The sequence below is a fragment of the Pseudorca crassidens genome, chromosome 20, assembly GCF_039906515.1.
Source record: "Pseudorca crassidens isolate mPseCra1 chromosome 20, mPseCra1.hap1, whole genome shotgun sequence".
Lineage (NCBI taxonomy): Eukaryota > Metazoa > Chordata > Mammalia > Artiodactyla > Delphinidae > Pseudorca > Pseudorca crassidens.
Window position 1 is genome coordinate 5,063,071 of NC_090315.1, and position 54,074 is coordinate 5,117,144.

Consider the following 54,074-nt stretch of genomic DNA (forward strand, 5'->3'; position numbering starts at 1 on the left):
AGGCAAGAGGCTGAAAGACGATTAGACACCTGCTAGGGCTGAGAGTATTCCGGGTGAAACGAACAGCATGAACTGAGGCGTGGAGACAGGAAGAGGGAAGCAGAGCACTGTGCTCGAGAAGCTTGTATGCTAGGCAGGCTACAGGCCCTCAGCTGCCGAGCCGCATCGCGGATTTTATCTGGTGGGACATGGGGAGCCTGCGGAGGTGTGTGAGCAGGGGAGAGGGTGGGGTTGAGATGGGAAGGGATCTTGGAGAGATGATGTGTCTGGTTCCCGAAGGAAGCAGAGGCGTGAGGGCGGCAAATAGGGGCTGAGGACCAGCTCCTGCCTGCCTAGGGCTGTGCCTCTGGTCCCTTCCGATCTGGTTTTGGAGGGCGCCATCTGGTGGCTCGGCTGGAAGCTGACGGAGCTCCGGGGGAGAGGCCAGCAGGAATTGGTTGGGGTGGGGAGGGGAGCTTGTCAGGGGCATTCTGGGGAAGCAGAAGCGTCCAAGCTGAACCAGGTTGGGATCCAGAGAAAACCAGTCCCAAACCAGCCTCGCCAGCCACCCAGATGACGGGAAAAAGTTGCTGGCTGGCCAGAGGGAAAAGGAGCTGTTGCTGAGGAGGTAGGAAGTTCCTGTTAGGCCGTCTTCTCACAGGATGAAGAGTGGCCAGGAAGCCTGTGACACATTCAGGAGGCAGCCACTTCTCCGTAGCTGGACCCCTGGCTGGAGGTGGAGAACAAGGTGTAAAAGTGGATGCTGGGAGACTAACCTAGGGGATGAGGGCAGGCTTTTCCAAAGAGGGTATTTGAGCTGGGTCGGGACAGCTGAATAGGATTTCAACAGGCAGAGAATCGTTCCAGCCAGCAGAAACCAGCCATTGTTAAAACTCCAGTGGTTGAAGGGGTTTGGGGAGTGTGTGGAGAAGGGCAGGACCAGAATGCACTGGGGATGAGGAGGTGAGGACGAGGTTGGAGATGTAGGGACCAAACCACTCAGGGCCTCGAATGCCAGGCTATGGGGCTAAGACGGCGACGGGGAGCCAGAAAAGGGTTTTGAGCAAGGGGTGGACTGGGGCCTCGGGTGTTCAGAAGATCCCTCTGGAGTGAACTAGAGGACAGACTGGAGGCTGGGAGGTCAGGAGGAAGCCTGAGTTGGGAGGATTCAGAGAAAGAAACTAAAGAGAGTGGGGACATCTGCTAGATTCCTTTCCTGTGAGGCTGTTGCTGGGGTGAGGGGCAGGTTCCTGGCCCCTGGTACCCGGGTAGAAAAGGGACAGCAGTTGACATCGCCTGCTAAGAGGAGGCTGTTTATAGACTGGGTAGCATTATCACAATACACAGGGCTCCCGAGCGCAAGCACTTGCCCTAAATTGTCTCAGTGCCCGTTCTCGGCCAATAAGAGAGCACTTCTCAGGAGACTCCATTAAGGACGGGCCGATTTATCTAACCGGACGGGGTAAGACCAAGGCTGGAACAGGTCGGCGATCCCTGGAGGGATCTACTTCCGTTGGTCTGCAGTCTGCAGAGTCCGTTCTCCCGCGGGGCTGCTTCCTGGAAACTTAGTGGAGGGACGGGGAAGGATCAAATGACTTCCGTTTCCACCTCGTCTTCCATCCTCTTCTTTTGCTTCTTCATTACCGCCTCCAGCTCTGACACTTTCTCTTTGTCCTGGAGTGGGGGTGGGGGTGGAAAATCAGGACCTTGCAGGCAGAGACCTCAGCCCCCTCCCCAGTCCGGGCTCGGGGACGAGCGCCCGCCTCACCTCCAGCAGCGAGCGCTGCACTGTGATCTGGCTGTACACGCGCGCCCCCTCCTCGGGGATCAGCGCCCGAAACTTATCTTTCTGCAGCGAGAATAGCTGCGCGCCGCTCAGTGCGCCTAGCGCGGCCACGGTCCTGAGCAGGGGCATCCAGGGCACAGTCAGGCCTGTTGGCCAATCACGGCTCAAGCCTCCTCAGCCCCACCAACCACTTTACGCCCGCTTAGCCCTTTGTCCAATCTGAGCAGCATTCTAGCTCTCAAGCCGGGGGGCGGCCGCTGCTGATGGCTCCTGAATCCCCATCCACCAATCATAGCGCGCCGTGGGGGGGGCCTGCCTTCCAAGGGAGGCGGGGCTTCCCTAGAGACTCCAATCGGAGCCTGGAAAAACACGGCAATCGCAGCCCGACAGTCACAGTTGCTATCAGACAGACCCCCGTTTTGGACCAATCCCGGTCTCCCGTGGTCTGCCATGCCCCCTCTGGGCCAATCGGAGCGCTCCGCCCCTAGCGCCGGTATCTCAGGGTCCCCTAGCCGGCACCTGCCACACTCACCCTGAACTAAAGCCCTTGCCCTGCAGCCAGGCGCGGACCTCCGAAGCGTTGGAGCGCGGGCTGAGCTGCGGCTCCGGGGCGCGGGGCCCCGGGGCTGCGCGGCTGGGGCCCGTGAAGCCCTGGGCCAGGCGTGCCTGCAGCTCCTCGTTGATACTGAGCATCTGGGAGAATTTCTCTGCAGGCGGGAAACCGGGAGGGAGGGCGGACTCAGGGCGAAGGGCCCTGAGCTCAGAGGGTCGGGGACCTCCAGCGTCCTCGTGATGGGTCGGGACTCTGTTTACTCTTTCTGAGCCTCGGTTTCTCTACCTGGAAAGCGAGGACAAGGACCGCTCCTTCGAAGGGGTGCCCCCACCACTCACCCTTATTGCCGGAGTCCAAGTTGTTGAGGCTCTCGCAGCTGTCCCTGGGAGACCGAGACGGAGCCGGAGCCTGGGTCCGCGCTGGTCGGGCACCGGGAGCTGGAGCCAGGGTCGGCACTGGTGCGGGAGGGGGCGGGGGGGTAGGAGCCGGGGCCGAGGCTGACGGGGGAGGGGGAGCCGGAGCCAGGGCGGACGCTGGTGGGGGGTGGGGAGCCGGAGCCACGGCCGGTGCTGGTGGTGGAGGGGGAGCCGAAGCCGGGGCCGACATTGGTGGTGGAGGGGGAGAGGGAGTGCTGTTCTCCTGGAGAGGGGAAAAAGAGGAGAGCACCTGGATCGGAAAGAGGACTGGGTCCCAGTCCCCTTAGCCTGGAGGTGAATTTCCGAATCCTCAGCCACTTCCTCTGCCAGTGACTTTGACCCCTTATCCCTCACGCCTCTTGTTCCCAGGACCCAGGATCTGAGCCCAGCCCCTCTTCCCTCAAGACCCAGGAGTCTGCCCTGGCTCACCAGGCTGCGGCCCCCCCGCGGCCCCGGGTGGGGTGTCAGGATATTATAGGGTACATATCCCTCCTGCCCCCTCTGGTCCCGAACCTTCCACCACTTGCGCTGGTCATCCAGGACCTGGAAGAGGGAAGGGTTCAGAGGCTGTGTCTGTAGCTAGGGCTGGGTGGACTCCAACCCCCCAGCCCCACACCCCGTCCCCCACTCCTCTGACCTCCAATATGTCCCACTGCTTGACAGACAGCTCGCTGCTATTGCGCGCCTGGAAGTCATAATTACATAGGACCCACTTTCCCGCCGGCTCCAGCCCCTGGGGCTCAGCTTCTGGTTCCTGGTCTTGGTGACTGAGGAGAAGGGGAAAGGGTTGCGGGGTAAGGAGGTAGCCAGCTCCACTGCTCTGGACTGTAGGGTGTTGGTGTGAGCTGGGGTTAACGCCAAGCAGGGGTCGAGGCAGGGGAGGCCGGTTAATACTGTTAACAGAGGTTTGAAATTGTAATACCGGTTTGAATATACTGTGCTCCTTATGTGCCTGGCACCATGCAGTAGGCACATGATATGAGTACTAGCATCAGCTCCATTTTATAGATGAGAACATTCAGGCTCAGAGAAATAGAATGACTCTCCCCAGATTACACAGCTAGAAACAGCTGCTGTTTATTGAGCATCTACTGTGTACTTGACTCATGCATAATGATAACTCATAAACATAATAAAAACAATAGTTAGCACTTATATAGCACTTATTACATGCCAGACACTGTTCAAAGTCTGCTACATGTATTAGCTGATTTGATGCTAGAGACAAACTTGGTAGAACCATGAGTTTGGACCCCCTAGTTCCTTCCTCCCTCCAGAGACCCAATTATTATCTCCATTTTACAGGAAAGGAACAGTGATATCAAGTGACACGGTGATGTAAAGGTCACAGAGCAAGAAAGAGGTGTAGTCAGGCTGGGACCCGGGCAGGCTGGCCCCAGAGCTCATGTCCTGAGTAATTCCATTCTACTCGCACACAGCTGGATGTGAACCTGCGTGCTCCCATGACCCTGAGCTCCTGACTGCTAGCCTGTACAAACTCACAGACTTCTGCCTCTTTCAGGGAGGGATTATTATTATTTCCATTCCCCTCCTGCCCTCCGCAAAGAACTTGAAGCGCAAAAAAAAGGTGAGTTAAAAGCTGTGGGTGTCAAGCTCAAGGTTCAGAAGCGCACCGAGAGGGGGGTCCGCTAGACCAGGCAGCTGGGGGGAGGGGAGCAGACTTTTAGCTCTGACAACCCAGTAAAAGGCACCTCAGCCCGGATCAGGCCTACCTGTGCAAGGGAGAGGGGAGTCTTCAGGGCCGAGGCACCCCCTGTGTGGGGCCGGCGGCAGCTCCCAGCACGCCGCCGTCTCTGCTGAGACTCTCTGCCCAAGCCCTCACCCAGACCCCCTTCTGCTCCTCCAGACCTGCGGCTTTGTTGTCTTCTCATCCCACGCAGCTTCCCTCCCATCTGCCCCCCGACTTGCCCAAGGAATCCTAGCTCCTCTAGGCCCTTCTTCCCCCGGGACCCAAGAGTCTGCACCACCATTGCTTGTTGGAACTATGAATTTGCACCCCCAGTTCTTTCCTCCTCCAGAGACCTAGGAGTCCAGATCTCAAGCTTTAATTTCCTCGACCTTTTAATGCTTAAAAGGTCCCAGTGTGACACCCAGCAGGGACTGAGACAATTGCTCTAGAGCCTTGGGAAAGCAAGGGTCCAGCCTCCCAGCCTTTACCTCTCTCAGGAGCCCAGAGATACTACCACTTCCTAACTTTCCCAGAAACTTGCCCCTTGGCCCTTTAAGTCCCAAGCCTACTTCCCTGGGTCTCCAAGGTCCCAAGCACCAGACTTGAGCTCTTCTTCAAAACCCAATATCTAATTCCCCAGCCTCTTCTCTCCAACACCCAGGACTCTGTCCTTATAGGGACCCAGGCAGGGAGCTTCCCAGGCCCTGGGAAACCAAACTGCCTTCTTCCAGACCTTTGGGGATCTAGAGGTCCCTCTCAGACTTTACCCACTCCCAGCACCCTCCTCCCTTAGACCCTGGAATCTGGGCCTCCAGTTCCCTCCTCCCTAGAACCCAGAAGTCTGGGCCCCACTCCCTCCCTCGTTGATCCTCCCCCCATCCCAGCCCAGGCCCCTGCCTCATCGCCACCTCACCCACCTTCGAAGAGCCGGGAAGACAAAAGGAAAAAGAAAAAAGGGGAAGCGGAGTCAGCGCTGGGACCCCCCAGGACGCACCCCTCCTGGACCCCACCTGACCCGACTCACCCATTGACACTTACCCATTGACAGCGACCTGAGGAGTGCTTTGCTGCAGGAGATGAGAGCAGTAGATCAGGTGGGGCCCGGCCTGCGCCCCAGAATTCCCAGTCACGGCCCCCCCTGTGTCATCTGGGGCAGCTTAAGCCTTAGCCTCACCTGCCGGCGGCGCCGCTCGTGCTGTAGCTGTTTCTCTACCGGGTCTTCCCAGGCGCGGCCCTGTGGGTCCGTGGCTGTGGGCTCCCAGCCGCTGTAGAACTCAGGTCTGTATGGGGGTCCCTCCTCTGAGGGTAGCTCTATCCTGCAGCCAAGGAGGGGCAAGGGATCCTCAGGGATCCTGGTATGACCTCCCTGTCAGTAACTTCATGAAGTTCTCCCCCTCCCCTTAAGCCTCGTTCTATTCCAACAAGTCTAATCCTGCCCCCTTTTGCCAAGCCCTGCCCTTGCCTCTAAGCTGCATCCACGACATCAACTATATTTGTAAATACCCTGATTCCATTCATGCTCCGCCCTGGCCTCTGATTCCAAACCGTGTTTCTAGCTACACACATCCCGTCCCTTTCCCCTAAGTCCAGCAGCTAGCTCTGCACCTACTCCCTTGAAGCTCTCAGCCTCCAAGCGCAAAGACTGCTCCCCCTTTCCAAAACCACAGACCAAACGTTTCCTAAGCCCGCCTCTTCGGCATAGCCTCACTTCATTCCTCTAAGTCCTGCCTTTTATTCCGGTTTGAGTTTTTTTTTTTTTTAAATCATGCTATGAAAAACCTAACTACCTAACTTTAAGATTTATTTTTGCAACTTTTTTAAACAGAGAAAACAACACACTCCTTGGGGAAAGGTGAGTGGCTAAGAGGACAGGTCCTGGGTACAAATTACTACCAGAGCCTGGAGTTGACAGGCCTGCCTAGGAGAGAACCACCGGCACTGCCACACCACCAAAGGGGGTAGCTGCTGTCTGAGGCTCAGCAGACAGTTTCATACGCCACGCAAAGCTGCTCGCCTTTCCTCATCGGATCGTGGCATTTGACCTAGTCCCACCTGAACTTCAATTTCTTTGGCGACACCCTCTAGCTAAGCCCCACAACTAACCTACCCTCCTAGCCCCATCTTTCCAACAGTCCCGCCACTTCCTCCCAACCCCACCCCTAAATTACCACGCCTCCTGCTTCCCAGCCCTGTCCGTCCAATCACCACGCTCCCAGCCAGCACCCACCCCACCCCCCGCCCCGCTCCGCCCCCGGATCACCACGCCTCCTGCCTTTCAGGCCTGTCTCTCCAATCACCACGACCCCAGCCTCCCAGCCCCGCCCCTAAATTGCCGCTCCTCCAGCCTCCCACCCCCGCCTCTTACCCCGGGCGGGTCCAAGAGTCCCCCAACGAGGTCCAGAGCGTGTTTTCAAGTTGGGTGACGTTGTCCCACAGCAGCGCCACAGCCTCGGAAGTCAGATGCGGCCGCCGCACGCAGCTCGCGAACTGGGGGCCGCCCGAGGCGTCCACAATCTGGCAGCGGCGCAAGAGTGGGCAAGCTATCAGACCTTCTTGAAGTGGAACCCTCCTGCTGCAGGCAGCCCTCAGGCCGGGGGTGTCTCACCATTTGCAGAGGTCCGAACAGGAAGTGCAGCAGTTCTGGGGAGGAGGGGTTGGCGATGTTGCTGCGCAGCCGGGCCTGTGGAGCCGGGGAGGTGCTGGTATTAGTGCGCGGACAGGTCAGGTTTGTTATTCCCCTCGCCCCCTGACGCCCCGGGATGAACGCGTCCTCACCAGCAAGCTGAAGGCGTACTTGATTTTCTGAAGCACATCAATGAACTCGGCCTCTGAGGGCGGCTTGGCCCGCAGCGTCAGGAGGCCCTCTGTGGGTAGAGAGGCAGGCGCGGTGATGGGGCACATGCAGACAGCGTCAGGCAGGGTCGAAGAGAGAGGCAGAGACCCAGTGAGATCGCGATAGGGAGTCAAACTGGCAGGGGGTGCAAGGGGAGACCCAAGGGAGAGGGTGGATATTTGGGAGTGGCCAGGAAGGGGGTGTTCAGGATTGCCACTCGGTGGCGCCTCCTCACCCCCGGCCTCCCGGTGCCGGGTCCTGCGGCTGCGCTCTCGGTGCTCCAGCACTCGGGTCGCCTCGGCAGACTTCTGCAGCCTTGATACGAAGGTCTCCACGTCGTCGAACACGTGGTTCAGGATGTCCTGGGGGGCAGAGCAGGGGATACGTGGGACCCCTGAATCTTGGACCCTCATCACCCCTGTCCAAGCCCTCTCAAACCAAGGGCGCTTAGGCACATTTAGGCCGGGCCACGCCCTCTGATGCTTGACTCTGCCCCCACTCTGTCCCCTCCGGCCACCCCCCCAGAAGTCTGACCAAGTCCCCAGAACCAAGCCCCACCCCCTGACAGAAGATTCACACCTGCAGCCAGTCCCGCCCCGGCCCTAGCCCCGCCTCACTCACCACTTCCCGCTCCGCCTGCAGACTGGCCAGGTCTGGGCCGCAGGGGCCCAGGTCCCGAGAGGTCGGGTCAGCGCTGCTGCAGACCTCCGCCCGGCCCGGCCTCCGCATCTCTGCTGTCTCTGGGATGGGGTCCGCCTGGGATCGCCCGCGGCCCGTGGCCGGCTCCACCGGGTTGATCGCGGCGCGGACCGTCGGGCGGTGCTGCAGGGGCGGGGTCTCGGCGGCGGGCGAAGGGTGGCACTGCAGCTCCTTTCGCGTAGCCCTGCGGGGGAAGAAGGGGAAACTAAGGCTGGGCACACCGAGGGGTCCGGGGAGGGGAGAAATTCGGGGCTTCAATCTGAAACACTGTGGCCCAAAGGGGTCAAACCTAGGCTCTCAGTGGTAGGGAGAAATCCGATATATGGGGGATGGGAGAGCACCTCTCCGGAGGGAAACTGAGGCAGAGGGAGGAGAAACCGAGGGGAGGGGAGTATACTTGGTACAGGGTTTGTTTGACTCCATTTAAAACTCGTTCTGCTCTAGGCTAGTGGTATCCACCGATTTCTCAGTTGGGGAAACTAAGGCCCAAAGAGGGGAGCTGGCTCCCCAGAGACCTCCCCGTCGTCTCTTCTCCCCAGCTTCCAGCCCGACCCCCTTACCTGAGCGCCGCCGCCCTGCGCTCCCCGCGGCCCGAGCGGTAGCTGTGCAGAGCCCCCTGGATGTCCTCTCGGATCAGCTCCGCCTGTCAATCACGCCGTCAGGCCACGACCGCAACCCACCCACTGCCCGCCCAGGCGGCTCTCCGAATCGATTCCTCAGCTCGGCCCCAGACCACGTCCAGTCATAGCTCACGCACTGCGCCCACGCACGTCCACGCCCTGAACTCACACCCTGGCTCTTAAACTGTCCCTGCCTTAGGCCCCTCCCCCAACCACGGAGGCCCCGTCCACATGGCGCTTCGCCCCTGACCACACTCACTCCCATCCTAGTTCTGGCTGCTCCCCCAGACCCTCACTTCCATGTTCTGTCCACGTTCTGTCCGAGCTCTTAGCTCTTAGCCTCCGTCTCCATTCGGCCCTCTCGTTCCTTCTCGACCCTACGTTCAATCTGTTCTCAAAACCCACTCCCTCCCAGAATTCCTTTACAGGTCACGCCCCCTCCGCTGGCCCTGACCCCGCCTTTGCCGTACACCGTGCCCCCCGTCTTAGAGGCCCCGCCCCGTTGGGGGTCCGGCTCCGGACTCCGCCCAGTTTCAGCTCCGCGCCCGGAATCCGCAGGGTCTCAGTCTGTGGCCCCGACCCCCGCTCGCTCACCGCCAGACGCAGGCCCTGGAAGAAGTGCACGTCGGGCTGCGTGCGCTCGGGCTCCTGGCACACGAGCAGCAGCAGTGAGCAGCTCTGGCCCGGCGGTATCACCGTGTCGCAACGCACGATGGCGCTCAGCGGGTAAGACTCCAGCTCCTCCTGTGGGGTGGAGGGTGGGACAGCGGGTAAACTGAGACCCTGAGCCAAGGATACTCCTAAGTGGTGCCAGCAGTGCCAGCAGTGCCAGCACGTACAGGCACTGCGCAGGGCAACCTCCACCCCAAGTTGAGGGGCCAGGGATAACACCCCTGTTTAATAGATGAGGCTAATGAGGTTCAAAAAGGGGGCGGGGGTCCCTTGCCAAAGTTCCTAGAGGAAGACCGTGCAGGAATCAAGATTCGCACTCAGATCCCTGAGGTCCCTAGGGCTCTCCATGCCTTGGTGGGCTCAGTCCAAGCTGCTCCTTCCACCCGTGTGCCCCGTGGCACCTTGGAGACTGGGTCCAGCAGCGCAACGTGTGTGGGAGACACGCGCAGCAGCATGTCCTGGGCCCAGACGCGGCCTTGGCTGTCCATGAGGGCCAGCTTCCGCGAGGCGTCCTCCACCGTGTGCACGCCATCCTCCTCACCCAGGCAGAAGGTCACCAGGTGCTGGAGAAAGCAGTGAGTCCCAGGATGAAGCCAGGTGGGCTGAGAAGCCCCTGGCATCAGCCTTATAGCCTGCGACTACGCACACCTCCTCTGGGAAGCCTTCTCTGATCACCTGCTCCACCTCCTCCCAGTGCCCTTTGTGTGTCTTCCCTGGGTCTAGCTCTCCAGCTAGACCCCTTGAAGGCAGAGAATGGTCTGGATTATATCTAGTTCCTTCTAAGCAGCTCTACCTCCGTTAGAGCACCTGGCAATTTTGCTGGTGCCTCTGGACCTTGTCTGACCCCTACTCATCCAGGATTGCATCTGACTTGTCCCTGTGGTCCAACTGTCCAGCACAGGCGCTGGTCCAGAGGAAAAGTTGGCAGATTCAAGTGGAATTGAGTTCCTCCACTGAGTACCCACATCTGAGGCAAGGCAGAAGGAGTCCACTTTGCAGATGAGCAAACTGAGTTTCCCAAGTTCTTGCTGCTTGGAGGTCCAACTGCTTTCAACTCCCCCATCTCCTCAGGCCTGCCTTGCCTCCTGCAAGACTCCCCGTGGCAACACAGACCCCAGACTCACATTGACTGGATATTGGGAAACATCGGCCATAACCTCGGTGGAGTACCGCTTCCTCTGTTCTGTGGGGGGAGAAGGAGAATGGCTGCAGGAGACCCAGCTCCCAGCCCCTTCCCCCTCAGACTCAGGAGTCCAGCCCCCCAGCCCCCTCCCCTCCAGACCCAGGAGTCCAGACCCCCAGCCCCTCCTCCCTCAGAAAAGGAGTCCAGACCCCCAAACCCTTCCCCCATCAGATCCAGGAGTTCGGGTCCTCAGTTACCTCCTCCCTCAGACCTAGTTTCTCTTGGCCCGGGGCTTCCTTGCCCCTCAACTCACCATAGATAGACTTGGCACTCCGTTTGGGAGAAGCTTCTGGACTAGTGAAGGAAAAGAGGGGTGAGAGGGGCCATGGGAATTGGGGGCAGATCATGGGAGTTTTGAGTGCCCAGCAGAGCTTGTGAGGGCGGTGGGGAGCCATGGAGGGTTTTGAGCAGGGGAGGGCAGGGTCAGAGCTGGACTTTAACGAGACAAGTATGGCAGTGGTACTGGCTCGTGGTGGCGAGTGTGGTCTCTACTGTCACCCAGACCTGGGTTCAAATCCCCTGTCAGCTACTGCTTTGTCATAAGACCCCGGGTGGGAGACGATCTCTCCTGCTTCAGTTTCCCTTTCCATAAGACAGGGGTTAGTTACCCTATAGTGTCTGGTAGGTCTGTTGGGCGAATTCAATGAGATGATGCAGTTGGAATGTTGTGCAGCCTTAGTAACTGTTATTATCATTATTAAGATGATGCAAAAGGCTTAACACACAGTAGTTGCTCAATAAATGGGATTTTTTTTTTCTTTTTTTGTGGCTGCGCTGTGCTGCGTGGCTTGCAGGATCTCAGTTCCCCGACCAGGGATTGAACCTGGGCCATGGCACTGAAAGCGCCAAATCCTAACCACTAGACCACCAGGGAACTCCCAATAAATGGGATTTTTTACAATAGCATTAGTATTGGGAGTAGATGGAAAGTTATCTTCTTCCCCTCCTACCCCCACGGGCCAGGTTCTTTTCAGCCAGATCTTTCTCTGAGAATTCTCGAGTCCCCATTTCCACAGAAATAACAGCTCAGAGCTTGGTTGGGGTCGGAGATGAGAGATGAAGGATGAGAAACTCTTTTAGTCAAACCTCTGCTCCTCTTCCTGCCCTTGTCAGTCAAATCTCCCCACAATTTGTTTACCTCTGGGCTGGAGAACTCACTCCCTTCCATCTCCCATGCAGCTATTCCCACACTTCTCTCTTTATCCTTCTCCCTGCTTACTCCAGGAGACTTGACCCTTCATTATAAACAGTCCTGAGCTTTTAGCAAAGGGTCAATATTTAATAATAAGATATAACAACTGGGAATTCCCTGGAGGTCCAGTGGTTAGGACTCGGTGCTTTCAGTGCCGTGGGCCCAGGTTCCATCCCTGGTTGGGGAACTAAGATCCCAGATGCCACGCAGCGCAGCCAAAAAAAGAAAAAGGAAAAAGGTAACAGCGATGGCCTAGCAGCTCTCATGAGTTGAACACCTGCTGTTGGTCAGATGCTCTGCTAGGTGCTGTATGTGCATTAGCCTATCGGAATTGTCCCTGTTTCACGGAGGAGGGACTGAGGCTTGAAGAGGTGATGTCCTTTGGCCAGGGCCACACCACTGCTGAAAGTTAGCTCCTGGATTTGGACCCAGGTCTGTCTGCTTGGCAGCAGGAGGGAGGCAGCTCAGGTGGTCCTCAGAGTGTCCAGGCTGCGGGTGTGGATGAAACGGTCGGGGGGAAGGGCGGGGCGGCCGGGGGACCCGGTGGGCGGGGGTACTTACCCAGTGGTGGAGCTCATGGTGCCGAGAATGGGGAGCTCCTGCCACCTGGAGCCCTGGGAGGCAGCAAAGAGGTGAGGCCGGACCTGATCGCAGGACCTATGGTTCCTGCCCCAGCACCTCCCCGCTCAGACCAGGAATCCGGGCCCCCAGCCCCTCCTCCCTCAGACCCAGATGTCCAGGCCCTCAGGCCGTCGTTCCTCAGGCCAGGAATCTAGACCTGCAGGCCCTCCCCCCTCACACCTAGTACACTGCCACACCCCCAGTTCCTCAGGGCTCCATGCATTCAGCTCCCTAACCTGTGTGTACCCCATTTTCCTTCCTCTACCCAGGGATCCTGTCTCCCTGTCTTCTAGCCTTTTACCTTCTCAGGGGCCCAGGAGTCCAGAACTCAGAGCTCCTTGTCCCTTGGAACTAAAGGGTTTGGACACCAAGTCTCCTCAGAGAACATTCATCCAATTCCTCAGCCCCTACGACCCCATAGTCTTCCCTTAGGTGTTCGGGTCCGATCTCCAGCCCCCAGCTCTTCAGAACTAGACTTTAGTTCCCCCAGCCTTTCCTGTGTCTGGACCCAGGAGTCTGGGCCCCCTGCTCCCCTCCCCCAGACCCAGGAGTCCCCACCTCCCGTCCCTCCTCGCTAGGACCCAGCTCTCTTCCCTGGGCCCCCTCCTCACCTGCTGCTCAAGCTGTGTCAGACAGGAGGCTCTGAGCTCTTCTCTCCCTTCCCTACAGGGGCCTCTCCTTCCTGCTCACTCCCAGGGCCCTCCCTCCTCCACATACCTGAGCACTCACCTGGTACAGCCTGCTGGCGTGGCCCCTGGGCGGGGCTGGCTGACAGACCCAGGGCGCCGGCTGGGATGTCCTCAGGGGAGCCAGAAAGCTTATTGTCTCCATCACAACAGGAGAAACTACAGTAATTCGATGTCAAACTCCTTCACGCGTCAGAAATACCCGCTTCGAATTCTCCTGGTATCTCTGCGATTCTCCTGGTATCTCTGCTAAGTTGACTGCCGCTTGTTCATGGTCAATGTGGAAGGGTGGGCTTTGAACCCGGAGCCACCTTTCCATCTCCAGGGCTGGTGTCCATCCCTGCTCTGTGCACACCTCCTCTCTGGCGTTCCTATCTCCACCGGTGCCCTCGGCCCCCAGCCCTCCCCTTCCCTCCTCCTTTGGAAATGTCCCTCAGTAATTCCCGATAACGATGACAGCTAAGACACAATGCCCAACACTGCTCCAAGGGCATCACAAAAATGAACAGGCTCCCCAGGCATGAAAATCTCCTTTCGAGAACTTCCCCTGTGCCATGGACCTCGCAAACTGAGTTATACACACCGCTTCTTCCCCGAACCCAGTGGAGTGAGTGTTGGGGTGTCTCCATTTGGCAGATGAGGAAACTGAGGCTCACAAGGGCTCAGAGACTTGCTCAGAGTTACACATGCAGTGAGTGGTCTCCCTGCCGTCTTCCTCCCCAGTCCGGTCTCAATGCATGGACCCCCATAGAAACCTAAATCAGCTTACGTCACTCCACTCTCAAAAGGCTTCGGTGGCTCCCCATTTCTCTGGATAAAAGAGAAGACCTTCTACAAGGCCTTAAGTGATGGTACCCTACCTCATCTCTTCCTTTGCTCCTTGAGTACCCAGATGCCATTCTGCCTCAGGGCCTTTGCACTTGCTGTACCCGCTGCCTGGAAAGCTCTTCTCATATCCATCGATGAGAAGAGGCTTGCTCCCTCATCTTCTTCAGGTCTTCGCTTGAATGGCAGCACCTCGGGAGGCCTGGCTGGCAACCTTGTTTAACATGGCAGCACCTCTGACCCGTCCCTCCTTCAGAGTCTCTTCCCCCTCCCCCAACATTTAGTTTCTCTCCAGATCATTTATCACCCTGTAACTCACATATTACCTGTTTATTTTGTCTGTTTTATGTCCTCCCCATTAGAATGTAAGGCTTCAGGACAACAAAGACTATTGTGTGTTCAGTTCCCCAATGTACCTGCAGCATATAGAATAGGGTCTTGCACGTAGTAAGTGCTGGAGTGACATTTGTTGAATTACTGAGTTTTTGCATTTGGTGCACTTGTGTGCATTTTTGCTTCACTGAACACATGTTGACCCCACAGTCTCTACTACGAGAGGCTGGAAACCAGAGAAGGCACATCCTTGTCCTGGATTGATGGGGAAGAAAGAACAGACAGAAAGAGAGATAATCCTATTGTGTGGTGTGATCATAAAGAGCCCAGGTGGGTGTGGGTTCGAGTCCTGGCTTTGCCACTTAATAATTTTGGTAATACTTATTGTGTGCTCATATCCTCTTCTGAGCACCTTGTGTGTGTGTGTGTGTGTGTGTGTGTGTGTGTGTGTGTGTGTGTGTGTGTATAAACCTCACAACGTCCTAAGAAATGGGTTCAATGATCCCCATTTTATACATGAAGAAACCAAGACATATTAAAGTTAAGTAACGTGTCTATAATCACACAGCTAATAAGTGGTAGAGATCGTTGAACCCAGGCCATACAGTTCAGACACTGCATCTTGGTTGTTACTCTGTGCTACCACCTCATGGTCCAGGCCCCTATCTAGCTGTGTGACCCTGGGCAAATTACTTAACCTCTCTGTGCCCCAGTCCCCCATCTGTAAAATGGGGATAACAGCACTGGGAAGATTAAAGGAGGTTACGGAGAGGTCTTAGTACAGTACTCAACGAAGAGAAAATCCTAGGGAAGAAGTGTTAGCAACCACATCGATGATGTCTTTCTTTCCACAGGTCCTATAATGGCAGATGCTAAGGGTGCCTCGGAAGCCTGGAAGCGGCTCCTCAGAGGGTCAGGGCAGGCTTCCTGAAGGAGGAGGGGTGGGGTGGCCAGAGCTAAACCTGAAGGGCAAGTTTGGCAGCCCCAGGTGGCCTGGAGGATGAGGGAGGAGTGTTCCAGGCCAGGAGCTGCCTGAGCCACGGAGGGGAGGGCCATCTGGCCAAGTCTCAGTGGCTCTGGGCCATGACAAATGCAGATCTGCCTGAGACCAGGCCCTTTCTTCGCGTGCAGGTGGAGAGAAGTGTCCTTGTAAAGGCATTCAGTGGGAGTCGGGGGCCTGGACTCCTGGGTCTGAGGGAGGAGGGGCTGGGGGTCCGGACCCCTGGGTCTGAGGGGGGCGGGGTTGGGGGCCCGGAACCTTGGGTCTGAGGGGGAGGGGCTGGGGGTCTGGTCCCTGGGTCTGAGTGGGGAGGGGCTGGGGACCTGGTCCCTGGGTCTGAGGGAGGAGGGCGGTGGAGCGCAGGCGCCCCCAGGCCCCACCCACAGCAGCTTCTTTGCGCTCCGGAGCAGCAGGTGAGACCAAAACCCAGCCTCCGCCCTGCCCTCGTTCAGAGCCCAGGGCCTCCTTCCTTCTTCCCTGCCACAAAGGAGGCGCCTCCCTCTCTCCAAACCGTAGCACGTGGTTCCCAAATACCAGTGGAGGCTCACACCCCTGCACTGTCTGCCTCAGTAAGCCCTGGGTGGAGGTGCTCACCGGGGGGCGGGGAACCCGGCACCAAAACACCGACGGTAGAGCGCCTTTTACTGAGTGAACTTTAGGACTCTGTGGGTCTGAATCTGCCTCTGTCCCTGAACTGGGATAGCTTTGTTATTGGGGAACTGGATTGTTTATTCTCTCTGTTGGGAGATCCCAGGAACCAAACAGAATTCTCACTGCTGCTTGTTAAGCCAGGATCCTCTGTATGTCATATCTGAAACCACCCCATCTCTTCCCTCATCCTCCTCGCCCAAGGCATGCCCCCCACATCTGTCCCCCAACTGTAGGATTTGCTGATGAATTCCTAGGACAAGGAGGGAGGTCGAATTCACAGGTCTGGCAGGGCATATAAATAAGATGGGAGCTGGGTCTCAGGGAGATATAGTTACTTACATATTTGTCCATTCATTCATTCATTCAATAAATGGTCCCTGAGACCTAATTGTGCCTCATCCTTTGCCCTCAAGAAGTCAGGTCGATTGGGGAAATAGACCCTGCTGGCACCCACAGTAGCAATTCACAGTGACATGTGCACTGCTGGAGGTGGCAACAGGGCATTGAGTGTCCCCAGAGGAGACACTTATTCCAACTTTGTGGTGGCTATGTGAGGCAGTCAAAGAAGACCACCCAGGTTAAGTGATAACTGGATGGGGTTCTGAAGGATGAATAGGAGTTTGCCAAGGAAGATGCGGCAAGGAATGATATTCTAAGCTTGGGGAGTGGCGTATGCAAAGTCCCAAAGTCATGTAGTAGCAAATACTCAAGCACCTACTGTGTACCAAGCACGTTCTAAGTGCTAGGCAGACAAAACCCCTGCCCTTGTGTTGTTGTCATTCTAGCGGGTGTGGTGGGAAGACAGAAGATAAACAGGTAGGGACACACACATGAGTAAGACTTTCAGATTGTGGTAATCTCTGTGGAGGAAATAAATGTGAAGAAATGGAGTCACTGAGGGACAGGCAGGTGTGGCCACTTCTGGTGAGGTAGTCAGGGATGACCTCTCTGACGAGGTGTCATGGGAGCCTTGACCTGAATTTCAAGGTGGAGCCAGGAATGCAGAGAGGGTTTTAGGCTGAGGGAACACCTTGGGGAGGCTGGGCAGGTGGGGGTGTGGCTGGCCAGAGGAGATGAGACTGGAGACAGCTATGAGGATGGTCATGATATTGGTGTTGACCATGACAATTGCAAAGGATAGGGTAGCCAAACTTCAACTCAAATGCGCTTGCCCCAAGCCTGAGTCTCAAGAAGCTCCCCGTCTGGGTGGGGAGGTGACTTAAACATGGGTTGCCTGAAACGTGCCATAAACGGAGGTCGCTCCGGCAGCGTAGAAGCTCGGAGGAGTTCTTCCTGGGACCTGAGGGGTTAGGAAAGGTTGTTCCTTGAAATTCCTCTGAGACTGGCTGGCCCTGGAGAGCGGGCGGGAGTAGCACCAGGAGGGTGAGTCTAAAAACTGGCCTGGCCAGAGGAGGGAGGCTGGTGGTGAGCTGTTTATTCTCTGGGCGGGATCCAGGGCAGATGTGTCTCCTGAAGCTGAAGGCATTTGGCTTCCGTGTTGGGGGACTGCATCCAGGAGGCAGTGATGGGGAAAGGGCTCCAGACAGACTTGAGTCTGGATCCTGGGTTGAAGCAAGGGCCAGTGCAAAGGTCCTGAGGTGAATGCTCACACAGCAAGGCTACTGTTTATGGAGCAGAGTGTTGAGGGCAGAGGGGTAGGACATGAAGTCAGAAAGGTGATGGGGGTGGATTGTGGGTTCCCAGGGTCACTGTAAGGATCAGAAATTGATGGTACTATAGAAGTGTTTTGATCAAATTTTTTTAAAAAATTGACCTGAAATTAACCATCTTTTTTTTTTTTTAATTTTTTGACGTGGACCATTTTTAAAGTCTTTATTGAATTAGTTACAATATTTCTTCTGTTTTATGTTTTGTTTTTTTGGCCGCAAGGCATGTGGGATCCTAGCTCCGCGATCAGGGATCGAACCCGCACCCACTGCATTGGAAGGCGAAGTCTTAACCACTGGACTGCCAGGGAAGTCCTTGAAATTAACTATCTTAAATTGAACTGAATAGCATTTAGTACACTGACAATGTTATGCAACCATCATATCCATCTAATTCCCAAACATTTTCACCCTCCCCAAATAAAGTCCATACCCATTAGAAGTCACTCCCTATTCCTTCCTCCCCACAGCCCCTGAAAACCACCATTTGCTTTCTGTCTCTGTGGATTTGCCTGTTCTGGACGTTGCCTATAAATGGAATCATACAATATGTGACCTCATAGTGTTTTTGAGGTTCATCTATTTTCTTTTTAACATATTTATTGGAGTATAATTGCTCTACAGTGGTGTGTTATTTTCTGCTTTATAACAAACTGAATCAGCCGTATGTCTATGTTGTATTGGTCCAGTGTTGAAATAATTTCAGACTTGTAGAAAAGTTGCAAAAGCATACAGAGAAAACCTCTGCCGGGTTTCCGTACATTTTTTCCTTTGTAATTAATAAGTATCTTGTGGAGAGCTACTTTGAGACTATGTAAATATCCTGTGTGTCATGAAACTTTTAACTCATTAGTTTTGGCATCTACGGATGCTTCCTGCCTGAATCGAGGATGACCAAGATGGTTCCCCAATGGCAATTGAGTTAAGTTTCAAAAGGATTGCCTAATTTCTGTGTGGAGAACAGGGGGAAGCAGGGAGACCAGCTAGGAGGCTTTCATATTAATCCAGTGAGAGATGGTAGCAATGGACATGCTGAGACATGGTCAGATTTTTGGATATATTTTCAAGGAAGAGCTGGCAGGCATTGAGAGAAAAAGAGGAGATAAGCATGACTCCATGTTTTGCTCTAGGCAATGGGAAGACTGGAGTTGCTATTTTCTGAGATGGGATCGCTGCTCTAACAGAAAGACCTGGACTCTTAGTGGCTTAAATCAGGTTGAAGTTTATTTACTGCAGTTGATCCAGGGCCCGTTTGGCAGCTCCATAATCATCAGGGACCCAGGCTCTTTCCATCTCATTACTCTGGCAAAATAGGGTTTCCACCTCGTGGTCCAAAATGGCTGCCTCAGGTCCTGCCATCAGATCTGCCTTGCAGCCTGAAGAAAAGAAGAAAGGGGGCAAGTGTCTTTTCATTTTGAGTACACATGTCCTTTTTGCTCACATCTCGTCTAAGTCAGAACTTAGACACATGGCCACAGCTAGGTGCAGAGGAGGCTGGGAAATGATTCTTTGTTCTAGGTGCTCACGTGCCCAGCTATAAACCAGTGGCTCTAGTATTATGAGCAAGAAAGGAAGAATGTATGTTTGGGGAACAACTAGTCAACTTTCCCTAATGGGTCCTGAATGCTGCTCTTCCTACATCCCTTATGTCCCTCTCCAGTCCGTATCCTACATCTCACCTAGAAACAAAATTCCTAAAACATAGATCTGCTCATGACCTTCCATGGCTCATTACTCTTTCATGGGCCTCCAGTATCCTCTGAATTAAAGCCAAGTTTCTCAGCCTGGCATTTGAGCCATAATCTGGCTCCACCTTCCAACCACTCCAGCCTCATTCCTTCCACCCCATCCACGCCTCACACTCCCACAACATCCGCACGTACCTGTGTGCTACCTTTTCCTTAAGCTGATCCCACAGTCTGGAGCACCCTTTCTGGCCTGAGGAAATCCTTTCTGTTTGTATCACTGTGATCAACACCACATCCTGCAGGAAACTTGCCCAGCCTCCTTACAGTGGGGCCCTCTGCCTCTCACAAACTCTCAGAGTCCCCATCACCCCATCCTAGCGGAGAGGTCAGCTATTTGTATGGTGCCTGCTTTACTCCAGGCAAACTCGCTAAGTCTTTCCTTTCCTGTCTTCCTTCCTTCTCACCACCCTTCCCTCCTGTCCACACTCTGCCCCTCCTCCCTTTTGCCTTCCCTTCCTCCCAGTTATGGAGCATGAAAGCACTGCACTCAGCACCTGTACGAAACAAAGAATCAATTTTTCCAGTTACTAAGGTCATGTGACAAATCATTCCAAGACCTAGTGGCTTCAGACAACGGCCACATTTAGTTTGCTCACGAACCTGCCATCTGCACAGGGCTTGGTGGAGGTGATACATCTCTGCTCTACATGGTGACAACGGGGGTGGATTGGAAGCTGGGGCAGTGTCTTGGATGGAAAGGCTCAAACAGCTGGAGCATGGACCAATTAGGGCTCCTCCACCATCTGACCTCTTCTCTATGTGGTCTGTCCAGCATGGTAGCTTCAAGGTAGAGAAACGTGTTTCTTACATGTCAGTTAAAGGTTCTGAAAATGCATGGAGAGAGAGAGAGAGAGAGAGAATGACTTGGGTATGATAAGCCCTCTGATGGGGGAAGAGTCCTCTCAGTACCTGGAACAGCACCCAACGTTTATCAGGAATTTATAAACAACTTCAACAATGATAAAGGGATTCATAGCTTACCTGGTAGCCGGAAGAGATATTCTAAACACCTTGGGTGCATATGGGAATCACGCAGGAGGTCCTCAGAGGAAGGAATTTGGATGCATTGTTCTGTTTATAGTAACAACATTACAGCCGTCAATGCTCTGGCATTTACTGTGGGTTAGATCTTTGTCATGAATTACTTTCTGTCATCCGTCCAAACTTTGTGACAGGGGCCAGCAAACTGTGTCCCTCCACTTGTTTTTGTAAATAAAGTTTTATTGGAACACAGCTCTGCTCATTTGTTTGTATACTGTCTGCGGCTGCTTTCCTGCTGTAATGGCAGAGTAGTTGCAACAGGGACCAGATGACCCCAAAAGCTGAAATTATTTGCTATCTGGTCCTTTGCAGAAAATATTTGTTAACTCCTGCCCTAGAGGTAGGTATTAGGAGACCAGTTTATAAAAGAGAAGAAAAAGGCTCCGAGGGGGATGCTTTATTCGAGGTTGAGAGAGTCAGCGTCCGTACTTTTTATTTTTTTTATTTATTTTTATTTTATTTTTTTTGCGGTATGCGGACCTCTCACTGTTTTGGCCTCTCCCGTTGCGGAGCACAGGCTCCGGACGCGCAGGCTCAGCGGCCATGGCTCACGGGCCCAGCCGCTCCGAGGCATGTGGGATCTTCCCAGACCGGGGCACGAACCCGTGTGCCCTGCATCGGCAGGCGGACTCTCAACCACTGCGCCACCAGGGAAGCCCCTTATACAATTTTTTAAATACAATTTTTAAAGGCTCCACTGCATTTACAGTTATTACAAAATATTGGCTATATTCCCCATGTTGTACAATAAATACTTCCCTGTAGCCATCTAACACCCAGCAGTTTGTACCTCCCACTCGCCCACCCCTATATTGCTCCCGTCCCCCCACTGGTAGCCACTTGTTGGTTCTCTATGAGATGGTGATTCATGACAGCGTTGGGGTTGTTTTTATCTCTTGTTTTTGCTTTTTAGTTTGCAAAGTCTGTGTGTGTGTGTGGTTAATCCATTTGATAACCCACTTGGGCTCAGCTACTGGTGTTCCTCATCTGTGGATGATGGAGCTTCAGAGTTTCTAGATTTTCTCTACCCTGGACATCCCCATCTTAGAGACAAACCTGGAGCTTGCTGTCCCCAAGAGTTCCTGCTGTTGCTGGGGGCAGGGCCTCCCTAGACTTGTTGGGACAAGGCTTCCCTTCCTGGTCAGGACTCTGGAGCCCCCCTGGGGCTCTTGAGCCTCATGTAGCTCCGAGGAAAGTGGGTGATAAGTTTCCAAAGAACTGCCCACCTCCAAGACTTCTGGATCCTCCATCCTGAGTGCTGTGCTGACCCCTGACCCTCTCATCTCCAGCTCTGTACACTTCTGCCGTGTCCTGCCCCCACTCACCAGTTTTAACTAAATAAACATGTTTTGTCTTGCTAAAAATCCAAAAACCAAAAACCAAAAAAACCTCTTGGGACATGTGACAATTTATGGGTCTGATATTTGTCATTTCATAAGCATTCTGAAGTATGCCTGTGGATTGTTGTCAAACCTGATCCAATCATAAATCAGATGAGTTACTTGGAGTCAAATAATTTCCAAAACAAAATTATGCAAATCTTTTCAGTGTTTTTTTTCAGCTTTATTGCACTATAATTTACATGCAATAAAATTCACTTTTTTTTTTTTGCGATACGCGGGCCTCCCACTGTTGTGGCCTCTCCCATTGCGGAGCACAGGATCCGGACGTGCAGGCTCAGCGGCCATGGCTCACAGGCCCAGCCGCTCCGCGACACGCGGGATCCTCCCGGACCGGGGCACGAACCCGTGTCCCCTGCATCGGCAGGCGGACTCTCAACCACTGCGCCACCAGGGAAGCCCTAAAATTCACTATTTTTAAGTGAACATGCTGATGAGATTTGACAAATATGTCATCACGTATATAAACACCAGTGCGGTTTAGAGATTCTTTCCAACCCGCCCGAAAGTTTCCTTTGCAGTAATCACTTCCCCCAACCCCTCTGCCCTTGGTAACCACTGATCTTCATTCTCTCACTATAGTTTTGTTTTTCCTAGATTGTCATGTAACTGGAATCATACATATTGTGTAAATACCAGTAGTTCATTCCTTCTTTGTGGGGGGGGGGAAGGGGCCCGCACCACAGGGCATGTGGGATCTTTGCCGACCAGGGTTTGAACCCATGCCCCCTGCATTGGGAGCTTGGAGTCTTAACCACTAGACCATCAGGGAAGTCCTCATTCCTTTTTATTGAGTACATTATATGAAGTTATTATAAATAACTTATTCCTTTAGCTGTCGATGGACATATCAATTACAAAATTGGGTTGCTTCCAACTTTTGGGTATTATAAGTGGGATGGGTTGAATTGCCTTGCCCCTCTCCCCCCACAAATTCATATGTTGAAATCCTAACCTGCAGTAGACCACAGAATGTGACATTATTCGGAAATAGGGTATTTGCAGATGTAATTAATTAAGATGAGGTCGTTTTGAATTAGGGTGAGCCTCTCCTTAGGGCCAGGAGTCCTGGTCCCTAGCCCTTCCCCCATCAGACCCAGGGGTCCAGGCCCCCAGCCCCTCCTCCTTCAGACCGAGTGTATGCCCCCATGTCCTCCTGCCTCAGGACCCAGGAGTTTGGAAACCTCCCAGGCTAGTAGGTCTTGGATTCTGAGCATTGAAATTATCAAATTGTCCCAGAAAGTCTACGAGGAACACATATATTTATGTTCCTTATTTATTTCTATTGCAGTATAGTTGATTTACAATATTATATTAGTTTCAGGTGTACCACATAGTGATTCAAAATTTTTATAGATTATATTCCGTTTACAGTTTTTATAAAATATTGGCTATAGTCCCTGTGCTGTACAGTATATCCTTGTAGCTTATTTTATACATAGTACTTTGTAAGGAACATATTTTTAGAAGAGGAAACATGCTTGTACATTTGAAACACACAGAGGACCGAAGTCCGGAAGCAGCAGCTTCTGGATTGGGATCGTGGGGTCCCTCCAGCAGCTGTACGAGTGTGACATTATTGGAACTGCGTGTAGGCCCCGCCCCCGAGACCACGGCCTCGCCCCCGGCTCCGGAAACTACCATGCCCAGCTGCAGCTGCGCTCACGGCCCCTCCCTATAGGTCCCTCCCCCGGAAGTTCCGCCCCGCCCGTTTCCGGAAGCGGAGGGTTCCAGCCTGGTCTGCACTTCCCCACGTGCATCCCAGGCAGCGCGCTCCTAGGACTGACCCCGGGCGCGGGTCTGCGGGCGGCTGCAGTGGGACCCCTCCCCCCACTCCCACCGGCTCCGGCCCGTAATGAATCGCTACATTCTGCCGCTGTCCGCGCTGGGTACAGCGGTGGGTGGCGCCGTGCTGCTCAAGTAAGTACGTGCGGGTCCCGCAGGCGCGGTAACGGTTGGCCGGTGGGCAAGGACGAGGGAGGGAAAGCCGAGTGGAGATTGCCAACCCTTGGCCCACCCAGGAGTCCTCCAGCTCACCCGTCCAGCAGTGCTCCCAGAGAATGCGGGGGCAAGCCTGGTCCCCGAGAGGGCAGGTCACGGCCCAAGGTCACCCAGAGAAAGGGGCGGATCCGGGCCCTGGTAAACATTTTGGTTTAGTTGCTTCTGGACTTTTAATGGATTAATTCATTCATTCAGCGGACACTTATTGAGCACTTCTCATATGTCAAGTCGTGGCCCAGATGCAAGGAAAGTGTGTACCACCTAAGCTCCCGTTGTCCGAAATGAGAGAAACAAATTAGAATTGTCCAAGTCAGTAAGTGAAAAGATCGTATTGCGTGGTATATAGACATACTGTAGTTCTTTCTTCTCTTTCCTAGGCTAATTCGTTTAATAAAAACAAGACAAAACGGGACTAAGAAGTAAAAACTATTAGGTATAAAATAAGCTGCAAGGATATATTGCACAACCCGTGGAATATAGCAAATATTTTATGTTATAAGTGGAATAGGTTATAAATGGAATATAACCTTTAAAAATTGTAAATCGCTATATTGTACACCTGTACCTTATATAATATTGTATATTAACTATATACTTCAATATAAAAATCCCCCCAAACCAAAAAACAGCTACCAAATATTCTATAGGAGCACCGGTCAGTAGAACTTCCTGTGATCATCGAAATGTTTTACATTTGCCCTGTCCATTATGAGCCATACCGTGCGACTACTTTTTATTTATTTATTTATTTTTGGCTGCTTGGATCTTCGTTGCTGCGCGTGCACTTTCTCTAGTTGCGGCGAGCGGGGGCTACTCTTCGTTGCGGTGCGTGGGCTTCTCATTGCGGTGGTTTCTCTTGTTGCGGAGCACGGACTCTAGGCGTGCAGGCTTCAGTAGTTGTGGCACGCGGGCTCTAGAACACGGGCTCAGTAGCTGTGGCGCACGGGCTTAGTTGCTCCGCGGCATGTGGGGTCTTCCCCGACCAGGGCTTGAACCCACGTCCCCTGCATTGGCAGGCGGATTCTTAACCACTGCGCCACTGGAGAAGTCCCTCGGCTGCTGTTATTTTTATTCATGTTGATGCCTTTAAGTTCTGAAAAAGCTTACAAATAAAAAAGGGCCAGCATGGGAAGAATAAAAGAAAACTGAATGCCCTAGGGGGGAAAGTATGACTATTGTTTGTTTTTTTTTTACATTTTATTTTTAAAAACAATTTTATTGGAGTATGGTTGCTTTACTATGTTGTGTTAGTTTAGACTCTTTATTTTTAATTAAATTAAAAAATTAGCCTCAGGGGACTTTCCTGGTGGCGCAGGGGTTAAGAATCCGCCTGCCAATGCAGGAGACATGGGTTCGAGCCCTGGTCCGGGAAGATCCCACATGCCGCGGAGCAGCTAAGCCAGTGCACCACAACTACTGAGCCTGTGCTCCAGAGCCCACAAGCCACAACTACTGAGCCTGTGTGCCACAACTACTGAAGCCCGGGTGCCTAGAGCCTATGCTCTGCAACAAGAGAAGCCACTGCAATGAGAAGCCCGTGCACCGCAACGAAGAGTAGCCCCGGCTCGCCGCAACTAGAGAAAGCCCTTGCGCAGCAACGAAGACCCAATGCAGCCAAAAATAAATATAAAAAGTAAATTAATTAATTAAAAAAAAGAAAAATAATAGCCTCTGGTGGCTGGTGGCTACCGTGTTGTACGTTGCCCTTCTTTTGTGTGGAGATAATATTGTTTATTTGGCCATTTCCCTGTTGGTGACATTTGGTTGTTTCCAGTATTTAGCCTCTGGAATGTGGGCATAGTAGCAGAATAAGGGCCCCCAACGATGTGCATGTCCTAATTCCCAGAACTCGTCAAAAGGGACTTTTCAGATGTCACTTTGTTAAGGGCCTTGAGATGGGAGATGATCTGGGTTATCCAGGTGGCCCAACATCATCACAACGGTCCTTATAAGAGGGAGGCAGAAGCATCAGAGTCAGGGGCTTGAAGATGCTGTGCCGCTGACTTTGAAGGTGAAGGAAGGGGCCACGAGCCAAGGGATGCAGGTGGCCCCTAGAAACTGGAAAAGGTATGGGGACGATTCTCAGTTCTCCCTCGAGCCTCCAGAAGGCACACAGCTCTGCCGACACCTCGATTTTAGCCCACTGAGACCCATTTCAGACTCTGACCTGCAGACTGTAGGAAATACCATTGCATGTTTTTTTTGCGGTACGCGGGCCTCTCACTGCTGTGGCCTCTCCCGTTGCGGAGCACAGGCTCCCGGATGCTCAGGCTCAGCGGCCATGGCTCACGGGCCCAGCCGCTCTGCTCATGTGGGATCTTCCCGGACCGGGGCACGAACCCGTGTCCCCTGCATCGGCAGGCGGACTCTCAACCACTGCGCCACCAGGGAAGCCCCGTTGCATGGTTTTAACCCAGTGAGCTTGTGGTGGTCTGTTAGAGCAGCCACAGGGGGTCTTTCTAAAATGACGATTGTCTCGCTGTGCACGCTCCCCGCAGCAGACCATACTGAGTCCTTTACCTGTACCACGACACTGGTCCCGTGGAGTTATGCGATGTCGCTTCCATCTTTCCGTTGGGGGAACACAAGCTCAGAGAGGTCATTTCCCTGAGATCACAACAGTCAGGGACACCTGTGGTGAGAGAGGACAGACAGACCGAACTGACCTGCCGTTTTTTATCTCCAGGGACTTTGTCACCGGCGGGGCTTGTCCCAGCAAGACCACCATTCCCGGGAAGACCGTCATTGTGACCGGCGCCAACACGGGCATCGGGAAACAGACGGCCTTGGAGCTGGCCAGAAGAGGTGAAGTCCCAGTGGGCACCTGCTTCTCTGCCTGGGGCTCGGACGCGAGATCTGGCCCACAAGCCACAACTACTGAGCCTGTGGTAGTTTGATTTGATTGATAGTTTGATTTGATAGTTTGGTTTGATTTCCCGGGGGATGTTAAGGCATCTGATTCTTTTGGTTGCAAGTGGCAGAAACAAACTCACACCGGCTTAAGCCCGAAAGACTTGTGTCTCTGGAAGAGGGAAGGGCAGGTTCAAGGTCTCAGAGGAGGCCGTGGGCGCTCAGCAGTTATTGGTTTGGGTTTTTCTCTTTGCATCGGCTGTGCTCTTTCCTGCTGTAGTTGGACTCAGTCCTAATGGCTGGGTCGGGGCCTAGGTCAGAGGTTGGGGTTCAGGCTCTCCCAAGCTTACTGGTCAGGCGTTTTGTAGAAAGAACACGCTTCTTTTGGGTCAGATTTGGGTCTGTTTGACGTTTCTCTCACGGTCAGACTGGGCTTATGGAGAAGTCCCTTCTCAGCACATGCAGATGTCTTTTGAACTTGGAATCAGTGGGGTTTCCTGTGGGTTCAGGTACGAGAAAGGGAGGAGTTAAGGTTTTGTTTGAACAGCTGGAAGACCAAAGCTGCCTTGGCTGGGACGGGGAGGCCAGGGCAGGGCAGGGGTGAGGGCTGGGGAGACTGGAAACTCTCCTTGGGCTGGTCGAGTCGAGGTGACCAGTGAATGGGTCCCTGACGGACTGACCAGGCCTGAGCTGCCTGTTCACCCCTGAGGTGAGAGTGGTGGGGGTCCATGAGGGCAGCCCCCCTGCCCCCCACACCACATGGGGTTTCCCCAAGGGAGGGACAGGCGCTCCTTTCAGGAAAAAGCGAGAAGGGAGGGACTTCCCTGGCGACGCAGTGGTTAGGAATCCGCCTGCCAACGCAGGGGACGTGGGTTCGAGTCCTGGTCCGGGAAGATCCCATGTGCCGCGGAGCCACTAAGCCCGTGCGCCACAACTACTGTGCCTGCGCACCACAACTGCTGAAGCCCACGCACCTAGTGCCCGTGCTCCGCAACAAGAGAGGCCACCACAATGAGAAGCCCGTGCACCGCAGCAAAGAGTAGCCCCTGCTTGCTGCAGTTAGAGAAAGCTCATGCGCAGCAACAAAGACCCAACGCAGCCAAACGTAAATAAATAGACAAATTGAAAAAAAAGAAATTAAAAAAATGAAAACAAAAAATAAGACAGCTAATTTATTTAAAGAAAAAGAAAAGTGAGAAGGGAAATTGGGCCAACATACCCACTGTGGTCCCTTGAGAGCCAGGCTGCCACTGGGAGGACAGACAGATCCAGGACTTGATGAGTCCATTCTGGACTGTGTGATGGGGGGGGCCAGATGTGTAGGAGGCAGCTGGCCCAGCTGTGGAGGATGAGCCCTGTGGACCCACGCGGCATCCTTGCTGCCCGTCCTCCTCTCAATCCCTGTTTCTTCTCACTTTTCTAATTTGAAAACAAAAGTTTAAAAAAATCAAATTTTTTCCTTTTTTTTTTTAAATTTTGGCTGTGCCGCCCCGGCATGCGGGAACTTAGTTCCCCGACCAGGGATGGAACCTGTGCCCCCTACAGTGGGAGCACGGAGCCTTAACCCGCCGGACTGCCAGGGAAGTCCCCCAAAAGTTTTCTTTTTAAAGGCTGTATTAAGATTTAATTCACACATTTAAAGTGTACACTTCCATGATTTTTAGTATATTCACAGAACTGTACACCCGTCACTGGTCTCCATTTTAGAACATTTTTCATCACCCCAAAACGAAACCTGGCTCCTCTAAGCCATCATCCCCTAATTTCCCTTCCCCGCCAAAGCTAGGAAACCACTCATCTTCCTTCTGTGGATTTGCCTCTTCTGGACATTTCAGATAAATGAATCATGCACTCTGTGTCCTTTTGTGTCTGGCTTTCACTGACATCACGTTTGTGAGGTTCGTCCATGGTGTAGATAGGTTGGAATTTCCTTCCTTTTCATGGCTAATATTCCACTGATGGACAAACCACATGTCACTTATTCATTCATCCCTTAACAAATTTTTTTTAAAATTTTATATTGGACTATAGTTGATTTACAATGTTGTGTTAGTTTCAGGTGTGCAGCAAAGTGATTCAGTTATTCATATACATGTATCTGTTCTTTTTCAAGTTCTGTTCTCATTTAGGTTGTTACAGAATGTTGAGCAGAGTTCCCTGTGCTGTACAGTAGGTCCTTGTTGGTTGTTTATTTTATGTATAGTAGTGTGCACATGTCAGTCCCAAGCTCCCAATTTATCCCTCCCACCAATATTCATTTATCCCTTGATGGGCATTTGGGTTGTTTCCACCTCTGGCTGTTCTGCACAGTGCTGCTGTGCACATGTGAGTTCACATTTTTGTGTGGACTGATGTTTTCATTTATCTTGGGTATCTATACTTAGGAGTGGATCTTTTTTTTTTTAATTTTTAAAAAATTTTTATTGGAGTATAGTTGATTTACAGTGTTGTTTCAGGTGTACAGCAAAGTGAATCAGTTATACGTATACATATATCCACTCTTTTTTTTTTTTTAGATTCTTTTCCCATATAGGTCATTACAGAGTATCGAGTAGAGCGCCCTGTGCTATACAGCAGGTTCTTATTAGTTACCTGTTTTATGTATAATAGTGTGTATATGTCAATCCCAGTCTCCCAATTTATCCCCCCATCCCCTGGTAACCATAAGTTTGTTTTCTACGTACTGACTCTACTTCTGTTCTGTACCTTACTTCATTTGTACGCTTTTTTTAGATTCCACATATAAGTGATATCACCTGATATTTGTCTTTCTCCGTCTGACTTACTTCCCTCAGTATGACAATCTCTAGGTCCATCCATGTTGCTGCAGGTGGCATTATTTTGTTCTTTTTTATGGCCGAGTAGTATTCCATTGTATATATGTACCACATCTTCTTTATCCAGTCCTCTGCTGATGGACGTTTAGGTTGCTTCAGGAGTGGAAGTTTTTTTAAAAATTTCATTTAAAAGTTTTTTTTTTTTTTTTTTTTTTTGGTCTGGCTCTTCCAGGAGGTACCATCATTCTGGCCTGTCGAGACTTGGAGAAGTGTGAGGCAGCAGCCAAGGAGATTCGAGGGGAGACCCTTAATCACCGCGTCAACGCCCGGCACCTGGACTTGGCCTCCCTTAAGTCCATCCGAGAGTTTGCAGCGAAGATCACTGAAGGTAAGCGGGGTGACACTGGCCTTGCGGGGCGAGGGCGTGGGCGGCCAGGCTGTGAGGAGGAATTACGCCAGGCAGGCCCTAGAGCCAGGTATTGGTTGCCACCTGTTCTCGTTCGGCCTTCGGGTAAAGAGTTTACAGTTTTTTCTCTTCTGACATTTTCACATTTACATATTTTTCATTTTTACATGGGGGAAAGAAAATGAAAAGAATAACATTTCACGACATGTGACCATTGTATGGAATTCAGATTTTATTTTATTTTGGCTGTGCCACATTGTGGGATTTTTTTTTTTTTTTAAATAAATTTATTTATTTATTTTTTGCTGCATTGGGTCTTTGTTGCTGCACGTAGACTTTCTCTAGTCGTGGCAAGCGGGGGCTAATCTTCATTGTGGTGCGCTGGCTTCTCATCGTGGTGGCTTCTCTTGCTGTGGAACATGGGCTCTAGGCGTGTGGGCTCAGTAGTTGTGGCATGCGGGCTCAGTAGTTGTGGCACGCGGGCTCAGTAGTTGTGGCTTGTGGGCTCTAGGGTGCAGGCTCAGTAGTTGTGGCGCACGGGCTTAGTTGCTCCACAGTATGTGGGATCTTCCCGGACCAGGAATCGAACCTGTGTCCCCTGCATTGGCAGGCGGATGCCCAACCACTGCACCACCAGGGAAGTCCTGGGATTTCTTTTTTTTAAAAAAAAAATTAATTAATTATTATTATTATTATTTTTGGCTGTGTTGGGTCTTTGTTGCTGCACGCAGGCTGTCTCTAGTTGTGGCAAGCGGGGGCTTCTCTTTGTTGCAGTGCTCGGGCTTCTCATTGCGGTGGCTTCTGTTGTTGTGGAGCACGGGCTCTAGGCACACGGGCTTCAGTAGTTGTGGTGTGTGGGCTCAGTAGTTGTGGCTCGTGGGCTTTAGAGCGTAGGCTCTGGAGTACAGGCTCAGTAGCTGTAGCACACAGGCTTAGTTGCTCTGCAGCATGTGGGATCTTCCCGGACCAGGGCTCGAACCCGCATCCCCTGCATTGGTAGGCAGATTCTTAACCACTGCGCCACCAGGGAAGCCCCAGCTTGTGGAATCTCAGTTCCTGGACCAGGGATGGAACTGGCACCCTTGGCAGTGAAAGCGCAGAGCCCTAACCACTGGACCGCCGGGGAGTTCCCAGAATTCAGATTTTAGTTTCCATAAAGTTTTATTGGCATGCAGCCATGCCCATTGGTTTATGTATTATCTGTGGCTGCTTTGGTCCTGGGAGGGCAGAGTTTAGTAGAGACAGACCATATTGCCTGCAAAGCCAGAAGTATATACTACCTGGTCCTTTACAGAAGAAGTTAACTGACTGCTGTCTAGGAAAACTAAGTCCTATGTGTGCTTGGATCCTACAAGAAGCAGAGGCCAAGGAGGGAGGAAGAGTTAGGTGGAGAAGGGCACAAACACTGATTCAGCCAACATTTCCGGAGGCTCTCTGACTCTTGGGTGACGCAGGTGACACAGACGTGAGTCAGATTCAGGCTCTGCTTCCGAGGAGCGCCCGGGCCGCTGGGGGACGTGGCTGTGACAATAGGTAACTAAGTGTTAGTGCAGAGCGTCTGGAGCTCCCACATTCTTTCCTGGGTGTTTCTTTTTGCAAATCCAGGGATCAGGCTGGCATTTCTCTGCACTTCCGTCACGTTGATGCCTGACTCACTCCTTTTGCTCCCCACCACATGGTCTCAGAACCACTTAAGAATTTATTTTTTTTCAAACAGGAATAACATTTGCAGGGTTAAACGTTCAGAAAGTGCAAATGGGGATACAGCAAAACATCTTCCCGCCATGCCTGCCATTAGCTCCCAGCATGCCGTCCTCAGATGTGTTCAGTGCTCTACCTCTTGTGTGTCCTTCTGGGGACCATTTATGCATTTATAAAGCAAACGGGGAAACACTTCCCCTTGGCTTTTTTGTACAAAGCGGAGCCTGTTACATACCTGGTGCTGCCCCTTGTTTTTTCTCCCCGGTTCTATCTTGGAGATCATTACAGGCAGAACTTTTCCCTTCTATGCTTGTGGCTAGCTTGTGTTTTTTGGGGGTTTTTTGGTCTTTTTTTGGCCACTGCGTGGCATGTGGGATCTTAGTTCCCTGACCAGGGATGGAACCTGTGCCCCCTGCAGCAGAAGCGTGGAGTCCTAACCCCTGGACTGCCAGGGTATTCCTGGGTGTGTATTTTTTAAATTTTTATTGAAATATAGTTGATTTACAGTGTTTTTGTAGTTTCAGGTGTACAGCAAAGTGATTCAGTTATATACACATACGCTCACACACACACACACAAATTCTTTTTTAGATTCTTTTCCATTATAGGTTAGTACAAGATATTGAATATAGTTCCCTGTGCTATACAATAGGTAGGTCCTTGTTGGTTATCTATTTTATATATAGTGATGTGTATATTTTAATCCCCAGCTCCTAATTTATCCCTCCCCCGCTTCTCCTTTGGTAACCATAAGTTTGTTTTCTATGCCTGTGAGTCTATTTCTGCTTTGTAAATAAGGTCATTCGTATCATTTTTTTAGATTCCACATGTGATATCATATGGTGTTTGTCTTTTTCTTTCTGACTGACTTCACTTTGTATGATAATCCTCTAGGTCCATCCACGTAGCTGCAAATGGCATTATTTCATTCTTTTTTATGGCTGAGTAATATTCCATTGTATATAGGTACCACATCTTCTTTATTCATTCCTCTGTCGATGGACACTTAGGTTGCAGAAAATACTTGTCGAATAGATAATAACGAAGCTGTTCTACCCAGCAGGTTGTATTATCACCCCTATTACAGAAGGGGAAACTGAGTCACACATTTGTCCTCACCCCTGCCTTCCAGAGGAGGAGCGAGTGCACATCCTGATCAATAATGCAGCTGTGATGCGGTGCCCCCACTGGACCACCGAGGATGGCTTTGAGATGCAGCTTGGCGTTAACTACCTGGGTGAGGCTACAGGCTGTGTGGCGTCGGCCTGGGATGTGAGCAGGAGCCCCCGTGGGCCAGACACAGGCTCCGGGTGGGGTCTTCCTCTCTGCATGTGGCCAGGCGGCCATGAGCAGGGTCACCTGGCAGCTCAGGGAATCGCCTGTTCATCGCTGGACCCTCAGTCCTTCGGACCTTCCATCAGCCTCTTGGCCATTCGTCTCTTTGTCTGTCTGTCCCCCAGTCTCTGTCTGTCCTTCTCTCATTGTGTCAGTTTATCTTTTGTCACCCTGAATGCATCTGCAGTCTGTTAGTAAGGGTGATGGACGTTGGGTGGACACCAATCATATAGGATTAAGGCCCACCCTAATGGCCTCATTTTACCTTGATCACCTCTCTAAAGACCCTCTCTCCAAATAAGGTCACATGCTGAGGTACTGGAGGGTAGGGCATATTTTTTTAGGGGGGTTGGGGAGGGTGACACAGTTCACCCATAACACATGTGACTACCCTTCACCCCCTTTGGGCTGGGACTCAGTCATATGACCTGAGGGAGCTGCAAGGGAGTCTGGGAAGTGCAGTCTTTCACTGGGCAGTCTCATGCATAACCCAAAATTCTATCACTGAAGAAGAAATGGAGAAAGGATTTTGGGAGACAGAAGGCATCTCTTCTCTAGCTGACCTCATAGAGGGTTATCACAGGGCTTTGTGACAATTTGTTATTGGGAATGTCTTGTACATTGTAGGTTTTTTTTTTTTTTTTTTTGACATGCCACACGGCTTGTGGGATCTCAGTTCACTGACCAGCGATTGAACCCTGGCTGCAGCAGTGAAAACCCAGAATCCTAACCATTTGGCCACCAGGGAACTCCCACATTGTAGGATTTTTAGCAGCATCCCTGGCCTCCACCCACTAGGTGGCAGTAGCACTCCCTCTACTGTCCACAATTGTGATGATCAAAATTGTCTCTAGGTGGTGCCAGATGCCTGCTGGTGGGGGGCGCAAAGTTGGACCCTGTTGAGAAAAATGGGTTATGGGAGGATGAAATAAGGTGATGTTCTCAGTATGGTCCTATGCACGGGACAAGAACTCAGTGAAAGTTATCTTTTCGTTTTCCATCATCTAGGTCACTTCCTTTTGACGAACTTGCTGCTGGACAAGCTGAAAGCCTCTGCTCCTTCGCGCATCATCAACCTCTCGTCCTTGGCCCACGTTGCTGGGCACATAGACTTCGAGGACTTGAACTGGGAGAAGAGGAAGTATGACACTAAGGCAGCCTACTGCCAGAGCAAGCTGGCCGTTGTCCTCTTCACCAAGGAGCTGAGCCGGCGGCTGCAAGGTGTGTGTGTGGCGAGCCTCGCTGGTCTCCCCTTTCCTTTAGCTCCGAGCCTGAAACAGTCCTGCTGTGACTCTGGGTGGACAGGAGGTCAAGCATTGACTCCAGGACCGAGTAGGCAAACATATGACATGCTCACCACCACGCTCCCCGCTGGTGCCTGAAGCAGACATCACTAACCAATCACAGCATCCTTCTCTGCTCATCCCGGACAGGCACCTGAGCCTTTGGTGCTCTAGACCAGTGAAGCTTCGGCAATACCTGGAGACATTTTCGCTGTCAGTTTGCGGAGCAGGGGCAGGTTGGGTGATGTTCCTGGCATCTGGTCGGCAGAGGCCAGCGATGCTGCTCAGCTTCCTACAAGGCCCAGGATAAAGAATCATCTGACCTCAGTGTCCATAGTGCTGCAGTTGAAAAGTCTGCCCTTTGCCTTTGCTTCTCAAAGAGGCAGTAGACCAGCAGTGTCAGCTCATCTGGGTGTTTGTCATAATTGCAGCGTCTCAGACCCCACCCTGACCCACTGCTTCAGACTCTGTGGGGTGGAGCCTGGCGGTCTGGGCTTCTCAAGCCCTGCAAGTGATTTTTACACACTCAGGTTCAGAGGCTCTGCCCTGGGCAGCCATGAGACAGAGCTGCCTTGCAAGTGAAACTGGGGATGTGGAGGTTTCAGAGCAAGAGGGCGACATGGATTCAGGGGGAGCCCCCTGGGATGGTTGGGGTGAACCTGACGTCTGCCTGCCTCACTTTTTCCTTCTCTCCCCAGGCACGGGTGTGACTGTCAATGCCTTGCACCCTGGCGTGGCCAGGACAGAGCTGGGCAGACACACGGGCATGCACAGCTCCGCCTTCTCCAGCTTCACGCTCGGTAAGTCCCCTCCCAGTTTGGGGTCCCTTAACTGAACCCCTGTCCTCCTAGCTTGGGGCTCAGGACCCTCCCTCAGTGTATTAGGGTCTTCCTGAGAAACAGAACCAATAGGATGTACATAGATACTTAGAGAGATTTATTAGGGGGGGATTGGCTCATGCATCTGTGGGGCCTGAGAAGTCCCAGGATCTGATCTGTATGCCAGAGGCCCAGGAAGGCTGACGCTGTAGTTGCAGTCCAAACCCAAAGGCCTGAGGACCAGGGGAACCGATGGCTTAAGTCCCAGTCCAAGTTGAAGGCCAGGAGCGCCAGGGTCTGAGGCCAGGAGGAAATGGATGTCCCTGCTCAAGGAGAGAGCGAGAATTCGTCCCTTCTCCACCTTTTTGTTCTGTTTTCACCCCCAACTAACTGCATGGTGCCCACCCACATTGGTGAGGGTGGGTTTTACGTAGTCTGCTGATTCAAATGCTAATCTCTTCACGCCCTCGCAGACACCCCAGAAATAATGTGTTACCTGCTCTCTGGACATCCCTTAGCCCTGTCAAGTTCACACATAAAATTAACATCACACTCAGAGACTATCTCGGGGGCTTTGCTCTGCCCCCTGCCCTGTATCTTCCCTGGTACTGAGTCACTTTCATATGTCTGCCCAGCCTGCCAGCCTCAGAATAGCCCCGGGAAACAGGCCAGAGCCTGTTTGATGAGACTGTTTCAGAGGTGGAGGTCATGGAGCTGACTTTCTGGAGTCCGGCCATGCTTGGGCTAACTCCAGTTTCATCCCAAACTAGCTGGGCCACCCAGCAAAGTGACTTCTTGTCGAAACTCCCTTTCCTTATCTGCAAAATGAGGGTCATAATAGTACCTGCCTCAGTGGGGAGGATTAGATGAGACCTCCCTAAAAGAGCCAGCACAATTCCTGGCCGAATAAATAATTAGAGCTTTATAACTGGTGTTTATAATCCTGAAAAACATTTAGTTGGTGGGGGCTAGGTATCAGGGACCTTAAGCTGAAGCTGGCACTGGAGACACTCAATACACAGAAGCTACTTTAAAGAAAGATCAGGTGGGATGAGGACTTGGGGCTGACATAGAGGAGGGGGACCTTCTGTTTGCCTGGGAAAAGCCAGGGGGGCTTCCTGGAGGAGGCAGCTTTCAAGCTGGTCCCTGCATCTGGAATTATTTGTCTGGGCAGTGCCAGGGAAGGGAGCTCCTGGTGTTGGGAAACAGAGGGGTAAAGGCCTGGAGGAAAGCTCTGTGGGACTCCAGGGAAACTTCTGGCCTTCGTGGGCCCTGAGCCACCTGGGGTGGTGCTGGGCTTTCTGTATCTTCCTCTCTGAATGTGTGGACTGAACTCTCTGGGCCGATGCAGGGCCCATCTTCTGGCTGCTGGTCAAGAGCCCCCAGCTGGCGGCCCAGCCCAGCACCTACCTGGCTGTGGCGGAGGAATTGGAGGGCGTTACTGGAAAGTACTTTGAGGGACTCAAAGAGAAGGCTCCGGCCCCGGAAGCTGAGGATGAGGAGGTAGCCGGGAGGCTTTGGGCTGAAAGTGCCCGCCTTGTGGGCTTGGAGATGTCCTATGGATCCTCTGAGAGGGGACAGCGCCTCCCCAAGTAACTTCTTGGAGCAGGTATGAAAGCCACCAGGGAGGCAGTCACCAAGGTGGAACAGCAACCAACCAAAGCTGGCGGCCATGCCCGAAGCACCCTCTAGGTGGCAGTATTGGCCAAGGAATGCTGGCTGCCACGGCCACTGCACCCTCTAGGTAGCAGTCTTGGCCAAAGAATGCTGGCTGCCATGCCTGCAGCGTCCTCTAGGTGGCAGTATTGCCCCTTTTCTGGCCACAGTGGATTGGACAGCAGGTGAGCACTTGACCCAGGGGCTGGCTGGTACAGTGTGCCCTGCTGCCAACAGGTGAGCTGGGCCATCAGATGCCTCCCTTGGGAATCCAAACCAGGAATTTTGGGGTGCGGCATCAGCTCCCTCTGGTGTGGGCCGTGTGGGGGACTGGATGGCCATGGGCAAGTTGTCTGGCTGATGCTTGAGTTCATGGTCCCCCGTTGGACCTTGCACACCTCCAGTCTCCTCTCTGAGCCTTGGTTTCTCCAGCTGTAAACTGTGCGGAATAACCTGACTACCTCATTGGATGGCCGTGAGTTATCGCTGGGCTTGGAGAATGGCCGCTGCATATTCCTTGCCGTTGGACGTTTATGAGGACCTTCTGTGTGCCAGACCCTGGCAAGGCGCTGGGGATGCCCTCCAGGAACAGACCGACTCAGACCTGGCCTTGTTATCGCCGCGTCACGCTGGGGACAGCATGGTGCGGAGGAACCACTGCGGAAACAGGATGCCTGGGATCACGACCTTCCCTCCCATCCCCACTCGCCAGCTGCCATGCTGTGGGCGGCCCTTGGAGAGACCCGAAGTGGGCCTCTCTGGGCTGAACGCAAGGAGCGAACAGTTCTGAGAGAAAGACAGATACCATATGATATCATCGTATGTGGAATCTAATTACAAAATGATACAAACGAACTTATTTACAGAACAGAAACAGACTTACAGATATCAGAAAACAGACTTACGGTTCCCAGAGGGGAAACGTGTGTGTGATGGGGAGTTTGGGATTGACACACACACACTGCTACATACGATAGCTAAGCAACCAGGGCCTGCGGTGTGGCGCAGGGAACGCTACTCAGTACTCTGTGACAACCGATATGAGACGATAGCTAAGCAACCAGGGCCTGCGGTGTGGCGCAGGGAACGCTACTCAGTACTCTGTGACAACCGATATGAGGAAATCTGACAAAGAATGAATGCGTGTGTGTGTATAACTGAATCACTTTGCTCTACACCTGAAACCAACACAACATTGTAAATCAAGTATACTCAAATAAAAGTAAAAAAAAAAAAAGAGTGAACAGGTATGGTTCCTTCTGGAGGCTCCCAGGGAGAACCTGTTTCCTTACGTTTTTCCAGCTTCTAGAGGCGCCTGCACTTCTTGGCCTGTGGCCCCTTCATCTGCAGAGCAGACGATGGCAGGCCAGGTCCTTCTCACGCTGCCGTCTCTCTGTTTCTCCCGCTTCTGCCTCCATCTCCTGTTTTTAAGGACTCTTGTGATATCACTTGGCCCATCCGGATAATCCAGGATCATCTTCCTCCTTTAAAGTCAGCTGATTAGCAACTTTAATCCCATCATCCACCTTAATCCTCCCTTTGCCTTGTAAAGTAACAGGGTTCTGGGGACTAGGATGTGGACACGTTTGGGAGGGCCCTCTTTTCTGCCTACCGCTCTGTCCCTTTCAAAATCTGCTTCCTTAGCACCCCCAGTGTACTTCCCATGCGTTCCCTTCTGCTCAAATAAAGAGGAATAAGCTTCAGGGACTTCCCTGGCAGTCCAGGGGTTAGGACTCTGCGCTTCCACTGCGGGGGGCATGGGTTCGATCCCTGGTCAGGGAACTAAGATCCCACATGCCACATGGCGAGGCCAAAAGAAATTTAAAAAAAAAAAAAAAAAAAAAAAGGAGTCAGCTTCACTAGTGTGGCTTGCAAGCAAATCGACTGGGAAGAACAGATTTTTAAAATCACAAACTCCCTACCCGCTAAAAAAGAAGAAAAACACTTGGGAGTGTGTTAGCAAGAAGAGGAGCTGGAATTCAAAGTCTGATTCTAGAACCCACTTTCTTTTTGGGGGGAGCGTTAGAGGCCTAAATGCCCAGGAGAACAGCTAATCACAGGGAGATTTGTCTATTATGTAGGTGTGAGCAACACACCTCAGGGCTAATGCTAACCACAAACCTTCACAACCAATATCTGCTTCCTTTCTGAAACGGAAACCCCAAGGATCACAAATGTTAACTCACACATCAACCTAATCGCCGCCTACTTCTCTGAAGGCTTTGAGGTGATTCACAAACCTAGCTACGACCTTCAGACTGATGAAAGATGATAGAAACCAATCTCAAACAAAACAATGCAAAACAAAACCCAGAGCCACAGAAGCCCAGAGAGGAGATGGTGCAAAGTAATAAACAGACCCGGGAATGCAACGTGAAAGGACAATGCTTCAGGGGGTGGGTTCTTCACAAAGGGAAACCAAGTCAGGGTCAAATCCTCACACCTCACTCTGGGGCTTGGGAATTCTGTCAGGATGCCTTGGGCTGCTGATGACAGGACATACTCAGAGGATGTAAGCCGAGCTGACTTTCACCCCAGGCAAAAGCAGGAAGGAACACTATTTCACAGAAGTAGAAGCCCAGGGGTGTGGCAGGCTTTGAGTTCAGTGACATCATCAAGATTCCTACTGCAAGATGACGGTCTGACAGTTACCAGTGCAACGTCATTCCAAGGCTGGGTGTTTGTAACAGGTTGAATGGTGGGGTGCCTCCCCCTAAAAGATACGTCCAAGTCCTAACTCCAAATACCTGTGAACGGGAGCCAATTTGGAAAAAGTTGCTTTGCCGATGTAATTGGGGATCTCGAGGTGAGATTGTCCTAGATTATCTGGGTGGACCCTAAATCCAACAAGTGTCCTTAGAAGACAGGGCAGAGGAAGAAGCAATGAGGGGATTGAGGGCAGAGACGGATGATGGAGCCTCAAATCGAGGAATGGCTGGACCCCCCAGCAGCTGCAAAGGGCAAGGAACAGAATCTCCCCCAGAGCTGCTGGAGGGTGTGTTCCCCACCCCGCCCAGCCCCGCCACCTTGACTTTGGACTTCCGGCCTCTGGAAGTGTGAGAGAATACATTTATGTGTTCTGAGTCACCAAGGTGATGGTGTTTGTTACAGCAGCCGGAGGAAGAAACTAGTGCAGTCTCTTTGGGGGGTGGGTCACGAGATGACTGTCAGAGCCAATCTGGGCCACTTGTTTTCTTGTTTTTTGCCCAGTGACGGGGAGAGAAGCATTTCTCTTTTATTTGTCAAATTGGGCTGAGGTCATGCGCTCATCTTAGAACCCACAAAAGCCCCCCAGGGAAAGGCAGAAGGTAACGGACTTCAAGCAGGGTTTCCCAACACCAGCGCTGCTAACACTTGGGGCCGGATAATTCTTTGCTGTGGGGCAGGGGTCTGTCCTGTGCGCTGTAAGATGTCGAGCAGCAGTCCTGGTCTCTACCCACCAGATGCCAGTAGCCCCACCGGCCGGGTGAGACCCCCAGAACTGTCTGCAGACATTGCCACGCGTCCCCGAGGAGGGAAACTCGCCTTCGGTCGAGAACCACGGATGGAGGCGGATCTGGGTATGTTTGTGGGTCTGTGAGCGAGCCGAGGGTGGGGTCAGGTGGAGCTAGTCTCCAGCACACGGGGGCCTCGCTTATTCTCACCTGGGCTTCATTGGGGTGGAGTGCAGCTGACAGGCAAGGTGCTGGGAAACAGGTCGTAATGGAAACAGTACAGGTGACTGACTCAGGGCAGCCTATCTCCTATGGAAGACATGTCACGAAATCCAGAGGTCCTCCTGAAGCTGCAGGGCAGGCGCTGCTGAAAATCCGGCGAGGGGTCTTCTTATCACAGTGGCAGAGCTTCCAAGGAAATGAAGTAAGCATTCTTGGAACCCACCTGAGACCTGGGATTGGGTCATTGGTGTGGACGAACCTGAAGATCTTGAGCTGCTCAGTTTCCCTGAGAACACCCCCGTTGCTGGAGACCAGCACCCCTTGAGGGACGGTCGTGGTCCTTCCTCAAGCAGGTGCCTCACAAGATGATGTTCATCATCTCGAGGTCCGCCTCATCACCTGTGGCGAATCCCAGCTCACACGCTGGTGCATTGCAGGGTCTGGCTGAGATGAACCTGGGGACCATACCTGGGAGTGCATTTCGGGGGAGTTAGACTGGGGATGAAATATGAGACCAGCTGTGGAGAATCCATGGGCAGAGGGTCACTCATCTATAATGAAGGTTTTATTTAATATTTCAGGCTTTCTGGGTAGCTGGAGACTGTGGCAACTGCATGAGAACGTGTCTCCCACATAGCCTCTAAAGACGGTGCAGCCTTATATTAATGTCCTGATTTCGTTGATTGCACTGTGGTTACGTACGAGAACGTCTTTGCAGGAAAACCCATCAGGATTTAGATGGTGGGGCATCAGGTCTGCAACTTAGTCTCAGACGGTTCAGGTAAAAGTCCTTTGGACTTAAAATTAAAGTATAGCTGATTTACAATATTATATGAGTTTCAGGCGTACAACATAGTGATTCACAATTTTTTTAAAAAAATTATGTATTTTTTGGCTGCATTGGGTCTTTGTCGCTGCGTGCGTGCTTTCTCTAGTTGCGGCAAGCAGGGACTACTCTTCCTTGTGGTGCCTGGGCTTCTCATTGCGGTGGCTTCTCTTGTTGCGGAGCTCGGGCTCTAGGCGCGTGGGCTTCAGTAGTTGTGGCATGTGGGCTCAGTAGTTGTGACTCACTGGCTCTAGAGTACAGGAGTTGTGGCGCATGGGCTTAGTTGCTCCGTGGCATGTGGGATTTTCCCGGACCAGGGCTCCTAACCTGTGTCCCCTGCATTGGCGGGTGGATTCTTAACCATTGCGCCACCACGGAAGTCCTGTGATTCATAATTTTTAAAGGTTATACTCCATTTATAGTTATTATAAAATATTGGCTACATTCCCTGTGTTGTACAATATATAATTTTACCTTATTTATTTTATACATAGTAGTTGTGTGAAAACCACCACCAGAAAGAGAAAGGTGTGAAAATAGTAAAAAAGCATTCAGACACATCAGGGCACTGACTACTACGGTCTTGGAAACGTGACCCTCCTTTGAGAAAAGAGAATTGAAATTAAAGGGGAGAGGTACCTTTTGTATACCGCATGGTGAAGGGAAAAAGGAGAGAGAAAGAAAAATTAGGATTTTGTAAGAAAAAAAGGAAAAAAAAAAATCAAAAAACTCCCCCTATTTGCTAGTCATCTAGTAAAAAGCTGTACTTCACTACCCTGACAGCAGAGGGCACCCTTGTACTAAAAACTTTATGGTAGCAATCACAAGTGTTAAATATATATTTAGGAATACATTGAACAAGAAATGTGCAAATCACCCCAAAGCCACCAGCTCTCTACATAGAAATGCATGGGCACAAATAGGAATTATCAAACACTTCCACCAAAAGAAGCCACCCCCCCACCTCCAAAAATGAGAATCCAAAAATTCAGTTGATATACAACTAAGAGCAGAATTGCTGTCATGTGGTAACAACTTGAGGAACTGCCAGATTGTTTTCCACCCGAGTTCGGAAAAACATTATTCACAACAGCCAAAAAGTGGAAGCAACCCAAGTGCCCATCACCAGATGAATGGTGGTCTATCCATACAATGGAATATTATTCAGTCATAAAAAAGGAATGAGGGCTTCCCTGGTGGCACAGTGGTTGAGAGTCCGCCTGCCGATGCAGGGGACACGGGTTCGTGCCCCGGTCCGGGAAGATCCCACATGCCGCGGAGCAGCTGGGCCCGTGAGCCATGGCCGCTGAGCCTGCGCGTCTGGAGCCTGTGCTCTTCAACGGGAGAGGCCACAACAGTGAGAGGCCCGCGTAGCGCAAAAAAAATAAAAAATAAAAAAAAGGAATGAAGCACTGACGCATGCCATAACATAGATAAACCTTGAAAACATTATGCTATGTGGAATTGCCACCTGGAAATATACTTATGGAATGCCTTTTCTGTATTTAAGGAGGGCAAATCCTTGCACTAGGCAAAAGAATCCAGTTTTAAAAAAAAGGTATATGCAGGAGAAAAACTTCAGAATTTAATGAGTGGCCTTAAACTAAATACATCATGGAGCTTAAGATTTTCAGTGAAAGATAGCATCTTTGGGGGGTTTTGCCCTTCACACTCCAGCCCGTAACGTGGAGTGAAGCCAAAGCTGTGACCAGGCTTGGGGATAGTTTTTCCATTTATCTCCCCCGCTTACACACACCATCAAGGACTTCCTCAGGGCAGAATCTCCTTGTTGGTATCCGTTCAATTTACAGATGCAGACTCAGCAATTCCTCCCTCAAAATGTAGCCTATGAATATACATGCATGTGGGAAACATGATGTGTTGATGACATTTGTAAACGCATGCCAGTTGCATTTCTTTAATACAGCAAGGCTGGAAACAACGTAAAAGCCAGCAATGCGGGTCATCTTAAGCAAATAATGGCGCATCCAAGAAAAGGAACGTTCTGCAGCTGTTAGGAAGCACCAACACTATTTTGCTGTTATTTTTATTTTATTTTATTTTATTGCTGTTATTTTAAAACGCATTGTATGGGAGAAGTGTTCAATGAGGGCATAGTGAAATGTGGGTGGATGGGACTTATGTGCCTGGACCCCAGCCAGCGTGGACACCATAGACCTGCAGCAAGATAGTAGAGAGAGGGACAGGAGATAAACACAGTACCTCACGAGTAGGCACTATTTTCCCCATGTGGCCAGGACCACCCATCATTAACATGTGTCCGAGAGAGCTTAAAATGAGAGTCCTTCCAAGGATCCCTTTGGGGCTGGAAATTCAGGAGTGGGGTCATCTCCTTAGAGGTGACACACTAGGAGGATATTCCCGGGGTTGGACGGCGTGGCAAGAGAAGGTGTAGGTTGACGGAGAAGATTTGGTGGATCTGATGAAATGGAATTGAGAAGAAGAAAAAGCAGAGGGGGGTGAGTCAGAGAGAGGAGAAAACTTGTCTTGAACCCCCGAAGCTGAGGATGGAAGATTTCGGAAGAGCCTAGGATCACAAGTGCCAGAGAGCGTGGAGAAGCACGGGGAAGCTGACGTGGGGAGAGAAGTTGTGGATTGAACCAAGGGCTGATGACTCCTCCTTGCCAGCCTCCACCGTTGTCGTGACGTCTTCCACTCCAGGGTCTCCCCAAAGGGAACACGAGCAGTGGCCAGAGCTGTGCACTCGAATGAAGCATTGTGCAGCGGAGAATCTTGGGGTGTGGTTCACAGTTATGAGGGCTCCTCCGCGGTCGGCTGAGGCTCACGAGCTCTTGACTTCCTCTTGAAATCCTTTCTGCTGAACCAGGCATCAACCAGGAAGACCCCCAGGATCACCAGAGACATTGCAGCTGGAGCGAAGCGGACGACGTTCTCTGCATCGTGGTTCCCAGGGGCAGCATCTGGGGACAGAGACAGAGAAATTCCTGATGTGGAAACTTGCCCAGTCTCACATCAGAAACCCCAGACTCTTTTTTTTTTTTGGCCTCACTGCTGGGCATGTGGGATCTTAGTTCCCTGACCAGGGATGGAACCCCGCCCCCTGCATTGGAAGCACGGTGTCTTAATCACTGGACCACCAGGGAAGTCCCCAGAAGCCCCAGACTTTTAAAAAATCGGATTTATTTATTTTTGGCCGAGGCACGCGGTTTGTAGGATCTTAGTTCACCAACCAGGGATCGAACCCACGCTCTTGGCAGTGAAATTGTGGAGTCCTAACCACTGGATGGCCAGGGAATTCCCAAAAATTGTTTTTAAAAATTGAAGTATAGTTGATGTACGATATTATATGTTACAGGTGTACAATATAGTGATTCACAATTTTAAAAGATTATACTCCATTTACAGTTATTATAAAATGTTGGCTCTATTCCCCATGTTGTACAATATATCCTTGTGCCTTATACCTAACAGTCTAAACAGAAGCCCCAGATTTGAAAGTCATCATAGTTTTCTACAGCTGCGGTAACAAATTACCACAAACGTAGTGGCTTAGAACAACACTGATGTCTTAATGATTCTGGAGGTCAGAAGTCCAAATGGGTCTCACTGGGCTTAAATCAAGGTGTTGGCAGGGCTGCCCTCTGGAGGTTCTGGGAAAGAATCTGTTTTCTTGCCTTTCCCAGCGTCCAGAGGCGGCCTGACCTCATCTGCTCATGGCCCCTTCCTCCATCTTCACATCTATCAATGACGAGTTGAGTCATTCCTATATCACATCACTCTGACACTATTTCTTCTACATTCAGAAACCCCTGTGATGCACTCAGCCTGCTGGGTTACTCCAGGGTGGTCTACTTACTTGCAACCTTAAATCAACCATAATTCCTCTCTGTGGTACCGGATTCCCAGGTTCTGGGGAGGAGGGTGTGGACATCTCTGGGGCACAATTACTCTGCCTAGTATCACAATTGTTTTCTCATCCACTCGGTTTGATCATTCTCAGCCAGTTAGCCCTGTTTGAACTGAGAACTCCCGAGTACCAGAATCATGGCATGGCGTTGTTCAGGTTGTTAACTGCATAAGAGCAGTTGGTCAGTGGGTGGATAGGAGTATAACTATTCTGCTCTTCTCTCGCCAGATCACAAGCCCTAGCTGAAGGCAATGGTTGCTTCTAGGACTGATTTTTTTTTGGGCCACGCTGCACGGCTTGTGGGATCTTAGTTCCCCGACCAGGGATCGAACCTGGGCCCTCAGCAGTGAGAGCACAGAGTCCTAACCACTGGACGGCCAAGGAATTCCTTAGGACTGATTTTTTTCTTCCAAGTAATGAAGCAACATTTTAGGGGATAATGACTTGTAGTGGGTTGAACAGTGCCCCTCTCCCCTCCCAAGATGTGTCTGTCCAGAGCCTCAGAATGTGACCTTATTTGGTATTACAGATAAGGGTCTTGAAGATGTAATTAAGGGAAGGATCTTGAGTCCTCCAGTCCTGGATTAGGGTGAGTCCTAAATCCAGTGATGAGCGTGCTTATTAGAGGCAGAAAAGGAGAAAATGGAGGGCAGAGATTGCAGCGATGGAGCTATAAGCCAAGGGAGGCCAAGAATTGCGGCCACCAGCAGCGGGGATAGAGGCATGGAGTGGATTTTCCTTCAAAGCCTCCAGAAGGAACCAACCCTGATGACCCTTGATTTTGGACTTGGCTTCCAGAACTGTGAGAGAATAGTTTTTTTTATTGTACATTTTTACAATTAAAATTTTTTATTTATTTAAAATATTCCAATTTTTTATTGGGATAAAATACACATAACATACATCTACCATCTTAATCCTTTTTAACGTACAGGTCAGTGGTATTAAAGACAGGCACACTGTTGCGCGACCCTCACCACCATCTATCTCCAGAACTCTTTGCATCTTGCAAAACTGAAACCCTGTATCCATTAAATATTTCCTCATTCCTTTGTCCCCATCCCCTCAGGCCCCGGCACCCACCATTCTATTTTCTGTCTCTGTGATTCTGACCACTCATAGAAGTGGAATTATACAGTGTTTATCTTTCTGTGGCTGGCTTATTTCACTTAGCATAATGTCAATTTCCTGTTCTTTCAAGCAACCAACTTTGTGGTAATTTGTAGGACAGCACTAGGAAACTACTACAGGGCTCTTCAAGTAACTTATCAATACTGTATGGAGGTGAAGGTCTAAAAGGATTATGAGAATTGTGATCAACAGCTGGGGCTGCCCCGATTTCCCTCACCTCAGACTAACTTCACCTGGAGCAGGGGATGCCCCAACAATATTACTCACTGTTGCTTTTATTTCTTTTTTTTTTTAAAGGTGGAATTTTTTTTTAAGATTTTTTTTTTGATGTGGACCATTTTTAAAGTCTTTACTGAATCGGTTACAATGTTGCTTCTTTTTTAAAATAAACTTATTTATTTATGGCTGCGTTGGGTCTTCGTTGCTGCATGCGGGCTTTCTCTAGTTGCGGTGAGCGGGGGCTACTCTTCATTGCAGTGCGCGGGCTTCTCGTTGTGGTGGCTTCTCTTGTTGCGGAGCATGGGCTCTAGGCGCGCGGGGTTCAGTGGTCGTGGCACGTGAGCTCAGTAGTTCGCAGGCTCAGTAGTTGCAGGCTCAGTAGTTGTGGCACATGGGCTTAGTTGCTCCACGGCATGTGGGATCTTCCCAGACCGGGGCTTGAACCCGTGTACCCTGCATTGGCAGGTGGATTCTTAACCACTGCACCACCAGCGAAGGCCACATTCCTGTCAGGCATGTGGGAATCTTAGCTCCTGGGCCAGGGATCGACCCTGCACCCCCTGCATTGGAAGGCGAAGTCTTAACCACTGGACCACCAGGGAAGTCCCTAAAGGTGGAAGCTTTAATTAATGGAATTAATTTTTTAAAAGCCAGCTTTCGGTTAGTTTTGCGTTTTATGAAGTTTTTTGTTTTTTGGTTTAATACCTTTTTTTTGGCTGAAACTTGTGGGATCTTAGTTTCCTGACCAGGGATGGAACCTGTGTCCCCTGCAGTGGAAGCTTGGAGTCCTAACCACTGGACAGCCAGGGAAGTCCCTCACTGTTGCTCTTTCAGGGCTAAGATCCCCTCCATCTCTGCCCCATGTTTTCAACCCCAGTAGCACTGGGTCTGCAATCCCCATCAGGGACTCTTTGGTCACAGGTCAACAAGCTGACATTTGAAAATGGTCTGCCCCACAGACCCTCATACAATGATGGAAATGTCCTTTATCATTTGAGTTTTACTACTGATTCTCTAGGGCTGTGCTGTCCCATATGGGAGCCGTTAGGCACTCAGTGGCTGCAGGGCACATCACGTGCCTATTGCAACTGAGGAAGTGAATTTTAAGTTTTATTTAATTTTCATTAACTGAAAGCAAAAGAACTGCCTCTAGCTAGCTGCTGCCATAGTCTGGGAGTCCCGGGAGCAGGTGGGAAGCGTGGGGACCCCTCACCTCTCTCTGGGAGCATCAGGACATCACTGGGTTCTGACCAGAGGTAGGGGAAGTTCTTGTGTAGACCGTGGTAGCATCCGTAGGTCCCCGGGTGCATCAGGAAGATGGCATTCACAGGAAAGTCGGCCTCAAAAGCCCCAGCTCTGTACTTGGAGCTTAGGTTCTGGGCAAATTCTACTCTTCCATTCCTGGAAAGAACGAGTGTGTCACACCAGGTCTCTGAGTGATACCGCAGACTGAGCTTCTTAGAGGGGGTCTTCTTGGAGGAGGAGCCTCAGTGAGTCGAGAGGGAGGGTTTTCTGTCCACACCTGGGAAGGAAGAGAGGCAAGGTGGTGAGTGGGCGGGCGCCGCCCCCCGCTCCCTCCCGATTTAACCTGAGCACATCTTCCTAACGCCCAGAAAGCATGCTTCCTGTCTTGCTACACCTGTCAGGAGCTTGAGGCCTCTCCAATTCTGTCCTTGTTTCCTCTGTGTCTCTTTTTCTCCCTGATTCATTCAGTCTCCATTACTGTTCCTCTCACCCAGGAGTCCTTACTGTGACTCAAAAGGTCCTACAGGGGGGCTTCCCTGATGGCACAGTGGGTTAAGAATCCGCCTGACAATGCAGGGGACACGGGTTCGAGCCCTGGTCCGGGAAGATCCCACATGCCGCGGAGTAACTAAGCCCATGCGCCACAACTACTGAGCCGGCGCTCTACAGCCACAACTATTGAGCCCGCATGCCACAACTACTGAAGCCCGAGCGCCTAGAGCCCGTGCTCTGCAATAAGAGAAGTCACCGCAATGAGAAGCCCACGCACCGCAATGAAGGGTAGCCCCCGCTCGCCTCAACTAGAGAAAGCCCGTGTGCAGCAACGAAGACCCAATGCAGCCCCCCCCAAAAAAAAAAACTTGTGGAAAAATAATCTGCCTGCATCCCCCTGTGTGTTGCCATCTTCTCAAAGGCATCCCTGCGCCCCCAGGGTTGCCCAGGCCCAGGTCAGGCACCTAAGGGCTTCAGGAAATTTTTACTGGATACAGGCAGTGAATCTGGACTTCCACTTGCCCTTTTATATCACACACCAACATGGAGGTGACCCAGTCTGGGAAAGGGACTGGGAAGATCATAGGCGGATAACACATCCCTCTGCAGGGAGCTGCCTTTTCTTCTCCCATAGCCTGAGCGAGTCCGTTTAGGGGCCCAGGGAGTTCACAGGGATGGAGAGGGTGTCCGAGCCGTAGATTCCTTACCTGTGACTATGAGCTTCAGTGGTTTACTGGAGCTTTTCCATTTATAGGGGAAAGTCTTGTACGAGCCATACACCTGCAGATCCCACTGTGGGCTGCTGTCACTGGGGAGATGTGGAATCTATTATAGCTCTGCTTGATACAGTTCATGAAGTCACCTTCACCATGTTGCTTGGACAGAGTAAAAAGACCATACGTAGATCCTGAATTACAGTTTCTCCTAAAGTCACCACAGGGTATGGCTGGGCAAAGAGTGACAGTGCACCTGTGTACACATCTGAAAATAAGGAGGAACTGGCATTTACCATAAGCCATCAACAACTCTCAAATATTTGATAGAATCTATATATCTAAATGCTCAAAGCAATTCATTTCAGTGTTACATGTAATAACAGGAATATGCTCCTACTATAATTTCCTGACAAATGAAAATGATATATTCTATGGAGGAAGAAGGTCATAAGATACTCACATTTTCATACATGATGTCCAGGATTCATTCAAAAAAATTACCTGCTATATGTCTAAATCCATCAAGATGTATACATTAAATATGTAAAAATTTATTTGCATAGCAATTACACCTCACTTGCTATGCTAGGGGTAAGAAAAGATGTTCCGGACTTCCCTGGTGGCGCAGTGGTTAAGAATCCGCCTGCCAAGGCAGGGGACATGGGTTTGAGCCCCGGTCCGGCAAGATCCCACATGCCGTGGAGCATCTAAGCCCGTGCACCACAACTGCTGAGTCTGCGTGCCACAACTACTGAAGCCCGTGTACCTAGAGCCCATGCTCCGCAACAAGAGAAGCCCGCGCACCGCAATGAAGAGTAGCCCCCACTCACCGCAACTAGAGAAAGCCTGCGTGCAGCAACCCAACACAGCCAAAAATAAAGAAATAAATTAATTTTTTAAAAAAGAAGCCTATATAAGACATCAGATACTCAGGGATTTACATGTTTCTCAGATTAAAGGAGGGTCATTGATCATCCCAAGCAAACTAAAACACTCATTTCTAGTGAGTTGATATTAATGCCCCCATCAGAGATTCTTGGTCAGGACATAAACCTTGGAATGCAGCCATTCAGGAAAAATTTACTCTTAGCTGAACCTTTTCATACCCACTGTTACTACAGAGAATCCAAATCCTACAAAAGAACTGGTCTTACAGGCACCTTCCCTGGGCCCACGTTGCTCTCCACCACATTCTCTAGTTCGCTTTAGGTCTGCAACACCATCCCTAGTAGTTTCATATATTAGATTCCGTCTTTTCGAACTACATTTCACCTCATTTTTTTCGGGTGGGTAAAGCTGCCTTCAGTTCTTCGATGGTAGATAAACAAATCATTGTGGAGAGCGTGGCACAAATCTCCCACGTCTCTGTGGCTGTAAGATCACAGCAGGAAACCCACAGAGTAACTCATGCCCAGCGGGGTGATATGGTGGAGGGCTGAGAGGCAAAGCCCTAGTCTTGCACAAGGAGCGGTTCCCCTTTATGTTGAGCAGGGGATGTTGTCACTCCTCGGCAAGGGGTTTAAAGCCCCAGGCTGTCCCCTCCACGGGCGTGTCCTGCTGCGAAGATCTGCTGCCCAGTTGGCTGTGCTGCCTGGTGCGGAGCTGTGGACTTAGGCGCTGCCATGTCCCTGGGGGTCATTTTTCTTCTCGGACTTGGTGAGTGGGGCAAGGGAAATTGTGTGGGAGGCTGGTGAGAGAAGAGGATGTAGATAAGAGGTTTATAACCTGGGTTCCTCTTGTGGGACTCTTCCTTTATGAAGTCCTGGGGTCAGTGACTTACAGAGAGATCACCCATAGGGCCACTTTTCTTCAGTTTGGTCTAGACGTGATGCCCTGAGCTCAGGTGTTTGGGAATCACTCACTGTATTATCGGGAGACATCTCTTACCAAGTCTTTCTCTGTTTCAGTGTCTTGCTGGGATCAAAGGGTTCGGGCACAAACGGGTGAGTGTTTTCTCCCTTTTCTGCCTAGAGAACTCTGAAATGGGCCGAGTGGACTGAGGGATGAGCTTGAGTAGCCTTGAAAGCATCCCAGCCTTTAACCTGCACCATCTCTTCATCCACTCGTCGTGTTATTTGTTTTTAATGTTTTAATTCTTCACCATTATGCCAATCTCTGGTGGAAAACCTCTCCCCTTCTCTGGAAAGCTTCCTGATCCCCTGCTATTCCCCATCAGCACAGATGAGTCAAGAAGGGAATGCCCAGGTTTTCAAATAATGCAGAAAGGGAACACAGTTGAGGTCGACATTCACAACGCAGACACAGAGAACTGGGGACATTTGTACGGGCACCAGACCCCCCTGTGGGTATGGGACCATCACCCATTGGGTGTGTTGTGTGTCCTTTCCATTTGCTATCACCTCAACTGCTTCCATCTCCCTCATCTATGGAAGGTTTGTTCACAGGAAGGTACTCTTACTCAGGAGGCAGACTTGCAGTAAAATGAAGACCTCGGGCTTCCCTGGTGGCGCAGTGGTTGAGAGTCCGCCTACCGATGCAGGGGACGCGGGTTCGTGCCCCGGTCCGGGAAGATCCCACATGCCGCGGAGAGGCTGGGCCCGTGAGCCATGGCTGCTGAGCCTGCGCGTCCGGAGCCTGTGCTCCGCAGCGGGAGAGGCCACAACAGTGAGAGGCCCGCGTACCGCAAAAAAAAAAAAAAAAAGTTATTTAAAATGAAGACCTCAACATTTACTGGTTCTGGGACGTTTTGCAAGCAGTTTCCTGCATTTGGGTCCCAAGTTCCTTCTTTCTAAAATGAAATAACGGGAGTTCCCTGGGGGTCCAGTGGTGAGGACTTGGCGATTTCACCGCCATGGCCCAGGTTCAATCCCTGGTTGGGGAACTAAGATCCCACCAGCCACGGGGGGCATGGCCAAAAAAGAAAAGAAGAATGGTGTTGCATCAGTTAAGCTACAATGCATGTCAAGCTCAGACAACAACATTTTGCTCAGATTAGGGGTCATTGTGTAATGTTAACAATTGCTAGATAACATTTATTGAGGTCTTCCCATTGCCGAGGGCACATTATTATTGACCACAGTCCCTGTGCTGTATATTTCGTCCCTGTCACTTATTCATTAGATGACTTAAGGTTTGTACTTCTTAAGCCCCTTCACTTATTTTGGCAGCCACCCGTTTATTTCTCTCTGGTTCTGTGACTCTATTTTCGTTTTGTTTGTTTTGTTTGTTTTGTTCTTTAGATTCCGCATATAAGTGAGAGCGTATAGTATTTGTCTTTTCTCTGACTTATTTCACGTAGCAGAATACCCTCTAGATCCACCCATGTTGTCACAAATGGCAAGATTTTTTTTTTTTTTTTTTCCGGTATGCGGGCCTCTCACTGCTGTGGCCTCTCCCGTTGCGGAGCACAGGCTCTGGACGCACAGGCTCGGCGGCCATGGCTCATGGGCCCGGCCGCTCCGCGGCATGTGGGATCCTCGCGGACCAGGGCACGAACCCATGTCCCCTGCATCGGCAGGCGGACTCTCAACCACTGCGCCACCAGGGAAACCCGGCAAGATTTTTTTTAATGATTAATATGCCATTGTATATACCTGTATATCACATCTTCTTTATCTATTCATTTACTGATGGACAATTAGGATTGATTCTGTCTTGGCTATTGTAAATAGTACTGCTGTGAACATTGGGGTGCATGTATCTTTTAGAATTTGTGTTTTCATTTTTTTCGAATGTATACCCAGTAGTGGTAGTTCTATTTTTAGTTTTTTGAGAAGTCTCCATACTGTTCTCCATAGTGCCTGCTCCAGTTTACATTCCCACCAGCAGTGTATGAGGGTTCCCTTTTCTCCACATCCTTGCCAACACTTGTTATTTGTGGTCTTCTTGATGATAGCCATACCGACTGGTGTGAGAGAATGTCTCGTTGTGTGTGTGTTTTTTTTTTTAATTAATTAATTTATTTTTGGCTGCGTTGGGTCTTCATTGCTGTGTGTGGGCTTTCTCTACTTGCGGCAAGCGAGGGCTTCTCTTTGTTGCTGTGCGTGGGCTTCTCACTGCAGTGGCTTCCCTTGTTGCGGAGCACAGGCTCTAGGCACGTGGGCTTCAGTAGCTGTGGCTCACGGGTTCTAGAGCGCAGGCTCAGTAGTTGTGGTGCACAGGCTTAGTTGCTCCGTGGCATGTAGGATCTTCCCGGACCAGGGCTCGAACCAGTGTCCCCTGCATTAGCAGGCGGATTCTTAACCACTGCGCCACCAGGGAAGTCCCTCGTTGTGGTTTTAATTTGCATTTCTCTGATGATTAATGATATTGAGCATCTTTTCATGTGCCTGTTGGCCATCTGTGTGTCTTCTTTGGAAAAATGTCTATTCAGTTATTCTGCTCATTTTAAATCAGGTTGTTTGGGTTTTTTGCTGGTGCTTTGTATAAGCTGTTTACATATTTTGGGTACTAACTCCTTGTTGGTCGTATCATTTGCATATATTTTCTCCTATTCAGTAGGTTGTGTTTTCATTTTTTAAAAATCTTTATTTATTTATTTATTTTTGGCTGCATCGGGTCTTAGTTGCGGCACGTAGGATCTCTTGTTGTGGCCCACAGGCTCTTCGATGTGGCATGCAGACTTCTCTCTAGTTGTGGTGCGTAGGCTTCAGAACACGTGGACTGTGCAGTTGTGGTGCACAGGCTCCAGAGCGCATGGGCTCTGTAGTTGTGGCATGCGGGCTCTCTAGTTGTGGTGCGCGGACTCAGTACTTGCGATATGAGGGCTTAGTTGCCCCGCGGCATGCGGGATCTTAATTCCCTGACCAGGGATCGAACCCAAGTCCCCTGCATTGGAAGGCAGATTCTTAACCACTGGACCACCAGGGAAATCCCTGTCTTTTCATTTTGTCAGTGTTTTCTTTTGCTGTGCAAAAGCTTTTATGTTTAATTAAGTCCCATTTGTTTATTTTTGGTTTTTTTCCCGTTGCTTTAGGGAGATAGATTAAAAAAATATTGCTACAATTTATGTCAAAGAGTGTTCTGCCTATATTTTATTCTTGGAATTTTATGGTTTCCAAGCTTACATGTAGGTCTTTAATCCATTTTGAGTTTATTTTTGTATATGGTGTTAGAGAATGTTGTAACTTCATTCTTTTACATGTAGCTGCCTGGTTTTCCCAGCATCACTTATTGAAAAGACTGTCTTTTCTTCATTGTATGTTCTTGCCTTCTTTGTTGCAGATTAAGTGGGTTTATTTCTGGGCTTTCTGTCCTGTTCCATTGATCTATATGTCTGTTTTTATGCCAGTACCATACTGTTTTGATTATTGTAGCTTTGTAGTATAGACTGAAGTGGGGCGTGTGATAAATCCAGCTCTATTCTTCTTTCTCAAGATTGTTTTGACTATTTGAGGTCTTTTGTGTTTTCATAAGAATTTTTAAATTATTTGTTCTATTTCTGTGAAAAATGCCATTGGCATTTTAATAGGGATTGCATTGAATCTGTGGATTGCCTCAGGTAGTATGGCTATTTTA

General features: G+C 51.0%; 2 protein-coding genes and 1 long non-coding RNA gene across 13 annotated transcripts; 2 read left to right on the plus strand and 1 right to left on the minus strand.

Annotated features, from left to right (window-relative positions):
* Positions 1–1,276: 1,276 nt before the first annotated feature.
* Positions 1,277–12,937, minus strand: EPS8L1 (EPS8 signaling adaptor L1). Of its 3 annotated transcripts, XM_067718972.1 has the most exons (20): positions 12,856–12,937; positions 12,185–12,237; positions 10,685–10,725; positions 10,373–10,431; positions 9,650–9,811; positions 9,171–9,320; positions 8,517–8,599; positions 7,879–8,140; positions 7,493–7,619; positions 7,200–7,288; positions 7,030–7,104; positions 6,790–6,938; positions 5,599–5,740; positions 5,463–5,491; positions 3,372–3,501; positions 3,164–3,277; positions 2,657–2,957; positions 2,298–2,472; positions 1,748–1,880; positions 1,277–1,653 (listed from the first exon to the last, which is right to left on the minus strand). In XM_067718972.1, the coding sequence occupies exons 2-20, from the start codon at positions 12,199–12,201 to the stop codon at positions 1,567–1,569; spliced, it is 2,325 nt and encodes a 774-aa protein (XP_067575073.1). In that variant the 5' UTR covers positions 12,202–12,237; positions 12,856–12,937; the 3' UTR covers positions 1,277–1,566. The 3 variants fall into 3 exon arrangements, with proteins under 3 accessions (XP_067575073.1, XP_067575071.1, XP_067575072.1); XM_067718970.1 differs by lacking the exons at positions 12,185–12,237; positions 12,856–12,937 and having other exon boundaries at positions 5,599–5,776; positions 10,685–12,109; XM_067718971.1 differs by lacking the exons at positions 12,185–12,237; positions 12,856–12,937 and having other exon boundaries at positions 10,685–12,106.
* On the plus strand, positions 6,802–18,225 carry LOC137214918 (uncharacterized). Of its 6 annotated transcripts, none has more exons than XR_010939065.1 (3): positions 6,802–7,149; positions 8,401–9,302; positions 12,914–18,225. It is a non-coding gene; the product is annotated as an uncharacterized lncRNA (long non-coding RNA). The 6 variants fall into 6 exon arrangements; XR_010939067.1 differs by having other exon boundaries at positions 6,802–7,144; XR_010939069.1 differs by having other exon boundaries at positions 6,802–7,040.
* Positions 18,226–23,311: 5,086 nt separating this feature from the next.
* Positions 23,312–50,495, plus strand: RDH13 (retinol dehydrogenase 13). 4 transcript variants are annotated; one of them, XM_067719183.1, is made up of 8 exons: positions 23,312–23,515; positions 26,283–26,401; positions 29,456–29,611; positions 32,463–32,567; positions 33,674–33,886; positions 34,647–34,748; positions 39,866–39,982; positions 50,088–50,495. In XM_067719183.1, exons 1-8 carry the CDS (start codon positions 23,451–23,453, stop codon positions 50,117–50,119), a joined length of 909 nt encoding a protein of 302 aa, XP_067575284.1. In that variant the 5' UTR covers positions 23,312–23,450; the 3' UTR covers positions 50,120–50,495. The 4 variants fall into 4 exon arrangements, with proteins under 4 accessions (XP_067575284.1, XP_067575285.1, XP_067575283.1 ...); XM_067719184.1 differs by lacking the exon at positions 39,866–39,982; XM_067719182.1 differs by lacking the exons at positions 39,866–39,982; positions 50,088–50,495 and adding an exon at positions 45,419–46,322.
* Positions 50,496–54,074: the final 3,579 nt, after the last annotated feature.

Bases quoted from the DNA above. Each gene is read 5' to 3' on its own strand.
- RDH13 (XM_067719181.1), top strand. From the start codon at position 23,451: ATGAATCGCTACATTCTGCCGCTGTCCGCGCTGGGTACAGCGGTGGGT. The intron at 26,402-29,455 runs GTGAAGTCCCAG...TGGCTCTTCCAG, and splicing joins CTTGGAGCTGGCCAGAAGAG to GAGGTACCATCATTCTGGCC. The intron at 29,612-32,462 runs GTAAGCGGGGTG...CCTGCCTTCCAG, and splicing joins TGCAGCGAAGATCACTGAAG to AGGAGGAGCGAGTGCACATC.
- EPS8L1 (XM_067718970.1), bottom strand. From the start codon at position 10,826: ATGGCTCCCCACCGCCCTCACAAGCTCTGCTGGGCACTCAAAACTCCC. The intron at 9,321-9,649 runs GTGCCACGGGGC...TCCACCCCACAG, and splicing joins TGCTGGACCCAGTCTCCAAG to GAGGAGCTGGAGTCTTACCC. The intron at 2,473-2,656 runs GTGAGTGGTGGG...TCCCGCCTGCAG, and splicing joins CTTGGACTCCGGCAATAAGG to AGAAATTCTCCCAGATGCTC.